Raw genomic sequence first — 53661 nt, 5'->3', positions numbered from 1 at the left:
TGAGCATGTCCCCCCCCCAACCCCGCCACACATACACACTTCTAGAGGAGGCCCAGGAACAGCTCGTGTGGGTGCTCTGAGTGCACCTGTCACATGTATTCTGTGCACAGGATTCAGGCACAGGTGACCAGGAGCTTGGGGGGTCAGCCTCCCTCTGGGGGGTTCTGGTGGAGCCGGGGATGGCTGCTGACAGTTGCATTAGGTGTCTGTTAGGTGACAACAGGACCCTCACCTGTTGGGGACAGAAAGCCTTCTCTCCCTCCTCTTGGTCTTAGCTTTGCTGTCACCTTGGGGGAGCTCCTCAAGGGAAACTCTTGGCAGTCATATGCTTTGACTCTGATTTCTGTTTAATAACCTGCTTTATGTTCTCAGGTTAGGTGCAGAGTAGGAGGTGCAGAAACTCATGCTCATCTTCTGCCCTGAGGTGAAGGCACCAGTCAGGGGAGCCTTCCTGTTTGTGGGCCCCAGACTTGGGAAGGGCGCCCTGTGCTTGACCATCTGTGGATGCACGGTGGGGCTTTGGGAGTTCTGTCACCCCTGTGATGCTGGAAGTAAATTTTTCTCCACATTGGGTTCTCCTGGAGAGTGGATGGGCCGTCGTGGTGTAGGGTGTCATCACCACTCTAAAGAAGCTGGTGACCCAGCAGCACGTTCAGGACCACTGCTCAGAACTTTGGGGCTCTGGGGACACTGGCACCATCCCTTCCTCCTGCCTCCTGCCCTGTTTGCACAGGAAGTGCCTTCTTTCTGCCTGTGCAGGGACGGCTGTCAGTGCTGGAAAGTAAAGGCCACATTCAAGGCTGGGTTTGCATGTGTCCACATTGAAATTAGTCAAAAGTAAGAAAACTGAAAATTCAGTTCCTCAGCCACATTCCAAGGACTTGATCACCACAGGTGGCCGGCAGCTACCTCGGTGGACAGCAGAGAACATTTCCACCACCCCGGAGACTCCATTTATTTTACACTAAGTGACAAAGATGTGCCTTGTTTTCAGCACTGATTTCTTTGTCCATCTTTGCTGTGAGATAAACTACCTAATGTGACCTTCTTCTCTCTTTGTTCTGGTCTTTATAAGTATGTGACCTGATGCACGCAGCCCCTTTCCAGAACATCTTGCCAAGAGTCCACATGAAATGTGAACCAGTGTCCTCTGACCAGGATGAGGGAGCACATCTGTGTGGCCAGAGGGCTCAAGGTGTTTTGTTTTGAGTTTAGTGCCTGTTCATTGGGATAATGGGTAATTTAATATAGTTAACTGAGTATTGAATCACTGAAGTATTTAGGGCTGAAATGATGTCTTGGATGTGTGTCAGAAAAGCTTGGGGAGGGGGAGACGGTACAGCTCAGTGGTAGAGTGTGTGCCTCGCCTACACAAGGTCCTGGCTTCAGTCCCCAGTATCTCCATTAAAATAAATAAGCCTCATCCCCCCCAAAAAATAAAACCCCTGAATTGCTTAGGAGCAGGGATGTTGAGTATCTGTCCAACAAGAGTGGCAAGAGTTCGTGATCCTTGCAGCAGATGGGCACAGAGGGTTCACTGTCCTGTGCTCTGCTTTTGATTACTTTGGATTTTTCAATACATTGTTGGCTGGATTTGCATTTCTCTACTTATTAGCGAAGTTGAGCATCTTTTCATGCGCAGTTTAAAAAATAATGACAATAACAAATACTGGTGATGTAATAGAAAAGAACAAATCTGACTCCACGTTAGATCTGTTCCTTTTGCTTTAACCCTGTGCCCTGTTTTCCAGGCTTAGCCTTGCCGGCTCTGCACCTTTTGGGAAACAATGTTGCCTTTAGCCTGAAATAGAGAGGAGAGCCTGTTCTCCGGGCACTGGGCTTTAAGGCTGTCAGCGCTTCTGCACTCTGGGAACAACAAGCTGCAGACTAGAAAGTAACATTTGTTTTGTTGGAGGTTTTGCAGAAGCACCATGACCTGGTGCACGTGGACAGCTGCAGGAGCAAAGAACTCCTACAGCAAGAAGTTTACAACAACTAGCACACATCCCACTCTTTTTTTTTTTTTTTTTTTTTTTTTTTTTGTATAGAATGAGCATGTATTCTGACTGGGGGAGGATGGTTCTCCAAGGCATTAGTCGGCCATCCTCTCAGTCGGCTGGCTTTCCAAATAAAGTTGCCATTCTTTGCCCCAACACCTCATCTTTTGATTTATTGGCCTGTCGTGCAGTGAGCAGAGTTTGGACTCGGTAACAGTTTGGCACATACAGCAAAGCGATTCCGTTATACATATAAATACTTAAATATTTCTTCTCTTCAGATTTTTCTCCATTATATGTCATTATAAGAAATGGAATATTATTCTTTGTGCTCTACAGTAGGACCTTATTGTTTATTTTATATAGAGTCATGTGTATCTGTTAACCCCAAACTCCTAATTTATCCCTCCCCCACCCTGTGCCCTTTGGGAACCATTGTTTGTTTTCTGTGTGCAGGAAGCATTTTTAGAAGCAGATTCCGGTGAGCTATAGGCAATGTACATTTAAAATTCTGGTAGATATTGCCAAATGGCTTTTCAAAAAAGACCGTACAACTTCACACACCCACCAACAACATTTGGGAGTGCCTTGCCAACTCTGCACATTATCAACCATTTTCTTTTTTGACAATCTGGGAAGACAGATTCTCACTGTTGCTTTAATTTGCTTTCCTTTTGTTAGGATTGAGGCTGGGTATCTCTCTGCCTCCCCCTCCCAGAACACATAGACATCCCTGTTCATTGGAAAATACACATACAGAAAAAGCAAATTTCTACTGTATAGCACAGGGAACTATATTCAATATCTGGTAGTAACCTGTAATGAAAAAGAATATGAAAAGGAATATATGTATGTACATGTATGACTGAAACATTAGGCTGTGCACCAGAAATTGACACATTATAACTGACCATACTTCAATTAAAAATTTTTTTAATTAAAAAAAGAAAATACACATACAGAAACGTGCACAAAGCTTTATTTTACGTGTGTGTGTGTGCACGTGCGGGCATACACACACATTAATGAATAGATACCAAGCAAACACTTGGGCAACCATCACTCAGGTCAAGAAACAGAACACAGAATGTGACAAGCACCCCAAAGCACACCCTGCCCCCAAACTCCTCTCTGATCATAAGCCCCTCCCTCCCGCAGAGGTAACCACTAACTTGTGGTCACACCCAAATAATACAGTCTATTTTGGCCTATATTTGAATTCTCTGTGGATGGAATCATATCACACACGTCCTTTGCCCTGTGTTGTGTTTGTGAGATTCATGCCCTGTTGCATGGTGATCGGGTGTCATTTCACACGATTAAAAATCATTTCAGATTCTCTCTACACTGGGGGCTGGGGGTCTTCTCTCTCCCTTCAGTGTCTCACTGGTGTTGTAAAATCTCCCCACATTTCTAGGGAGAAAGATTAAGAAGGTGGGACGGGGGCTGGGAATTGGGAAGAAGCTGAGGCTCAGAGAAGCCACACAGCCAGCAGGCGCCAGCCCAGATTCACATCCACGACTGTCTGACACCAGAGTCCAGGCTCACTGCCCCATCCCAAGGAGATGAAGCAGCTCCACACAGACCAGGGGCGTCCAGGGTGACCCAGGCTCTGTACAGGGCACATCTCAGACAGCGAGGACTGTAGGGATACAGAAGAGACTGAGTTCAAGGAAGGCTTCCTGGAGGGGGCAGCAGTTGACCTTTGCTCTGACCCTTCTTCCTCCCCAAGGCCCCTGAGCCCCTAGCCCAGGGTGGGGGCTCCAGATGCTCTCACCTCTGGGCAGTGTCTTCTTGGAAATGACTTGTCTGCCTGGCCCCAGATGGGTCCTGAGACAGGTTAGAAGGTGGAAGCCATGGGCCTGTGCTGGGCCTCTGGGAACCCTGTCGTGACTTACCCTCTGCCCTCGCCTTGCAGACACAGCCCTGGACTGTGACCTGAACTGTGAAGTCAGGCAGGACAGGGGCTTTGTGGACAAGGCAGGGGATCTCTGGCTGGGCCTAGAAAAGGGGATGGGGCTTGGAGCTGCTCCAGGCTGGGTTAAGAGGGATGAGGCCCCTCAGGTGTCCCCCTGCCTCCCAGCTGATGCCGAGGTTGGCGGGGCCAAAGAGGAACCAGGCATGGCTGGGGGTCTTCCACTGGGAGAAAAATCATCAAGAATTTTCAAGCACACAGGTGCCCAAACCTTCCTTTGAAGGGAAAAGTCCTTCTGGATTTTCAGTCTAGACTGGGGGTCAGCAAACATTACTCTAAGAGCAAGCTAGTAAATATTTGAGGCTTTGGAGCCATACTGTCTCCACTGCAGGTAATTGGTTCTGCCACTGTGGGATGAGAGAGCCGCAGGCAACACGGAAACAAAGGGAGGTGACAGTGTCCCAGTAAAACTCCACTCAGAAAAACAGGCAGTGGCTGAGCAGTAGTATGTCAACCCCATAACCCAGGTGGAAAGGGAAAGCTACCAAGGATGAAACTATGAGCTTTGGGCTGGACTGTGGTGGCACTTGGTGCCCTGGGAGCTCAGAGAAGAAGGGTCAGGATGGGTTTGTGAGCAAGGAGGAGTTACTTAAGTCCACTTGAGCTGGGCTGCAGAGCGATGCCAGAGGGAGGACATTCCAGGTGTGGGGACAGCAGGGGCCAACACCTGAAGGGAGGAATGAATCTTACAGTCAGGAAGTTGCCTAGGGAAAGAGGATGCTGGCTGGAGACATAACACGGACATCCCTGAAAGACAGCCGTGTAGTTAGACTTGATGGTGTGGGCACTAGGGAGCCATTTCCATTTCTTGAGCAGGAGCAGACCTATCCTCAGAGGGTGGGGTGAAGATGAACAGATGGGGCTCAGAGGATGGCCAGGGGGACACTGGGGGTGTGCTGGTTGGTCTGCGACCCCACCACCAGCTCTGCTTTGCAATTGGCAGCAGAAGTGGGTCTGGGGGCCTGGTGAGTGTGGAGCCATACTGCTGGTGAGCTGTGACAGGGACAATCTGCACTATGATGACCAGGATAACGGAGCAGCACGTGCACTGCCTGCAAGGTGAGGGGGCCACGGGGCGGCTTGTGTTCCTGGACTTTCAGCATCGCTGCTCAGCTACCCTGCAGGGATTCTGACCCACATGAGCGGCTCTGAAGGCAGAGCTCAGGGCCAGAGTTTCAGCTCCTGATACACCGTGATGTTCCTTCAAACCTACCTCAGACTGGCAGCTGGCCCTCCCCACACGCCCAGTGCCACCGGGCACACACACCAGGGCAGAGCTCTGGAAGTGAGCTGACTCCCCTCTCTCCCCCTCTAGGGGAGTGGAGAATGCCGACATGACTGAAGCGCCTACTGTGAGCCGGGCCCTTTCCCAGAACTCCCTGACCATTCAAGCCAGAGGGCAGCATCTCCTCACTTCAGAGGTGAGGCTGCTGAGGCCCCTGGAGGCACTCCGCCAGTCTGCAGCAGATCCAAGCTTTCCTATTCCAGCACCAAATCCGGCCTCCTCCCCGAGTGCTCTACGTTCCTTGGCCCTAAGGATCACAGGGACTGGGGAGGGTGGTCAGAAAGGTCCTCAGTTCCTCCCCCCACTTTTGGCCAAGATCCAAGCAATTGCCTGTGGCGAACATCACTGCTGGGGCTTGGCACATGGGGTCTAATAACCACAGGATTTAGGGGCTCCCAGGACTGAGGGGCGTGTGGCCCCTACAAGATCCTGAACCTTCTGGCTGAGATGAGGACATCAGAGCCAGAGAGCTGAGGGAGCCACAGCAGGAGGGAATGTCCGTGTGGACAGTCGGGGGACAAAGGGGCTTTGCTGCATCTGCCCGGAATTACTTTCTCATCACCCGCATCTTCAGCCTCACCTCTGGCAGGTACTGGGTGCCTGCTGTGGGCCAGGCACCATGACAGGCATGTCACGTGGTTCTTTCATCCTCATAGCCTGAAATCAACCCTTTGGAAACGTTATCATCCCCACTCTATAGCTGAGGAAACTGAGGCCCAGTGAGAACAGCAACTGAATTCCAGGGATGTCCTCACCGGGTGGGTTCTGAATCCCAGCGCAGGCTGCCTGACTCCTGAGCTCTGCACTGACTCCCTCTGCTAACAGGAGTTGGGGGTCCTCGGGCAGCTCCTGTGGGATCAGTCTTCTATGTGGATTGTTTCAGAGCTGCACGCCCATCCTCTGAAGTGGGGACCTGTATGGTCCCCATTTTGCAGGTGAGGAAACTGAAGCAGCTCACAAAGGTGAAGGGCCTTGGCCAAGGTCACAGAACCCACATTTCCTGGGCTCAAGTTGAGGCTTATCTGAATCCCACCGTGAACAGAGAATCCCTAAAGCCTGCACCTTCCAAACCCCTCATCTTATGGCTGGTGAAGTGGAGCCCCAAAGGGGAGTGGAGTCTCACCCAGGCCCACAGTGGTCATTGGCAGCAATGGGACGCAGGTCTCAGTGGAGTCCCTCACATATAGTTTCCATTTTACAGATGGGCCAATTGACGCGTGGAAAAATAAATGGCACAGAGAAGGCTAAAGGGAGAGTCAGGGTGGTAAACCCAACTTGAGCACACAGAGCTTCCCGAGACCCCCTCTCTTCCCTGCCAGATTCCCCAAGACCTGTTCGGGGGCAGGGCTCCTGGCTTCAGCCAGCTTGACCCTGGGCCCGTTTCTCTACAAGTTCAGATTTTCTGCCATCCCAGCCCTGAGCCCCTGCCCCTGGCCTGAGCAGTGCTCTGCCTCACCTGTGTTGGTAAGCTGGGGGTCTCGGCCAAGGGCGTTGTGAACTTGCTGCTGTATGCCTTAAACTTACTTATAATACAGTGCTGCATGTCAATTATCTCTCAATAAAACTGGAAGAAATAAATTGCGACTTGGGAGACACAGATTTGGGTAAAACTGAGTGTTTCAAGGACCGGAGTCAGGAGCTTATAAAGACAAAAAGCCAAGAGGGTGTCAAAAGTTGCCTGATGAGAATTGTGACTGACACTGACGTGAGCCAGTCAGGAAACACGTGTCCTTAAGGAATCACAGCTTATTTCAGGGTGGGGGCTTAGTAAGTAGCTGAAGTTTCTGGCAGGTGTTCCGGATGACGTCATTAGAGCAATAAATGCTCACAGGGCCGGATTCTCTGTGGGCTGAGACGTGCGTAAGTCTCACCTACTTCGTGAGCCCTCTCGAGCAATGCAGACTCCATTCTTGTTTTTCTTTCACAAAGGCAGTCTTCTGCTGCCGGGAGCAGTGACCTCAGCTCAGCCTGGAGGACGTTCAGGTGAGCTTCAGCTCACTGGCTAGTGCTGGAGGAAGAGCAGCGTCTGCCATCGACCTCTTCCCTGCAGGCGCGGCAGCGCCCACGCCTGCTGAGAATGAGCACAGCTACCTGTGCTCAGGCTTGAGCTGGGGTGAGGGCGGGGAGCGGTCCTCCACCCTTCTAGACTCATCTGGCTGGTCTAAGAATTAACCTGACATGAGGCAGACTAACAGGAGAAAAATAAAAATTGAATAACACGTATACTTCCTGTGTATACCCATGGGAGACAGCCAGGGTAAACTGAGTGAACTCACCAAGAAGGCTGCAGCCCTCACCTTCAACATCCTCTTCAGCTAAAGACTAAAGAGGAAGCTGCAGGCAGCGGTCAGTTACAGAGGTCAGCTACATGGAATGCCCGGAGGAATGAGAAGTTCAGTTAGACAAGGGCCGGAAAGGTGTCATTTTGGTTTAGACGTGGGAGTCATCAGTGACTCGCTGCGTGGGAATGGAGGAAGGGAAGACACACCAGACTGGGTGGGGACAGACTGCTGGTGGGGAAGCAGGCAAATCCTTCAGGAAGTTTGTCGTCAGAAGTAAGACTGTCTGGTTCACGTGAGAGGGAAGAAACAGAGGGAGATGTTTACAGAGAGGGAAATTTGAAATCATCACTGAGAAGGAAGAAGGTGCAAGTTAACTAAATAAAAGTAGTAGGATCGCTGGGCAGTGTGTGACTTTCTTCAGCAGCACTTAGATGCCTGGGGGGATGTAAGGGGGAAGAGTGACAATCAGTCTGTTGTGCAGTTGGGAGTTTTGCCAAGTAAGCACACTGAAAAGACAGAAAAGGGAATAAAGGATCTAAGTAGGAGTTATTAAAAATTTAGCTCCTGGAAATTGTTGAGAAGGAGAGTATTTCCTTTACCATCTTACATTCAGTGATTGGGAACCTGCAAATTAAATTGACTAAAGCTGATTACTGTGAGAAAAAAATTATGTATGAACACATGCAGGAGTTCACAAAGCAATGGGATTGGAAGGGGTAGCTAAAAGTGGGGGCTTATATGCAATTTAATAAGTGACAGGAAAAGGAGAAAGGCATTTTCTGAAAAACAAATGACTTCTTGGTGAGAGGGGAGAGAAAGGGCACTTATGGTAGAACAAGTGACATTTCGGGAAGATAGATAATGCCCTAGGAGAATGTATGGGAGAGATGGCATGTTTGTGACAATGTCCGTTTGAGTCTGGTGCTCAGAACTTGTCTCTAATTTTAAGACTGTTTCCAAAAAGTAAATAAATAGAGAAAATGAAAAGCCTGAGGCAGATTTCGTTTCTCCATGAGGAAACATCTGTGAATCAGTGTTTAAGGTAACATATAGAAAGCTTGATGGCACTGTAACGATTGTTGTGATCCATCAGAACACTGCAACAGCCACAGCAGATCCAAACGCTGTCCGTCTAAATCTTTAGGTCTATAGACAGTGATTAACGCTGGAAAATTCAAAAAAGCTATCAATCAACACGGCTCCATATCAACGACAAGTTTGGTGGGTGGCTGGGTGCTGTTTAAACAGCTGGCATCCGGGCTCAGTTTGAGTATATAATACTCCAGAGTGCTGGGTTTTATTCCCAAAATCTGCTTAAAAGTCAATGAGATGCAGAGAAACGTGATTTAAAATACTACATCAATTTTAATCATGCCCATAGAATGCAAGAGTATTTTCCCTTAATAAACAGTGTCAGTATCTTACATAACGGGAAGTAAATAAAATGTTAAGCAAACAGCCCAGCAGGTAAATGTTTACTATTTATCTTGCACATCATATAATTATTCTTCAAAATCTCCACATATTCTTCACGTGCTTTCGAAACCAGATCTGCACTTAGACGTGACTCGTCCATCAAGGCTATGAGAGAGTCTCTAGGACTTAGATCCAATTCAGTAGTAGCTGGAAAGAAAATGAAAGAATTAGATTCTTTACTTAAAATACTTCATAGGTAACTAAATGTCAGTTTATTTTTTAAGAAAAGCTGAGACTCTTCTAAGTTTTAAGAAGAACGAAAAATACCTACATACGATTACAACACAAAATACAAGATTACTACTCTAGACTTTGCCCAGGGCTGCATGTTGAATTAACTGCTCCTGTGGCTAAGGATCAGAGCCCCCGGTTTTCTCATTCTTCATTCATTTACTCGGCAACCATGTACTAAGTCACTGTGACAAGCACAGGAATCACAAGATGAAGATGACAGAGCCCACCATGAAAAATCATGTACCGTAAACTGGCAAAATAGATGAACCGGCAATTTCGGTACAGAGACATAAATGCCATGACAGGTATAAAAGAGGGCACAGTTGGAACACTCAGAAGGGACGTCCAGCTTTGTGTCAATACTGTCCCCTCTTTGGTGGCCGTGACGTGTAAGCAGATACCCGAAGGAGGAGGAGAAAGTGTGGGCGGGAGAGGCAAGAAGCAAACACACAGAGCGGAGGCAGGAGGGGCGCCCGCGGAGCCGGACGCAGTCTGACAAGCCGCTGGAGCCCAGGGGCAGAGCAGGGGAGGAAAGAGATAGGGCTGAAGCCTTGGCAAGAGCCAGATCGATGTGGGTGTTTTTCTTCCAAGCTAAGGAATTTGGAATTTTTCCTGAGGGCAAAATGTTAACCCCTGACAAAGTGAATGACAGGAAATTAATTGTCATCCACCAGGGGACAGGTACATGAGCTGTGATTGCTTGAGTCTGGGTTTTTGGCCTCAGTCACTACCAAACTCGAGAAGCTGACAACCTCCATGCTTTCTGAGAACTGGTCCGTGTGCAGGTGACAGGCCCACGGGGACAGCAGGAGAGGAAGGGCACAGCCAGAAATAGAGAGAGAACACAGACTTCCTGACTTTTTTTTAAAGCTATGGATCATGATGAATAAATGAGGAATAAGTACACTTATCATTATGAATGAAATTATGCTTTCACGTTTTTCATTAGATATGTGTAAGAAAAGAATTTAACATAGTATCTGTTATTCAAACAATAGGAAGAGGTGCCATTTACTGTTTACAGTGTATTTTGGAAATCAATGTCTAAATTTAATTCAGAAATGTTGGCAACATACCTTCTTTTAATTCTCTATCTGTATTATTCTCCAACTACTTCCGCATCTGAAATAAGTCAAATATTATTTTTAATGTGTAAGTTAAACAAGAAACACTATCATAGGAATGACAGCTAGCTTATGAAATGTGGCCTTTAAATAAATACTTTTAGGGACTTGACCTAACTTGAGGATTGCTTAAATAGAAAAAATAATCACAGGACTAAAATAAAATAAATTCCTACTTACTTTGATTTTAGATAATAGAGAACATATATATGTAAGGCTATTTAGATTCCCCTGATGGAAAGCACAATAAACACTGCCCTGTCGGATACACATATTCTCAGAGGGCGATGCCCAATCTTATTAGCACAAAGAGTTTAAACAATTCAAGTCATGTTCTACACTGAATGCATTACTCTGCAGTTCTCAGAAAAACTGCCCTTTATAAAAGTTTAGTTTTTTTTCACGTTAATGGATTTTTCCTTAAAATGAGATTTCCATTCCTGCAGTTTTAATTTTAAGGTCTGTTCTTGCTAATGTTTTTAGCACAGAACTGCAGATGCATAAAATGAAGAAAAGTGTTCTGTTATAATGTCAAGTGAAGATTCTACTGGCAAACAAGTTAAGCAAATGTATTTTGCTCTCTGTATATGACTAAAATATTTATATCAGAAAATCTGCTTGAAGAAAAGAAAAGGAGAGACTAGCGACAGTTTCAAAAGTTGGATTCTGATTCACAACTTCCTAGAGTTAGAAATACGGAAAACAATAAGTAATTCTTTAAATGTAACTTTGTTTCCATTCTAGAAATTAGGGCCAACTTTTTGAAACTTGACTTAATTAGTTAGGTATTTAACTATGAAATGTGTGGGGACATTTCAAACTACAAATGTCCCCACCTACAGTGTTCTTTTAAAAACCTTTCTTATAAAAGTCACCCACTCACTAAACAGGGTCTAAACTACTCCACCAGACATAATAAACACTGCGGTGGTAACAGCGACACGAGAGCCGAGGCCTCTGTAAATGTTAGGTGCAAAGACAAAATTTGGGGCTACCATTTGCCAGTATTTTCAGAGACTGTTTTCCGTAACACTGTCTGACAAGAGCATTCTACAGAGGCCTTCTGCCATCAACAACGTGACAACAGTGCCAGGTGGGTCCTGTGAAGTGAAAAACCCCTAACAGATGAAGGGTGAAGACTTTACTGAAATAAATTCATATAACCGTTAATAAACACTACGCAAAATGTAGATCACACTTTCACGTGAGCTGAATGTAAGATTACTGTCTTTTCCTCTGCAAAGCTATTTTCCTAAATAGGTACTTCTGGGACCTTTATGTTTATTTCTAGGTGAGGACCCCCATGTTCAGATGGTGGAAGTGGTCTGAAGTCCAACATTAATAAGGAGAAGGCACCTGCAGTTTTACTTAAACTTTTCCATTTAACAAAAACACAGAAAGGTGAGAAAATTATACACAGGAAGACAATGTATCAGCAAGTTTTAATTCTAATGGTTTTTAATTAGGAGCATTCTCTCCTAACTGGCAGTTTGCAGACTATGTCCCATAGAAATGGAAGGTCCCACTGGGGACACTGCAGGATTGAGGTCAAAACTGAGGTCACAGGCTGGAAGATAATGCTGCCCTCTCTTTCCGAGACCAATTTGATAAAAACACACTTGCCACACACGTATACACACACGTTCATTTCCAAAGTGAATATGTTCTCAGATTATTGATACTTTTCAGTTACAATTTGGTACCATTCTTATTTTAAATGTTATAAACATAAGTACAATTCCAGAAATGAAATAAAATCAAGTCATTTAACTGCTTTGATTCATTATCCTGTTGTAAATAGCTTAATGTATGAAGGAAATGACACTTGTCAGTTTGTAACTATTAAATGCATGTATTTTGCTGCAGAGAAAGGAAATGAGAAAGTATTTGTTGATCAAGGAGCTAAAAAATTAAGTACAGAGAAAAAAGTGAATGAAAGAAAAAGAACTGGAAGAAGTTGAGTGATTGTCTTTCAAAAGATAACACGCTTCCTCATTTGTCCATTCAGACAAAATGAAATGAGGGCAGGAGGGAGTCCACAGGGCAGAGAGCTGATAGCAGAAACAAGGTTACTGAACTCTGCCTCTGCCTTATGAGAAGTGAGCTTAACTACTGTGATAGTTTGATTAGAATTAAAATTCAGAGTGGATGGGCCCTGCCTTGGAAGCCTACTTTTAAAAGAAACGTGACCAGATTCTGCTGAGACGCAGTGCTGTGTCATGTCAAAAGTTAAAGTCTTAGGAATGTTAATCGTTTTAGCTCTGGTGCACTGCTATAATCCCATTTAGAAAAAGGGCTGCTAAACTGAATGGACATTTGAGAAATTTAAGTTACTTAAATAAATCCTTAGAAAATGTTTGAAAGTGTCAGTAATACACCGAAAGTCCAAAATCAATGAGTGTAAAATTTAGTCTTCCTATTTAAAATAGATCTGAAGGACATTTATTAACTATTGTGGCCATGCTTCACGTTAGGCATACCAATACTAAAACACTCTTGAACACAAAATAATCTTTAAAACAGAGAAATTTTGTCTGTTATAATACTGTCTGGAATCCATTTTTAAGTTTTCAGTTCTCAGAAAAAAATTCTATGTGCAAGAAAATCTAACAGTGATGTATCTGCTCAGGATAATTTTAACTTTTTGTATTTTATAGTAATATAATTAAATAACACAATTGAGTAAAATTGTAAAATTGCTTCTGACATGTAGGACAAAACACCCCAGAAATAAACTAGAATGTGAATTCTGAGGGTAAAAATCAGCAAAACAGATACGGGGTCCATCTGTCACCGCTACAACGATGTCACGTGACAAGGCTATACTTCATGCAGCGGTAAGAGAGGCAATAAACCCAAGTGTTACGAACTGGAAAAAACTTGCTTCGACAACCAGCACGACTGAAGTCACAGACTTAGAGCAACACTTCTGTCAAGTTAGAAAAAAATGCTGAGTAAGCTGGAACTTCACAGTAGGAACAGTCCAAAATGTTAAAACCTTGCACATAAAGGAGAATGTTAAATTCAACCCCAATGCCATTTTTAACATTTTGCTTTCTAGAACCATAGCTGAAAAGCTGTGGAAGTCTGTTGTTTTGTTAAGCCCCATGCAAAAACCCATCCCTTCCTGTCATTTTAAACAGTATCTTCATACCTCTCATAGCATTACTTTATGTTTTCCCAGCAGAAATAATTACATCCCTAGCAATTCCACAAGTCACCTTCTTTCTCTAAGTCTGACTAAGAAATCTATAAGCAGTAAATGTACAGTAACTCCTGTGAGGCGCCCGGCAGTGCTGAGGGAGACGTGTCTCTACCGGGTGGGGCTTGTTAACCTCCCTGCTAAACCTAGCATGATTCGGCCCCACGGCCCCACAGAACTACGTGTACCTCGGAACTACAACACTGAGGTTAAAATAAATCATTTTCCAGTGTATCTAGAAGTACTAAAACATAGACACCTCTTTCCCCAAAAAACATTAAAGGAGAAAACTGTCCTCAGGAGCTTTCTCTTGCATTGCTTTTGCACTCACACTCTTCCACCATCATCCTGCAAAGTGATACACTGTCGATTTTTTGGTGATAACTAATGAAAACATTTCGAGTTTGCATCATGCTTAGCCACTGGCAGAAGTGTTAGCCATGCATTTTTTTTTTTTTAACACCACGCAGTCCGGTTTCATGACTCTGAAGCACTTAGACTCAATTTACCCACAACACTGTCTACGAAACCTGAGCTTTTTTCTTCTTTGATTTATTATGACACGAAGCCAAGTGAGAAGAAATGGGTTGAGACCTCACATAACAAGGGCCCGTGTTACCCTTCTCTGCATCAAGAAGATCATGAAAACACCATCAAACCATAAACCAACGCACACCGCTTTAAATGGCTATTTTAACAACGATACACAATGAAAACTGGTTGTAATTTAAACACTCTCTATCGTTACCACCTCGGCATTCCTGCAGGTGAGGGCAAGACAGAGACATAAGTGAACTTCTTGTTAAAAATTTAAGTATTTGCTTTACTTGACTACATATTTAGAAATGTTCTACAACTGCTCAGTAAGACATTTTATAACAATTAAAATAACAATGCTATAAGTAAAATAGCAATTAAGGATGTACTCTTACAGAAGAAAATGATAAAAAGTTTAAACTTAAAAATGGAACTTAATATTTTTAGTGTTACAAGTTTATTGAATTCATAAAAAGAATTTATCTTGGATTCCTTTAACTAAAAAGCATCCGCATGTGGTTAAGTAGCTCAACGCCAATCATTTACTTATGCTTAGGGGTAGAAAAACTGGGCTGTAGCAAAACTTGAAAATTACTATCAACCAATGCCAAAACGAAATCAATCAGAAACTAAGCCAATCGATGGAAAGTGGATCTCTAGTTATTTGGCACTAATACTTAACTTCTAAAATAGAATTTAAAATGGAGCTTTTTAAGAAATTTAACATTTGTCAGTTTAGTTGCATCTATTGAATAAAGTTAATGACAGGTATCTCTTGAAAACTACAAATCCAGGGACTTTAAAAAATTATAAAATTTGTCTCCTTTCTTTATTAGCACAATTAACTATGGCTTCTACTTAGTGTGCATCAGTCAAAGAAACAACTCAGAATTTCATCTAATTAAAAACAAGAATTGTATCAGAAATCTGAAACCCAAGGAAAAAAAGATAATATAACTAACCCGGAACAAGGGAACGCTCAAGTTAGTTGAAGGGTCGGAAAAAGTCCTGAAGCGCCTTCTTCGAGTAGGACTCCTTTTGGCCTCCACGCTAGTACCTGCAGCAGAAGGCGGTGCGCCAACAGGCCTTGCAGGAACAAAGCCAGGGAAAGAGCTCTTGTGCTGTCTCTCCAGCAGAAGCTTAGTGCTCACCTCAGCCAGCCTCTCATTAACCCTGCGAGGATCGCAAAACACAGATTTCATTCATTTCATTTTCTTCCTAAGTGATGTGTATTTTTACAGTTGCTATAATAGTAAACAGATTGTCCCATTAAACTGCGTTTTAACACCAAAAATACATCAGCGAAGACCTACTGTAAACAATTACAGTTTAAAACTGTCCTAAAGAAGGACGTACGTGCCTGGGGGGGGCGCTTAACTAACAAGTACTTCAAAGTGGGGAGAGTCAGAGATGGAGACGCCCCCACAGAGGACCCCCACTGCCTTCTGCACCGGCTGCATCTACACATACTCACCCTCAGTAAACCAGTTTAGAAATAAAAGATAAACCATTCCTCAAAGCCATTTTCAAGCATTTGCTTTCACCCCCCTTATATACACATTTCACTCATTACCTGGGAGAAAGGAAGCATGCGGCACTGAGCAACAGTTTAGAGCCACCACCTCTGGGGGGCACCAGAAGGCACAGTCGATGGTGGGAAAGAACTCCGACAGCGCCAGGGGCAATTTCAAGTGTCCCCCAATTTCCCAAAGCTCACTTTGTTACTTCGCTTTTACCAGAGGCCTACATCAGCACCTGTTTTCCATAATCAAACAAACTCTCAAGCGGATTTTCACTTTTATGGGAAAAAAGCAAAAAGCCAGAATAGCGCTGGGTGTTTGTTTTAGCCCGAGCCATCAGAGGGGCAACGAGCGCCCCGAGCAGCGAGAGGGGCCCCACCGAGCTCCTTCCGCAGAACCACACTCAGTGTCCCGGCATCAGGCCGCCACGGCTTAGGACTGTGTCCGTGAGCGCCTGTGCTTTATGCATATTTATTTCATGCATCCACCAGCAAGATGTGTCCTAAGGTAACTGCCTCTTTGCTTTACATCGACAACTTTCATAGGAACGCTCTACTTTTGGATAGCGGGGAGACCTGTAACTTGTAACACTGCTACTCAGGCACCGGAGGTGGGACCCGCCCTTTCTGTCTCCCACACACCCCCTCGGGCAGGCCACCACATTCTTCTTAGCCACTTTGTGAACCACAATGCTGCCCTTCACCCCTATGTGAAGTTCCCACTATGCCCCAAGCATGCCTTTATGTAGCGGAGACAAACTTAGAAGGGTACAGTACTTCGTCTCAGGGTGCCCACGAGCGGTGACACCAAATATCACAATCAAGAAAGTAAATTCACCAAACACCAGCATGGGGCCCCTTGGGTTTACATTGTGCTCTTCCAAAACACAGTCAATTTTAAACTCATTAACATTTCTAGTTATGGGAATTCCAGCTAGAAATTTGTGATAATATGCCTGTCTAAATTACAAAGTTTGCAAAACCCCTAGCTTAAAGACTAGATCAGGTTAAATATATGCAAATATTAAAAATAAAGTCGTGTAAAAGCAACAAAAGGCAGGGAGATGCAAAGTGCCCTGGACGGACATTTTAAAGGGGAATTCATTTGCTAACATCATTTCCCCAAATTACACTATCTAGTTAGTTTTCACTTGTTGCTCACCTCATGAACCTGGCTCAGTAAGAATTATGCCTTAGAGGCAAATTAATGACCTGAGTTATTTTCTATAATTCTACGTTTTGACTTACGAGGTAAGTTCACTTTCCAAAGACTTTCTATTTTCTAGCTCTTGCAGGTATAGTTGTTTGTATTTTTCCAATTTGTTTTCATTACAATCACTTTTAAGTTCAGGCTCCAGATCTTTAACTCTGGGTTCCGTTTGACTAACTGAAGCAAGCTTATACTCTTTCAACACGTTTCCTTGAAATCCTGCTTGTGCCTAAAGCAAATTAAAAGGATACAACTTTAAAAATAATTATAACCTGAGTAATTACAGTCTATTTGTTCTCTTTAGTTTTGAGTCAATGACTCACAGAGCAATTTTAAGTGAGAAAAAAGCTGAATTTTAAACTACTTATCATCAATGTCAAGTGAATTAAATCTGAGTTACAAAATTAAAGTTGAATCACTCTTATATTAGTACTCATGTAATGTGATAGTTCAAAGAATAAAAGGATCAATTTAAAATTTTAAAAATTGAACAATACAACTTAAGAGCAATCCCCGAGTGTGGCACAGTATTTACATCACAATATATTCTTCTCCTCCTAGTAGTCTTGACTTACACCAATTGGTCTTAAAAATGATTCTCTAGTGAGAATTGTTCTGAAAGATCAATTTAGTGATAGTGATGATGGAAACTGAATTATTTAAAGGGAGTAACAAATGCGGCCTTACTTCCAGAAATCTACGAAACAAACTGCTATATGGGAAGTAGAGGAAACACATAAAATGTACACATCAGAACTGTCATTCTCAGCAAAGTGAGTTAGAGCACGTTACAGATCAGTGTCTCACCTGTAAAAACTGGCTGATTTCTTTTAGTTTCTCTACTACATCATGTCTTGCTTGTTCTTCAGTTTCCTGTCTGTGCTGCACAGCCCGCCTGAGTTCTTTCAGTGCTTCTACTGCATCCCGTCTTGCTTGATCTCCAGGCTCCCGTTTGTAATGCTCCACTTGGCTGCGTTCCACTGGGTTCATTTCGAGGTGACGTCTCAGGTTTACTGCTTCTTCCTCCAACTTCTTCTTCTCCTCCTCTAGTGCTTCACATTTCCTTTGCATCTCTCTCACAGGTAATAACTCCTTTAGAACAAGCTGACTTTCTGCACTCAGATGGAGAACTACTGAAGATGTAGACTCCTCTTTTGCTGGCAGATCAGCATTCTGCATGAAAAAGATAAAATTGTTTGGTAATGATGTTAGCAGACTGAGAACAGCCTAACTTTAACCCAGCATCAAATGTTGAAAAATATTCAGTTACAATAAAGTGGCATATCTACCTTGTGGAATGGAGAAACTCAAATTACTCAGAAAATCAAGAAAAAAAGTTCAAACCACCAAGAGTCACAAAAATATACTGTTTATTTTCATCATCTTTGTTATACATTTGTACTTGATTTTACAATCTTATTTTCTGTAGTTGTTTCATGTCTTTCCTACATAAAATGACTACAAGTCACCTCTTAGTAGAAAGTCTCTTAGCCCTTCCTTCCCCAAGTCTCAACTCTTCATGATTTTTAAAGTTTAGGGAGATCATATTGAGTTACTTAGGGCTGAATTAATAAATGCCTCCCAAAACAAGACTTTGAAAAAAAGACTGCAATTAATACATCTTACAAATATGGATTCTAATGCCATAAGCCTTTCTCTGAACTACAAATATTTTATGCTAGTTTGAATTGCATGCCAAGGAGCAATGAATGATTCACAGAGTTAAGGAGAAATCCATCTCCTAGTGTAGTGGTTTAGTAAGATGACCGATACATTTTTCTAAACACACAAAAAAGCCTTAATTCTTGTAATCCTTTGTGGCTCTCCACAAAACAAGAGAACATACTTAACAAAAACAAACAAAAAACTTGCTGGAATTTCAGTGACACTGACTTGGGAAGAACTGCTTTCCTTCAGATAGAAGGATTATTTGCTGAGACAAGGCAGGCGGAGGTGGTGGTTGTAAAACATCTCTACAAATTCCTTGGCACTTCCCCTGTGAAATTCCCTCCCCTGAAGTATGTACTGGCCTCAGTTAACTGGTTTCCAGGGGACAGAATGCGGGGGCACTGCTGTGTGGTTTCTAAGGCTAAATGGCCTCTGACTTTCACTCCATAGGGATGCTCACCCTTAGAACCCAGCCACCACATTGTGAAGCCCAGGCCACCTACTGAGACTTTGTACACACAGCTGTCCCAGCTGATGACCCCAGGGAATGTCCTCAACGAAAGCCAGCTCCAAATTCCAGACATGTGCATGAACAAGCCTTTAGATTATTCTAGGGCCCGCTTGATGCCAAGTGGAGAAGAAATGAGCTGGCTCCACTGAGCCTTGTCTAAACACAGATTTGGGAACCAAGCAAATGCTGTTTGGAGTCACCAGGTTTTGAGGCAGTTTATTATATAAATTATTAGCAATAAATCACTGGCACAGATATTGATATTAAAAATGGGGCACAACCATTAGAAAAGAACCCAAACTGTGGGGATGCCTTTGCACCTGGAGGTAGGTGAAACCTGAATAGATGTAGAGAAGAGTAAGAGTGAAAGCCCAAAGTGTCCACAAGACTGTTAGTGGAAGCCTGAGGGCCCTTGAAGGGCTGAGAGTGAAGGATTCTAGGCCAGGGAAGAAAATGACACTGAAACCGGAGGGAACAGGACACTTGCTACCGAACAGCTGAAAGTAAAATTGATGAGAGAGATAAGCTAAAACAAGCAAAAAGATTATTAAATAGAAAGGAACCAGGACTCACTGGGTTCAAATATCTCTATCCCATTTAAAGCATCTCCACACTCCCAATTGTCACATAATGGGTAAGCAGAGAAATGGCTTCCGGCCGAAGATCAAATCTAGGGTGCTGCCAGGAAAACAGTCTAAAGATGAAGCCAAGACTTTGTTAAGACCTTGGAAAGGTTTAACGTGCTGCCCTAAATTCCTTTATAGATCTTTAAAGCGTAAGAATTTCAAAGGCACGGTCCCACAACAGCTTCACAGGAAGCCCAAGGTGAAGAGTTTATCTCAAAAAGACGTGAGAATAGCTTTGCCAATGGCAGGAACCCCAATAAAATTCACAGGAAACTCAAAGTTTTAAAGGGAACTGTGGTAGCAAAAACTACTGCTTGCTAGCTTGGACTGAAAGAGACAGAGACAGTGCAAAATGGGAAGAGGCCTTTGGGTTTTTCTTAGAAGGTCTATGAGGAGGAAGCTGGCTTGAGAGAACCACTCAGCTGCAAACGCAGGTCACTGCTCTTGAAAGGGACATAACCAAGAGCTCAGAGAGGGCGGCGAAGGAGAACCCCCCCCCCAGGGTTAGGAATAAGTCCTAATCAAAGAGCCGGCAGCATCAGGCTGCACTTCAGAACTGCTACGAGCCAGTGTGCCTCCAATCTTCCAGCTGTGAGAGAGGGAGTCCTTAGCAGTTCAGCAGAATGTCGGGTGTGTGGCGGCGAATAACCCGTGTCTCCTTATCCTCAAGCCTCAGCACTGAGGGGAGTGAACCCAAGGGCTGTACTCCAGAACCACCACGCCCAGGAACCTCAGCCCCACATGGACCTGGTGAAGATGGGAAAGTAAGGCCCTGCACTGGAGCCTGAGCGTACCACCACAGCGACTGAGACCTGCTTGGGGACTGAGTGGGGATAAGTGGATTTCTCGTGTGGAAGCAGTAAGAAAACATTGTGGCTAGTGAGTAGATTATGCTGGTTTTTGAGTGTCTCCATAAATTTTCAAAATTAATTCCATAAAAAAGGTAGAATAAGGGCCAACCTTAAGTGACTTGCTCCTAATGAACAGAAAACAGTGAAAGTCACACCGAGTGAACTGCAGGGCTCGGTTTGAAAAGGCAATTCAGCTTCTGCCTCGCTCTTAATCCTGGAACCCAGTCTCAGGTGGGCAAGCTCAGGCCACAGAGACAGCTTACGTGTTCCAGGGGAGGGGGTCCACCTGCCTGCCCCACCTAAGCCACAGCCCACCGCCAACATCAACCATCAGACATCAATGGATGAAACTTCACGTGATTCCAGGCCCCGGCCTTCGAGCTGCCCCACCTGAAGCTGAGAGGAATACAGGCCAGTTGTCTTGGCCACACTTTTCCTAAGTGCAGGTTGTGAACAAAATAAATGCTTATTTAAGCCACTGAACTTTGGGGAGATTTTTAGGCAAAAACAGATAAGCAGAAAAGTGGATGAAAAAAGACAGTAAGAAATGTAACTTGAATATAGTAGAAATTGGTCTCCTATAAACTGGAATGTAACAAACGTTGAGATTAACTTATTAATGACAAAGTGCTGATGAGAAGCAGCAGATAACTGAAAGAAAGACCTCAGAACTAGCGAGAGGGAAGATACTTTAGCGTTCCTCCAATTACAGCTCCTTACAAACAGGCATGTATTTCACAGTTTCCCCTCAACTTTGAGGTTAAGGAAGACTGGTGAGCAAGGAGACACAGGATTTGAAGTCTAATAATTGAAAAACAAATAGAAAGAGTCAGTTTACCAAAATCAGCCTTTTTACCTCATTTCAATTAACTGAAATTCTAAGAGACAGGCAGTTTGAGAACGTATTAATCTAGCACTCACTCTTCATTTTCCTTTCCTCAGAGACAAAATAAAATATTATGGAACCATAAATGTAGTGTCCTTTCACAGTATTTAAATTAAATACAATTTTTCCTTTACCTTACTTAAAAGCTTGTTGGTAAGGGAAGGTAAGATTGTCTCAGCTTCATGTTGTAGCACAATGCTTCTCCATATCAGAGATTGGCTTTGAACTTTTGAAATTCAAATTACTAATCTGTTATCTGTTTCTGATAAACTGATTGAATATTATCTAATTTTTAACAGCTGTACTCTTGGAAAATTTTCCTTGGATGGGATGAAATATTTATTTCATTAATTATGCATTAAGCTATAGAATACACCTAGGCACCTCTCCTTTTAAGTAAAAGGAGGTAGACACAGGGAGCTGAGGATACAGGATGTACACCAAGAACAAGATCGGCACCACTGTTACACACAAGATCCAAGCCAAAAGAGGACTTCATCGTGAACGGCAAGATGATGGATTAGAGAGGTTTCCAAAGAGGAAGGTTGATTTAATCTTTCCCAGGCTTAACATTTTGCTTCTAGATAGTGAAATCTATGGATGAGTCTATGAATTATAATGAATGCAACATAATGAAGTATATTGCTGACTGAGTCAGCAGATCCCGTGACCATGATTTGATGGAAACTGGAGTGAAGTGGGAGGCACTGGGTGAGAAACTAAAGGTCTGAATGGGGGGGAAGGGATGGACTTTACCTTTGCAAGCCTACTTTCTGTCATGTCACAGAGTCAGCAAGGCATAAGCTGGCCACAGGCCCGTTCAGGAAGCAGCAAATCTCCACAGAAGTAGAGTTACAGACATTCCGTGACACTGACTTTTTATTATTATGTAAAACAACTGGAAATATGCAAGAAGACTCGGAAAGAGTTCTCAGAACATCTGAATTGGTACTGGCATAGGACAGACATAGATCAATGCATCACCACTGAGAATCTAAAAGAAACCCTCACATTTACGGTCAATTGATTTTCAATACGAGTGTCAAATAACTGAATGAGACAATAATAGTCTTTTTAACAAATGGTACTGGGACAACTGGATATCCACATGCAAAAGAACAAAATTCGACCTCTACCTCATACAATATATATAAAATTAACTCAAAATGAAAAACCTAAAACTACAAAATTCTTAGAAGAAAACACAGGCGTGTGTCTTCATGACTGGATCTGGCACTTGTTTCTTAGGATAGTAAAAGACAGAAATAGATTAACTGAACTTCATCAATATTAAAAACTTCTACTCTTCAAAAGACACCATCAAGAAGGTAAGAAGGCAAGCTCCTGAACAGGAGGAAATACTTGAAAATCCTACTTCTAATCAAAGAGTTGCACCCAGGATACAAAAACAACTCTGACAATTCAATCATAAAAAGACAACCCAATTTGAAAATGGGCAAAAACCTAAACAGACAGGTCTTCAAAGAAGATACACAAACGGATAAGCACATGAAAACATGCCCAACATTCTTAGTCATCAGAAAAATGCAAATCAAAGCCACAATGAGATGGCAGCTCACACCTAGCAGGAGAGCAGTTAGCCAGTGGTGACAGGAATGCATAGAAATTGGGAGAATTATACACTTTGGGTAAAAATGTTAGATGGTGCAGCCACTCTAAAAAACAGTATGGCAGGTCCTCAAGAGGTTAAACAGAGTTACCATAAGACCCATATGACAGCATTTCCATTCTTAAGTATATTCCCCAAAGAAATGGAAACATGTTTACATCCAAACTTGGACAGAAATGTTCACAGCAGCATTATTAGCAATAGCCAAAAAGCAGAGGCAACCCAAAGGTCCATCAACTGATGGATGGGCAAATGGTTTAGCCCCGCAACCGAGTATACTGTTAGACAATACACAGAAATGGAAATACTGACAAGTGCTGTAACATGGATGAACCTTGAAGACGATTTGTCAGATGAAAAAAGCTAATCATGAAGGACCACACAGCATGTGATTCCATTCCTGGGAAACACCCAGAACAGGCACATCTATAGAGACAGAAATCAGACTGGTGTTTGCCGGGGGATTGGGGGGCTGTGGTGCCGGTGGTGATGGACAAGGGATGCAGGCTTTCTTTTTGGGGTGATGGGAATGATCTAAAATTGATTGTGGTGACAGCTGCACATCTCTGAATATACTAGGAGATACTAATTATGCATCCTAAATGGGCGAATTATATGATACGTGAATTTTTTTTCTTTTTTGGTGGAGGGAAGTAATTAAGTTTTACTTATTCATTATTAGAGGAGGTACAGGGGATCGAACCCAGGACCTTGTGTATGCTAAGCATGCACTCTACCACTTCAGTTATGCAAGCCCCTTATAATATGTGAATTATATTTGAACAAAGTTAAAAAAAAAATCCAAAGGCAGGATCTAGAAAATTTTCTTAATTCTCTATTTTGGGTATACAGATGTGATCTGAACTTCTCCGTGCTTTGACAACATGTCTAAAATGAAGAGAAAAGGAAGGCAATGCCTAACTTCAACTGGTTTGTATAATGACCTTTCTGCACAAGGCATTCTGAAATCCATGAAATAAATACACACAGATTCTATACCCATTCACAAAAGTGAAGATGAGACATGACAATTTTCTGGAACATTCCATGAAACATTATCCTCTGATTTGACCTAGCTTGCCTCATTGTGGTGAGAGATCACTAAAAAATACTGTTTAATAGGAAAAAAAAGTTCACTTCTGTGAGGAAAGTGGTATAAATCTCAACTTCTCTAAGGGTAAATATTATAAGAAAAAAATAAAGAATGGCAGAATGAAAGTCAAAGTTTAAGAAACAAGTGCATTATAAAGATAATAAAAGTGAAATTATAATGAAGATGCAAAAGAAAGCTGTCCCTGAAAAGCTAGTGTCCTGCAACACTCTGCGCTGCACACTCACGGTCGACGTGCTGAATTTCATACGTACTGGGTTCGCAGTTTGATGTGACTTCCTCTCTCCATCCCGTCTCTTGTTTTCTGAATTAGTCTTATGATGTGCTGTCACCTCCAGGGACGCTTCCAACATGGACACTCTCTTTCGGGTGTCAGTCAGTTCTTGTTGAAGCTGTCTGATATGGGCCTAAAGAGATAACTCTGTTACTGAATTTTAAGTCATCTTATCATTAAGTTACATTAATAATATATAACTCCAACAAATGGACGTTGAGAACTATCCCCACAGACATCAATTCGCCTTCTTTTCCTCATAGGCACACATTCCTGTTTACTGAGTTCCATTAAAGACACAGAAGGTGTGACCCTCCTCCCTTACCGACAGCAAGTTAACTTAGAGGATGGATGCAGCCCCACCAGCCATTCCCTGCCCCTCCCAGGAAGTGGCCAAGCTTTACCCCCACTGAAGTCTCAAACAGAAAGGGGTGTGTGGGTGGGATGAGTGGCGGTAAGTTCCACACTGTGGAACATTCTCCCTCTTTCTCATTAGAGGCTTAAGTTCAGAGTTCTTCACATATTCAATCTGGTGTTTAAAGCCTTCCAATAGACTCCTATCTCACAATAAAAACGAGGTTATTCCAATGGCCTTTGGGGACCCGAGACAACCTGGCCTCCCCTGCCTCCTGGACTGCAGCTCCTACGGCTCCCCCCACCCCTCCCACTCCCTCCCTTCCTGCCACTCAGGACTCTGGCTGCTCCTCCTCAGTCTGAAAATGGGACCCCAGTGCCAAACTCGAATATCACAGAGCGCTCCAGTTCCTCTGTACTGGACAAACTTAGATCCAAATGACAGTAACTGAGCCTTGCAATGAGAACTGTGAGCACATTATTTGAAAACATGTTCAAAGTAAATTATAAATAGAACAGGGGAGACTAAGTCAAACAGAGTTTTGCTAAAATTTACATTTGTCCCAAATTATGACTGAATGAAAAGTAGATGCCTTTAAGGAGTGGAGAGGTCATAACAATACGTGATTTGAGATGGAAATATTTCTAAATTTAATTCCAATTGACATGAATAAAAATAAAGTTATATCAACGAACAATGTATGAAAAGCTACTGAAGGAAAAGTACTGCAAGATACAGCATTTACACATCAGTTCATCTGGGAAATCTGGATTTAACTGTCAAGGTAATCCACACAATTGAATCTTTTCTCTCTTTCTCTCTCTCTCTCTCTCTCTTTTTTTTTTTTTTTTGTTTACTTTTTTTGTTCACACAACTGAATCTTAATTTCAAAATACTCATGTTAGTTCTGAGCATTTTATTTATCTGCTTCACGATACTAAAATGTGGTGACAGAAAGATTAAAATGATTTGGGCAGTATAAATTACTAAGACCTGCCTGTATCTGTCAACAACTTATAGCTTAATCTCTTAGAATTTCAGGTGACACGGCATCTTTACTCAAAGTAAAGCACCTCTCAGGTCTAATTTTTGTCTGCTGGATACAAGAAATGCCTTTAGGCTGCTTTACAGTGTATATATTTATAGCCCGCACATTTCTCATATTCAACTAGTTTCAACGTTCAGCTTTCATCAGATACTACTTTGAATTTTCTTTGAGGAAGTCTGAAAATTGGTTCCCTTTCTGGGTACTTACTTCCATTTCTGCTCTGTCCGTTTCATACTGACACAGTCTGTGCTTTAAACATCTGCATTCATCGATTAACTCCTTGTTTCCTTCCTCCAGCGTCAGAACTCGTCTGCTCATGGCTTCAAGTTTTCCCATGTGATCCAGAAACAGCTGTGGGGCATTAAGTATTGTCTCTTCGCTTCTGCCTTCATTTTGAGCAACTTCCAGTCGCTGTCGAAGCAACGTGTTTTCACTCTGTAGTTTACATATTGTCTCCTCCAAGAACGCCTGCTTCCCAGTGTATTTGCTGACTTCCCCTTGTTTGCTCTGAGACAAGGGTTCAGTTTCCTTGTTTGAACGCTGGGCTTGGCCTCGGTCCCCATGCGCGCATTCTAATACCAACGTCGTTGGTCTAAGAGCATCTCTCCTGGGACGGAGCTCAATTTCTGGGCCACGGAATTGACGTTCAGCTTCAGGAAGTTGCTGAGGAAGCACCTCGCTGCTATCTTTTGGGTCAGACAGCTCAAAATCCATTGTGTCCTGTAAGTGAAACCCCTCATCTCTTACTCTTTGAACTGTACGCAATAAACTGACATATCATAATTTCCTTTGAAGTGAAAGACTAATCTCTAAGTTTATACAAAAAAAACTTTGCAGTAACTGGGTATCCAACTGGAAAAACTTAAGGTGGATACAAATCTCAAACTTTAAACAACCAGAAATCCCCCAAAGTTCAAAAATTTAATGAAAGACAGTGAATCCATGAAAGTAAAAAAGAAACCACAAAAGGATGTTTAAGAAGCTCAGAATCGGAAAGGCCTTTCTTTCTCTGAAATACAACAAACCCAAAAGGCTTAAAAAAATACAACAAACCCAAAAGGCTTAAAAAAATGAATAAATCTGACTACACTTAAAAATTATATCTGACATCTTACCTTTACAGCTACCCCCAAAGTAAGAGCCTTAGCTCTGTATAAATTGGGACAGGTTAGGTTTCCTAAAAACTTCTTTCCTGAGAATATTCCATAAATATTCTCCCTTTCTAACATTTTTAGAGCGAGTTATAAGAATTACGTCTACGGATAAATGATAAATCTAAGCACTGTTCCAAGCACATCTACAAACATCAGTTAACTCATTTAGCTGTGACAATTCTGGAATAAAGGGTTGGAAACACAAGCAAGCTGCAGGGTTTCCCCCAGGGCTTCTGACTCTGACACTTACACCAAACCAACGCTACTTCTCTAGGATAAATACATAAACACAACGGAAGCCTTGTACTTCCCTAATGGTGAACACACTATAGGTCAAGAAGGTCAAATTAACAGAGCTCTTCTTAGAAAATCAGGAGACTATTTGCTTCTGCAATAATTTTGATTTCTTCTTCATGGTGTTTATAACAGTAATGGATGTGAAATAGCAGGGAAATACAGTGAACTGTTTTATTAAAAATAAAATACTGATCAATAAATTATCACTCAGTACAGATTACGGCATATCTATCACTATATTCGAAATCTCCTTGTACTGAAATCGGATACCACATGGAGCAGGGCGTTCCTTTTCATCACACGTAGGAGAATGACACCCAAACTACGGTTTCTGAACTGGCTACGCTTTTCCCTCCTTACCATCAGTGGAAATGATAAAGTTACCTCTCCATTCGTCTATCAAAGGAGTGAGATCACTGCCAGAAACTAGAATGCCTGCCGTTAGGAGCAACAGTTTTGAGATAATGGAAAGTTCATCAATTCCTATGGGCAATATTAACAGCCTCTCCTTGGATGAGGCCATTGTGAATGTCACTACATCACTGTTGCCGGCAAGTGGACTTGAATTCAAAATACTGCTTTATCCAATGGACCGGAAATGAAACCTCCAGAAAATATATTTACATATATAGGCTTTTAAAACCCTCTATACTTTCTGTACCTACAGTATTGGTTTTTAAACTATGTAAGTATACAAATTCATACACACACGTTTGAAGATGACTAAAGAAAATACCTCAGCATTCATTTTCTTATTAGCCTTTTCTGCCTCCTTTTGTTGGGAAAGATGATGGGCCAGGATGTCATCTTGTATTACTCTGGCATTCTGCACTCGAGAACGTTGTCTCTGAGCGTCATTTCGCTCTTCTAAAACCTGGAGACATATTACATTAGGTTTTGGGTTTTATACCATGAAAAAAAGTCAAATAAAGCTTAGGAGGGGAATCTTTAAAAATTTTTTTTAAACCTGTTAAAAAGAAGTAGCCTTTTTAAGCACAGGGACCTTTAATGCATATAAATAACTCAAATTCTAATATACATGACAGCTAAATTTATCACAGAGCAAAAACACAAGGGATGTAGTATCATGAAAGAAAAACTTTTTTAACACTTTTGAAATTGAGTTATAGTCATTTAACATTGTTGTGTCACATTCCAGTGTAGAGCACAAGTTTTCAGTTGTACATGAACATATATATATTCATTGTGACTGTTTTTTGTTGTGAGCTACCACAAGGTCTTGCATATATTTCCCTGTGCTATACAGTATAATCTTGTTTATCTATTCTGCATATGCCTGTCAGTATCTACAAATTTTGAAATCCCAGTGAAAGAAAATTTCTTTATAAGGCATTTAACCAGTTCCATCATAGTCTCAAGGCGATTTAACCTGGATTTTAACTTCAAAAAGCCAAAATTAACACATGGATTTGAATTAGACTTGTTATTTTGTTGAATTGACCAAAACTGTCAATCCTTATGTTAATGATTAAGCTCAACTTAACTTCCATTCCTTCATTCAGAAAAGACACAGAGCATCTGTTAGGTGCCAAGAACACCAAGAAATTAGTAAATTAAGCTCTAAATGTCATAGTTCATATCTAGGATGAGATAACTTTTATTTGTTTTAAATGAAAATATAGATTCATTCAAAAGAATATTATAAATAATATTGATGAAACAGTGTTAGAGATATGAAACTTTCACGTTAAGAATAATTTACCTGATTTGGTTTATTCCTTATGCCCTTCGGTTTGCATTCTAGTGCTCGGGCAGGGCTTTCAATCTGTTGCTTCAGGAAAACTTGCTCATTGTCTTGTTTCTCTTTTCTTTTTAAATCATCCTCAGGTTTTTCATATAATGTATAAGCATTTTTCTTCTTCTTTGTTTCTTGTTCTAATGTGAATCTGCAGTGAAATATGCTTACCTTAAAATTTATTTTGTTAGAAAATAAAAAGTTCATTTTATGATCTGGTTCTTCACATGCTGATTTATTACCCTAATGGAATTTCTATGTTCTCAATTTTTTTTCATTTCTAAGTCTCACATTTTAAATTCCTCACTTCAATCTCTTCATAAAGATACACACAGACACACACACACACACACACACACACACACGTTTGAAAAGTAACAATGAAAAGACAAAATGCTACTGAGTTTCAATCAAGAGTAACTCTGGTCAATAGTGTAGGAAAGAAATTTTGCAATTATTCACTAAGGTTTGAATTGAAAATTACCCTCTTTTCCCCACATAGTCATAAGTTACTCCTTCATTGGGACAGAGAAATTAGTTACTAGTTAAAAGAGAAGTTGCTATTTAGAAACAAGTTTATAAGTTCATGAGAGATAAAATTTCAACTTCCTGAAGTATTACAGGGACTCCTACATGATCTCCAGCGGAAGGTAACATCCGCAGGCATCTTTTCCAGAACACAGACCCGCTAATTAGCATAATCCAAGGCGAGGCTGGGGAGTCTACTCCCTGATGCCCTACACTTTGTTTCTTCTTTTGCAATACTTGAACTTACCTTGTTGAATATTATTTATTTAGTAAATCATTTTTAAATCCCTTTTGGTACAAGGCAGGATCCATAGTAAGTAATTAAAAAATAAAGAGTAATCCACGCTTTCAGCATAGACCTTTGAACTAATCTTATCTCTGTATGAGAGCGATGCTGAATAAACTAACCAGTAATCACTTTCCACTTTACTTTTTAGTCCATCCATTCATATGTTAAGAATCAAACTGCATAAATTTTTTGAAAGTTTCTGCCTTGAGAAAAATGGTCATTTCATAATTCTGCAAGTGGGAATGTAAAGTAATATAAACTTTCTGGAGAACACTTGACAGATAAAGATCAAAGAATTTTTTTAAAGAAATATAGAATGAGGAGATATATATATATATATATATTGCTGTGTTATTTCCAAGTCTCACATTCCACAATATTAATGAAATTTTCTCCCCTGTATAATCCCAAAAGGGAAGTTAGCAATTATGACTTCTCCTACATACCTACAGTATTAAAGTAAATATAGAGTTCAAATATTTCTTTAAAACCAAGAAATTCAGTACCTCATTTGGCGGAGCTCTCGTTCCCACTCCATATTTTGAAGTTTTAACTGTGATTTTGCTTCTCTTGTTTTCAGCAGCTCTGTGTGTAGCCAGTTCACCTTCTTTTCCATTTCTTTAAGTTTTCCTCTAAGTCGTGTGCAGTCAGATTCTTTAAGTTCTATTGATCTGAATGAATCAACTGGATCCTGAATTTTCAATAACCTATCAGAATCTGCATTAGGAAGAAAACAAAAATAGAAACAAAACATATGAATAATTTTTGTGTATAAAGGACTGTGCATTTTCACATTCATTCATCCATACATTGAACAAATGGATATTGAGCATCTATAACGTGGTAGACATTCTTCTAAGCTCTGCAGATATTAAAAGAATCACAAAGTAATATTATGAACATTATGCAAATAAATTTGACAATTCAGATGAAGTGGGTAAAATTCCTTGAAAGAGAGGAATTACAAAAGCTCAATTAAGAAAGAACAAATAAGCTAAAAAGCCCTACATCTTAAAAAGCAAAACAAAAGTCCTATTTAAAGACCTTATGACAAAGAAAATTCCAGTCCCAATGGTTACACTGGTGAATTCTTCCAAATATTTAAGGAAAATTTAATACCGATTCTACACAAATTCTCCTCAAAAAACGAAGAGGAAGAAATATGTCCTCATTCTATAAAACTAACATTACCCTGAATCCAAAACCAGACAAAGACATTACAAGAAAGAAAACTAATGTCGTGAAAATGGAGGTAAAATTTCTAAACAAAACATTAGCAAATTAAATCCAACAATGCAGGATAATTCATCGTGACCAAGTCGGGTGTATCCCAAGAATGCAGGGCTGTTTTAACACGTAAAAATCAATGTTATTCACCATATTAACAAACTAAAACAGAAACCATATGATCGTGTCAGTGGATAAAAAGAGGCACTTGCCAAACCTCAACATCTATTCCTGATAAAAACTTCCAGCAAACTGGGAACCAAGGGAACGTCTTCACTATGAAAAAGATCCGTGCTAAGCCGACAGCTGGTATCATACACAAAGGTGAAAAACGGAATGCTTTTCCCAGAAGGTGAGGAACCGGACAGGAGTGGCTTCTCTTACTCCTTCTATTCAGCACTGTACAGGAGCCTGTGCAATCAGGCAAAATAAAGAAACAAAAGGCATCTGGATGGGAAATGAAGAGGTAAAAGTGTCTGCTAATCAGCGGGGAATATGACTACATGGTGCAAGTCAGCTAACTCCAACTTGTGGGCTGGGTTGCTTGCTTTGGTAAATAAACTTTTACTGAAATACAGCCACGTCCATTAACTTGTGTATTGTCTATGGCTACTCTTGTTGCAACGGTGACAGAGCTGATTAGCTGTGAGAGAATGTATTTATTGGCTGCAAGTCTTAAATGTGAACTATCCTTAGTAACACAGTAATTTAAAGAAGAAAAAGTTTGACTACCTCTCGTTATGTAGAAAATCTGAGAGAATCCATAAAAACACTACTAGAACTAACAAATGGGTTCAGCCAGGTTGGAGGGCACAGAGTCAGTATACACAAATCAACTGTATTTCTATCATCAGAAAATAAAATTTAAAATTTATTGTTTAAAAACAAATAAATAAAAATATGCTACTTATAACCTCACTGAAAAATAAGAAATACAGGTAAACTCATAAAAGACAAAAACACCCAGACACTAAAAATTCTAAAATCTTGCTGAGAAAATCAAGGAAGACCTATATAAATCGAGTAATAAATTTTGTTCAATGTTAAAAATTCCATGTTGTTAAGAAGTCAATTCTCCCCAAATTAATCTACAGATTCAACATAATCTACATCTCATTTCCAGGACACTAACAGACTTTTTTTTTTTTTTTTTTACATTGACAAGCTGATTCTAAAATTCATGTGGAAAGAAGGGTAATAAAAGGAAACAAGATAAAGCCAGAGGACTGTGGCCTTTAACCATGGAGCTACGAGTGGCAGGAGCTGGATTTTAGGCAAGGAGGTAACAAAGACCTGAATTTTAAAAACTGTCTAGTAATCTTGGTTACGGTGTAGACCAAGGTCCCAGGAGGTGGAACGGCAGAGAAGAAAGTCCTGAGGTGATTTCAGTGTTCTAGGAGGGAAGTAGTGATACCCTGACCTTGGGTGAAGGCGTAGGAGCCCCAGAGTCAACAGAAAGCACAGGGAGAGGGAACGGCCACAGCCCCTGGCTGGCAGCGCACAACACGTCTGCTTCTGCTTTAACACAGCGCAGGTTCCTGAGACGCAGCGGACTGTAACGGAGCCGCGCTCCCTGGGCGGCACTAGGTGTGCACACGTTACCGCGAGACACTTAGAAAGGCTGTGTAGTCACACGGGGGTCCTACCTTTACTCTCCGGGCCAAGTCGCTCGATTAGCCTCAGGGTGCTCTTATAATTAGGGGAAAGCGACTCGCAATCCTCGGAAGCTGTCCCCGGTGACCGAGGTAAGTCATCGAGGCCATCCAGAGAATTCATCTGCTCTTTGACCTACAAATAAATAATGCTATTTCACAGTGTCTCCAACATTGTTATAAAATATGCTCAGTGTACAGAGGTGATCGATATCTATCTTTTTATGAGAGCAAAAACACAGACACTTCTCGAAAGAAGTGATTTCTGTCAAAAGGCTAACTTTATCAGTAGTGTTTCTAAATGATCTTGAAGTAAACGTTTCTACAACAAAGGAGGATTTTCTGTTTTTCCACTCTACCTTTTATAATTTTTTTTTAACTACAGGAAAACAATATTCAGGAAGGTTTTTTGCCTGAATTCCAAGGATAAAATTTAACTATAAATTAGTATAGATCCTAACAATACTTTAAGTTTTGTAACTAGATAAAATGCTATTAAAAACTAGATATTAAATAGTGATTTATTGACTCTAAAAGTCTAGTTTGAAAGGCAATTTCTTTTCAACTGTTATTAAAGCACAGAAAACAGTATTAAAGAAGAAATTTAAATTTACAATTTTACATACCTGTGAGAGGTTATTTTCCCTTCCATCACGTCTTTCTTCCTCTTCCTCAGATGTGCTTTCTAAGTCTAGGTCTGCTGAAAAATGAATATGCTTAGTTAAAATTCACTACTTAGAACAGCTAGATAAAAGGCATCATCTTTATAAAAACATAAAAAACATTTCATCAATTGACAGTTTAAATTAAGCTTAATCTTTAGCTAGATATTTACTTCTTTAAGAAATACTTCTAATTATTTAAAATTTCAACAAACTATTTGGGAAATACTAGATGTTACCAGATTACAGGCATACAAACATCTCAAAGTTTCACTCACAAATTGATTCACCAGACATGAACAAAACAAAGAAATAAAACAAAATTTAAAAATACAGTAGAAATATACAAAGTCACCTTCTCTACCTCCTAACAGTACCTTTTTAACAACATACCAAGCTTCAAGAGCAATGTTATTCATGCTTCCCAAAATTACTGTTACTTTTTATGCTTTTATCTTTCCTTTATCTGAAACGTTTCCCTTTATTGTTCTGACAAGTTCCTTTTCCTCTTTGAAGACTCAGCCTGCTCTGTGAAGTCCTCCTTGATTGCAGCTCTCTTTCTTCAGAGACACAGGGATCTCTTTCCTTGGAGTTACCTTGGTACTTCACAGATTTTTCTAGTGTGTCTTCACCAGCTGAACTCTAAACTATTTCTTTACATGTCTATCCTCTTTGCTCTTCTGCTGCAGAGGACAAACTCTTAAAAGTATCTTTGTATAAACAGTATTTATTAGAAAAACTTTGAGTATATAGCTTGTAGTCACTACTATAGGAGATAACTGAGAATCTTTTGTAAATACGACATTAATTCTACAGGTAAGGAAAGAAAACATAAAACTATAGGAGCAGAAAAAATATTGTATGACTTATTAATACAGCTCTGATTATATCACTGATTTCACATCCATGAGCCCTGTTTAAAACAGCAGTTCTCAGGTGCCATCTGAGAAGCCCTGAAGCCCCAAATTCCCTCCATCTAGGAAGTCCAGGAGGTCAAAACTAATTTCACAATAATACTGAACGCTATTTTCATTCTCATTCTCCGTTAAGTGTGCAGTGGAGGTTTCCAGATACATGACATGTGATAACATTATAGCTCTAATGGCTAATGCAATGTTTCTGTGTGCTTGTTTTTTAAATTTTTCAGTTTCATTTTCTAATATACTAAACATCAATAGATACAACCCACTTAAAAGTTCTTCAGAATTCTCAATAATTTTTCATAGTATAAAAAATATCCTAAACCCCAAAACTTTTAGGATTATTTTTGAAAAGATCATGTCTACCAAATACTAAGGTAGGACTAATAACTTCCATCATTTTTAATAATCAAAGACACCACACACACACTCTCCTAATCAAAACATCCAGTTGGCTTAAGATCTTTGGGCTAGGGAAATAGGTAAGTGGTAGAGCACATGCTTAGCATGTACAAGGTTCTGGGTTCAATCCCTAGGACCTCCACTAATAAATAAGTACAGAAATAAATAAATATCAGCAATGTGATAGCACTCAATGAAATCATTAAAGTGAAATATGACTGACATGTTAGCAAGTGAAGCTTTACCCAACGTAAAGGTCAGAATTCAATTAAGCATTTTAAAACTGGAAAAATCTTAGAACCTAATAATCAATCTCTCAGAATCCCCGAGAAGTATAGGGACTCCAAACTGAGCACTTTAGTGTCTCCCAACATCAATAGAAACATCCGAGTCAAAGCTGACATTTTAAAAATCTATTTCTTATGCTTATATATATTTTTCAAACATGGATACCGATCATAACATCTGCCTTACTTATGTCATCTTTCAATTAAATTTGAAAAAGTAAAAGGAATTAGGAAGAAGAAGACTGTACTTCATTTCAGAGTTAAATTTGTATTGCAAAATTTACCTGATTTGAATCTTTGTAAATTCTTCTTTGCTCCTGTTTTTTTAGGAACAGAATCTTTCACTCCAACTGCAGGCTGAATGGTTTTTGAAACAAACCGATTAATAATGTACATTTGATACAATCTGTAGTAATAATTCAAGGGGGGAGGGTCTAGCTCAGTGGCAGAGTGCCTGCTTAGCAGTGCATGAGGTCCTAGGCTAAATTCCCAGTACCCTCATTAAAAAAAAAAAATTCAAGATAAAAGTATAAAAGTTTTTACCTTCAGGTGAGGATATTTTTCAGTAGCATCTAAAAGCCAAAAGGGACACATAATCAATTATAAGTAAATATGAAAGCCAACTATCCAGTCATGCAGTTAGTACTGAGCGCAATCCTCATGCTTGCTTTGGAAATGAACCCGTTAGGTTTCGGTGTTTTGATTTTCAGGGGCAGTTAGGACAGCAACAAGGCAGAAATAGGAATCCATTATAGATACTGAATAAAGAGCAGGAATATAGGTTTAACAAAACATGCAGGTAAGATCTCAAAAGTACGATTATGTTTCAAATGACTTTATAAACTAGAAACGTGCACATGTACCAGTGTGAACATGCTGCCCGAGGAGGAGAAAAGCGATCTTTAATCAGAGGAACAAGTCACGGCTCCAAGAAGACAAATGTGAAAGCTGACGGTAAAACGCAACAGCACATCTTCCATTCGACTGACACCATTAGACTACAAGTATTTACCACGCTCTTCAATTCGTCCTGTGATTTAGGAAGTCCACAGTTGTGATGGCTGTTCATTTGAATGTGTAATTCACTTCTCGTCAGAGAAAGTGTTATGAATTGATCGGCTTGGATACACACTTGTAGAATAATCGTTCATAAAAATATTCATTTTTTTCCATACCCACATGGGCTACCGGTGTGCCTACAGTTCTTGGATCCTCTAGCCGCCAAAGTTTCTTGATCCACTCATGCAAGAAAGAATATATACTGAGGTTTCAATATTGAAATCTGGTGATCAAAAAAAAATTTCATTGCCACAGAATTATTAGACATTAAAAGTCTTTTATATTTCAAAACCTGTGTAGTATTCACTGAAAATAACAACTTTAGCATTTATGGAATGAATCCTGTTAATTTCTTTTATTTCCAAAATTGGTTCGGTAAATCAGGCTAATGATTAAAAGGATTATTGTGAAACAAATATCTTATCAAAAAATTAGGTCTCATTAAAAACAACAACAACACAGCCAATGTTTCATATTCAAATTAATCTCACTTGAATAACAAATACCAATAAAACATGTATCTTTGAAGCCTGATAGGAGTGGCTGTGGTTTACCCCAATTCTAGGCCCCCTCCTGATTCCAGTATTCTCTGGAGTGGCAGTGATCTAACCTGGCTTCAGTGCAAATATACTGACGCCATGGAAAAGGAGTTCTCTCAAGTTTCCCCTCAATTCCAAAATCACCTACCTGCGGCCTTTTTTCCCTCCTTCCTTCCTTTCACTTTCCTCTTCAAAGGTACCCCTAGATCTGTGGTCTTAATTCTTCCCCTTCTCTATTCTTTGGACGCATGATGCCCACCACTCCTTTTCCCTCTCTGCTTAGCAGCAGTATCTTACATCTCTAATTTCTACTTCAACACTTTGCCTCGCTCTGGCTATGAACGTGCTCAGAAAGAAAAACAAAATCATGCTTTTCCTTGATGCTGTTGTGTCTTTAACTCCCCAGTGGCTCTTTTTCCAGATTCCCCTAAACACAAGTCTACCCTCTGAGCGTGATCTGAAGACCAGCAACAAGGGCATCACCTGAGAGCTTGTTAGAAACGCAGACCCACTGCTCAGAATGTGCACTTTTCACTGGGTCCCCAGGTGACTGAGTAAAATGTGAGCAACTCCGGTCTATACAGAGAAGCAGACTCGGACTTAACTAATCCTTCTGAAATCCAGCCTCACGCGTCTCACTGTAACACTTCCCCGAAAGCTGCATCGGGAGTTGCAGGCTTTTCAGTGGACTCTTCACCAGGCTCCAGCGCCCCTGCCCTCCCCGGAACGCACCCTGCCCTCTTCCTTTTTCCCACTCTCTTCTGTTGGCCTATGAGACACCATCCTGTAAGGCAGCAGCACGCTGCATGACACGAAGGTCCAGACATTGACAGCTGACCACACACGCCTGTGCTCACCCACGGCAGGCACACCCAGCTCTGCGTGAGCAGGTACCGCAGTCCTCACCGCCTTCCTAATGATCGGGGGTCGGGGGAGTGGAACATTCTGCTGAGGTTCCTGGACAAGCTTTGGTGCTGGAAGCAGCTCACTTCATACCCACCTCATTTCAAACACTCCTCTTCCTTCTTCTAAAAACTATACTACATTCATTACCACCTCCTGCCAGGGACCCCCCCTCCTTTTCCTTCATTTTCTCCCCTCCTCTCTACCTCTCTCATCCTTCGCTCCCTCCTTCCCTCCTCCTGATTTCCTCACTGTCCTCAGGTCACAGAGCATCTTGAAAGAAAGCTAACAACTGAGCTCCTTAAACAGCATTCTAGTTTAATCTGTTGCTGACACCTGATAAGATATACAATTTACTTCCTTTCTTCCTCTTGTTTCTCACTATACGTTCAACAGGTGATTTTCTTTGGCTGAGAGAATAGATCCAAATCCATGTTTTAAATCAACATTCTGTCAAATGACTTTTTTTATAAAATACAGTGCTTACTTTCTATTTGTCCATTTAATGTATTTTTTTCTCCTAGATCTGCAGCTCCAGATAAATGACCAACATGGCTCCATAGTTGAATCTCGGAGGTACTCTGTTAAAATTAATATTAATAATGAGTTGCATAAAGATTCCCTTATCCCTTTCTAAGAAAATACCTGTGCTTCCTACCTTATTATTATTTTTAAATTTCCTACTTTAAAAGCAATTAGACTTAAAAACAAAATAAGCATATCCTGGAAACCCAAACATTTAAAGAGAAAATTTCATATAGACTCTCTAGATCAAGTCTATCTTTTATCTTCAGTTGGCTTCTGACTCTGTAAACTGAGCATGGAAAGCCAGAGCAAATATTTTCATAGACAAAATACTGACTTATGTGCAGATTTCAACAAAGAATTAACTTCAAAATACCTAATTCCATTCTGCATTCCTCGACAAAAGAAGAGGACATTTTAAAAAATACACATTTTTATATGTATAACTGAATTGCTTTGCAGTACACTTGAAACTAAAATTATAAACTGACTACACTTCAATAAAAAATAAAATTAAAAATATACATATTTAAATATATTCTTTAATAAGTATACGTGCTATAAATATAAAATTTTTCTTAGGACAGATATTGCTTTTAATATTAAAATAACATAATTGGCATGAAAAGAAGCCTTGGAGTGTGTCATGTTGAGTATCAACAGAACACTGTGGAAACTGCTACATTTCAGGAAACAAAGGCTTAGCAGAATCTAACGATTATTTGATAAAACTTTTATTCATAAGAAAAATAGTTGAATAAAGTACCAAAGTTGAAAGAAAAACATTTATGTTTAAATTAACAGCAGAGAAATTTTAAATGTAGCTATGCAGCTCTTCAAAAAGGTACCATAAGCTTTCCTTTACTAAGGGAATAATAAGAACATTGTTTAGTGACCACCCGCATGTGCCAGGCCCTTATCATGCACATTCTCTTCTCTACACACAACAATAATAAAAGTGATCCTAAGGACGGTTACACACTTGCTGCTTCCTGGCCACTCCAAGATGCTGGAGCACCGTGATGAGCAGATGGGACCCGCTGTTCTCTCTGTCCGGAACATCCCTCCCCGGGACCTTCGTGTGACTGGCTCCTTCCTGTCCGTCACCTGGCAGCTTTGGTCACACTCAGCTCTTTTCTGACTACCTAAATTCCACCCTTTCTCCACCCCCGGCCTAACTACAAACTCCCCCACTGTTGTCTAACCTAACGCTCTCCACGTTCCTTAAGTGAAGGACTTACTGTCCTTGATAAAGGGTTCCTGTTTACTTGCTCTTCTGTTCCTGCCACTTCAGCCTAACCCCTCAACTGCGACATTCAGTGTCTAGCTGCCTGGTGCTATTCGGTGTTCAGGAACAGGAGTTTATTTAAGGTCAAAACATCTAAAGTCCCCAGAAGGCGTCAAGTACCAAAGCACTACATACCTATCGGAGATGTCCGGTACTAGTTTGCTGACACTTAACGTACCCCAAATGAGAAGTCCCCGTGCCCGCTCTAACGTTCCCATTTTATTGTCCTTCAGATTTTAGAAAATTGTCCTCAACATTTCAGTAGGTCCCTAGTGGCCACTGTGATCATCCTGTCTTACATTTCTATAGCACCCTTTACAGTTGACAATGTGTTTTCACATTTGTTACCACAGTTTTGTTCACGACACATAACCTGAGAGGTAGGTATCAGTACCATGTTTTTGAACCAGGTCACTGACATTCAAACAAGTCAGACAAGTGTTTCCAAGATCCCACAGTGGGTCAGAACCAGGATGAAACGTCTGCTGACTTCAAGTACAGTGCTGTGCCACCAGGCAGGAGCTGCCGGGATCCAAGGGCTCAGGCTCTTACCTCTTTCCACGGCTGTCACCTTGGAATAGGTCACCACTACCCTGCACTTAGCTGCCTTCAAGCCCGGTCGCCATAAAGGTACTCACTGCACGCTATTTTCCCTAACCGAAATGGGCTGTCCTCAGTAAAACATCACTAACCCAAACTGCTGGTATTTTAACCCCACATACTTATTACTATTCCACTTGCTTTTGCTTCTCCTGAAATGTTCTTTGCAGCTCTAACTGACAATCCAAATATATTAATACTTTGAAGTCACAAGCACTGTCTTTTCAAGGTCAAAGTGGTTAAACAAACAAACAGAAACACCCTTTTTTTGTGGGGTTTTGTTTTTTTTTTTTACTACAACCTGTTTCTCTCTGAGTCTCATTAAGAGTTTTACACATTCATTTATAACAAAGAAACAGCTGGTCACAGGCTGACCAAGAATTATTTTCTTTAGTTTTTAGAAAATGTAACTTCAGAACCCAAGCCGATTCCCTATGACTTCTAAGCCTTGGTTTTTGCACTACATACACCAGTTTCATTAGGTGAGTCTGGAAAATTAACAGAAGTGCAGTCTGCAGTGATATGACATGTGGCACGGAATGACTTTATTAAGTTTGGGTTAAAATGAGGAAAAAATTTTGCTGGGCAAATGTAAAAGTGAGAAAGTGAAGTCAAAACATCCCTCCATTTATGTTTTAACATGACTAGTCAAGTACAAACTTAAGGCAAGAAAAAAAGGAAAATGTAAGTATAACAAGGCATGTGGAGAAATACATGTATTTCAGCATTTATATATAATAGATCGGTGATGTATCAGTATTGTCAGGGATATACTATGAATGAAAGCCTCTGTTTAACCTTTTTATTATATATATAAAAATATATAAATTACATATGCAAGTATATATATTATTCTTCAGCAAATTTTATAAAAATATCAAAATATATGATATATAAAACAAAGGCCTATGTTCATAATATATCCCCAATAATACTGACTTGTACTAATCTACAACCGTTTGTTTGTAAATACTACTATAAGTAAGACTTAAATTTTGTCACTAGAAGTCGCTCAATTGAACACGGTCATTTCTCACTACCTGAGCACTGTGAATTATTACTAGAGAGAGAGAAAAATAGATTTTAGAAAGTTCCTAACACATCAACTTTCCACTTAGAGAAAGAACAGGTAATCAGGATTCTAAGGATAATATATAGCTTGAAAAGATACATTGAATGGAACATGAGAGGGGGCTAAAAAGAAGGTTAAAAAGTTTTCATCTCAAATTCTAAGCTCACAATTGGTAGATACTGGAAAACAGACTGTAACTTATTCCTATTCATCATATACTTCTTATCTATTTCCTTGGCATTTATGACAGATTTCCTGTCATAACAACTGAACTTTTACAACCTAAACAAAGGGAATAGAAATTTAAGTCATATATTTAGAATTCAAATAGATTTCATTATGACATAGTACGTGTACTATATTACCTGTACAATCAAATAGATTTCATTATGATAGAGGGTGCGTGTTATACAACCTGCAGCATGGTGCAGAAGTCCATGTCTCCTCATGCACTCACATTCAAAAAATACTAAAATGCTTCTTACATTTAAGACCTTATTCTCGGTGCTCCAGGTAATGCACAATTACGTTCCCTAATCTCTAGCGGTGTATACTGATGCAGGGGTAATAAAATGAATATGTAAATAACTATACTACAAACTATCTGAAACTTGAAATTTTAGAATGGGACACGAGGACTGGACGTACTATTTTAAACTATAATACAAAGGAATTCTGAAGTAGGTTTTATCATATGGTTGTTATTAAGAGTCTACTTTGAGAGCTGGTTGCTATTTCAGGGAAAACATGTATTCTTCAATTAGATGAAGAGTTTTGAATACACTCTTAATGGGATAATTTAGAAAACACAGAGGAATCTATAATATGGATTTTGAGAAAAAAATTTTAATTTCTAAATTTCTATAATTTCAACTATTATTATAGTCTTAATGCAGAACCAGAGATAGAAATAAAGTAAAACAAACAAACAAACAAACAAATCAAAAACCTCTTTCCTCACAACTCTCTGATACCAAAATAAAAAGTGTCCAAGGGGGAAAAAAAAGACACATGCTATGCAGTGTTGGAACTGAAAGGCCCCAGGAAGAGGCCACGATTATCACAGTAAGTAGCTGTGTGCACTGAAGATGTCCCTGAGGCACGAGTATTATACAAGTGCCATCAGTGTGGTTTAAAAGTCAAAGAACCCTTATCCTTGGCCAAGTTTCACACTTCCTCTATTGTGGGAAACCTTTCACAGTACAGTTTTCCTGTCACTATATATCTTCTAGTCCATTTTGCTTCAGCCTTATCTTCAGTATTTACCAAAGTAAAAAAAAAAAAAAAAAAAAGAAAAAAGAAAAAGAAAAACATCAACCTGCCATATTTTTATTAAATGGGTTACTCTGACCAACTTTCTAACACAAACATAAAACAATGATAGGCAGACCACTGCTAAATTTTAAGAGTAAATACTACACAAAACTAAATTCAGAGCAGAAAAATGAATTTCACAAAAGAACACTTTACCTTGGGAGTAAGAGATAAGTCATCATCTGATGGAGGCCTTGAATCATCAATATCATGTTTGGGTGAAACGCTTTGGAGCAAAAATACACATCAAAAATGAGTGAGTTCATTTCTTTAAACAAACTAGTCACAAAAGTCTATGCTGAGGGATAAGAAAGCAGATTTGGGAGCCAGGCTCCCTGATGGTCAAGTCACAGGTCAACTACTTGCTAACCATGGAATCATGGGTCAACCAGTCAACCTCCTTAAGCTACAGTTGCCTAGTTAACTAACAGTGAGCTGTAACAGCACAGCTACTCTGCAAAGCTGTTGTGGTGACTGTACGAGGTAACAAATGTCAGGTACATAACACGGTGTCAAACCCAGAGTAGGACACTCAACAAGCCTTGTTTCTTTTCTCTGTTTTCCCTTAGTCAACATGTAATTTTTAAAAATCCATAAAATCCTACCTGATGACAGAGATATCTTCATTCCTCGGTGAAACCTCAACCACTAAATCCGCTATTAAAGAAAAAAGTAAAATAGACTTCATATCAGCAATAGAAAAATACAGAATATTGAAAGTGTAAGACCAATGTTCTGTTAACAAGCATTCCTTTGGGACCACACCTGGAGACTACACACTTGAGTGAATACTGAGTATACTCCTGGTAGGTAATTAATGCATAAAAACCACTTCCCCTCCTTTATATTTATCAAAAAGAAAAAGGGTGTTTATCCAAACTTGGAATCTTGAAGTGAACTGCTGTTTACAAGGACCAAAATCCCAACCAAACTTTACGAGACTCACAAAAGAATGATAATCATTAGTAGAATGAGTATCATAAACTGACAACGTCACGCTCACACAGCGTGGTGTTTCTGGACGACACCCATGGGACTAACCCACCCTGCCACTTGGCTTTGTCGGCCTCGTGTTATCTGGGCACGGTCATCCCTATTCGCTCACATACGCTCTAGGGCTGCCTTCACACTGCAATGGCAGACACGAGTAGATGTGACAGACACCACATGGCCTAAAATATTGACTCTCTGGCCCTTTATAGAAAAAGCTTGTGCATCCCTGCTTTATGTCACAACCAGGAAACCCTAAGACTCACATCGAATCTTCTTACTCTTCTGCTCAACATTCTTCAGTGGATCCATGCGGCTGCCATTGCTGGTTCCCAACTCGACAACCATTTCTTCTTTGTCGTCCTTGCCAGACAATTGCAACTGTTCTTGGATGTTTTCTGCCTCAGTACGCGAAGAAGGTAATCTCTTCTTAGCTGCAAAAAGAGGAATGATTATTCTGCGGTCATCACAGAAACTACATCTCCTTCCCCCGAGGCTGGCTTAGGCATGAGCATGCGATGTAGCCCAGCCAGTAAGATGCCAGAGGAAGTCTACCGGAAGCGTCTCTGTTTTCTTCCTCGTTAACAGGAAACATGCAGAGGGAAGCAGCCCTCCTCGCCTGCGGATACTGTCAGGTGAGAAGACGACGCTGGGAGCTGCTGCCAATCAGCAGACCAGGAAAGGCGACATCAAACACCAGCAGCCTCACAGCTGAAGGAGGGACAGCGTCTGGGATCCTGACCACATCACCGAACCTTCTAACCAAACCTGACTCCTGTTGCTATAGCCACTGGTACTTAGGGATCCTTTTATAATTTGTGGCTAAAAGCATTCTGACACATTTCCCAAGGTCTACAGCAGACCTCCTCCTTTCTGTAGTACTAGAAAGGCTTTCAGAAGCATGCCTGAGCTAGGTAGTCACCTCGTTCCCAACCATTCCTACAGCATCCTTCCTGCACCAACAAAATGAAACTCACAGATCCTGCAAAGTTCACTGGCACATCTTAGCCTCTGCACTGCTGTCCTTTCTGCCAAATGTAATCTTCAAAGATGTTCCGCCCACCAAACACTGCCCTTCTGCCTCCTTCCCTGGCAAACTTCTGCTCGCTCTGCATGGCTTACCTGACATCCTACCCACTTTTCAAAAACTTCTTTCCTCACCATGGACTTAAAGTTTTTGGCACATATTAAATACCAATAAAAATATATATAAAGACAGTTACAAAGTCCTCGTGGGCTCTGGAACACAGTAAGCAGAGAATAAAGTAAAGCAAATCATAAAATTGGTGATGACAGTAACGAGCTCCCGGAGGCCAGGAACTGTGCTTTTGACCTGTTTGCATTCTGTAAAGTCACAGTGGTGATTAGTACCTAAAAGACACTTGAGAATCATCTGTTAAGTGGATGAATTAACAGATAAGAATGTTTTCTTTGAAAATCCTGTTTTAAAAAAAAAGACATTAACCAGGGACAACTCTGTTGTGTTATGAGCACCTTGAAGACCAAAACACTGTCTATTCCATCTTTGTATTTCCTACAACGGAAGTTCTTTGCTTGATCCAGGTCTAACAACTTAAAGGTGCCCTCATACAGTTCAGACCGAACAGCACCCTAGGGGTCACATCTAGGCAACACAGCCTTTTTTTTTTTTTTTATGTGAAGCATTTCTGTGCTTTTATTACAATTTGTTGAGTCCTGAGTTGTGCTATTTGAGTAATTATTATGACAATCCTTTAACTAATGGCAATAGAAAACCTTGTTCCAACAAAATATAGTTTCATGACAAGTATCCCCCCAAAAGAAGAAAACATCTGACTCTCATGAAGGCAACATATCTCATTCTGTTGGCACCTCTGAGGAATGCATCCGTAAGAAAGAGACCTTGTTGGTGTAATGATGTGAAAAGTAACCAGTGCTTCTCAACAAGGCACTGCTTTGCTGACTTCTGCCCTATCACTAGGTATCTTTGAAAAACAGTCTCTTATTAGTATGCTACACACTGGCCCAGCTGTGCAGTTCTAATTGTTGGCCATTTGTTTACAGCACCAGGAAGGTATTGCTGAGCTACCAGTGTTAAAGACAATAACTTTATAGTGAGACTACTCATTATGCAATAACTAGCATTCATTTACCGGAAGCAATCCATTTACTGTAAAAATTAAAGATCCAGCTCTGTAACAAGGCCAACTTGTTATAATGTTAGAGGAAATATACAACAAAGTGAAAACCCTGTTTTTCTTATTTACACAAAGATATAATATGGGATTTCAGGAGCCATGATTAAAAAAAATGAATTTCTTTTCAGACAATATTGTCTCAGATTTTAAAGTACCTACAATTAACTTCTTAAGGAATTCTGAATACTAGACCATTAAGAAAACATTAATGAAAAAAATAAAAACATACATGAAATTTACACACTGGCTTGTTTGACTGCATTTTCATTATCAAAATTTCCTCAATCTTACTTCCTTATCTATGGTAGGCCCAACAAGAGTAACTTATTACCAGAACTCTGTCCCAGGTCGCTATTTTGAGGAGGAGTAGTTGGTATATTTCCATTTGTGTAGTCGACAATCAGCTGGTAAAGGCTATGTATAAAAAAATGGGATAAATAAATATTACTACTTGAATACTAATATGAAAAACAATTACCAAGTATATTAAATTCTTAGCTTATTTCAGACAATATCAGAGGTAATATCAAGACTTCAACTGTCCCTATACTTCAAACTTGTACAATCTACAATTTTAAATTTAGGATGTATAATTAAAAAAGAAAAAAAAGGAAGGTGAAGTAGTCATGAACTGAGGGCAAGTACAGCTCAGCAAGTTAACTAGAGCGAGCCTGACATATGGAAAGTGTCTCGAACTCAGAAGTCCCAGCTCTATAAACAACAGCTATTTGTTCCTGGAAAAGGGGTTTCTCTTCAGCTCAAAGTCTTCCTTTATAAAACTGGGATCTTACTGTCTTGTTAGGCAGTTAGTTATTAATACTCATAAGAGTATTATGAAGATTTAATGAGACAATGTATCCCTCAGATGCTCAGAGAAATCGTGGAAGAATGGAATAATCTGTTCTTCAACTTTAATGCTGGATCTATTTGAGAATCCCAAATAAAACCCAATGTGTGTTTTTTTATACGTGTAACATTTAAATGTGGCAGTTTTCAGAAAATGTTACAAATTATGGTGATTAGCTGTTCTTCGTGGTTTATAATTCAGGACACCTCAGCTACTATATAACTTGTAGCTAAACTCATTTACATATATATGACCTCATACAAGCATATGTATGAGAACTAAACAAGCTGTCACGCTGAAGTTTACGTGTCGATCGCCACGAAGACCGCGGAAACTGGATCAGCACAGGCATCCCGGGAGCAGAGGTCAGTCATGACCCGACTGCACGACCAGTTTCTTTTTCCTTTTCTTCTTTTAAAATTTTATTAAAGGTCTTTAGAGAGCAACGTCCAGACCCCAGACTCAGCTGCCAAGGAGATCCTGTTAAAACTAGTTTTAGTACCAACGCTGCAGCAACAGAATCAAGGGAAACAAGAGAACGATTAGCATGCCCTCGCCCTGCCCCAATGCCTCGTGGGAGAGGATTGTCACTGTGGCCTTAGGGAATCCCTTAGGTTCTTGAAAAATGCAAGAGGAAGATTATAGAAGAAAGCCCCCAAAGGAAAATACAGGATTTTCTGCTCTGCTAAACATTTCAAGACCCAAATAACTACTTAGAAAAATCAGATATGTGACATTATTTGGACCCCATGCATAGGGCTTTCACTGGAATGAAATGGAGACCAGTAGGACCCTAAGGATAAAGGTCTTACAAACCCTGAGATAAAGAACCCCGTGCCCACTGCTCCATCTCACTAGTCTGGCCTTTTGCTGGTTTCCAGCTGGTGATGGGGAGGGTCTCACTGCCATCCCCAAAGTGCCTGCTCCCAACTAGGAACTCTCACCTGTCATGTAACAAGTAACAGTTAGTCACTTTCAACCTCAATTTAGAGATAACTGGCATTTTAATGTAAACACTTACTGTTTAAAACCATTACGACAAGCATATCTTTCAGCAGACATTCTGTGTAAATCTCGAGAACTGGCATTAACGTGCTTCTGAAGCAGCAGCTTGACTGTGTCTGGTGAGTCATGAAACACAGCAAGCATGAGAGCTGATCTAAAATAAAAGAGACAACTTCACCCTTAGGAACGTAGTTAGCGTAACTCAAGCAGTTAATTTCGTCTAGTTTACCAAGTTAATATCCTGCCTAGCCCTGGACAACTGACCACTTACATGCTCGAGTGCTCATCTTTGCAAATTACCTCCAAGGCCAAAATGGAGGGCCAAAAAGAAGCTTCCTGTCCTACTTGGGTAGCACATAGTAGAAGTTGCTAGTTTAAAGTCCTCTGATGGACAAGAAAGGATGCTGAGGTCACTTATCTGAAGTAGGTAAAGGTTTAAATAAAGGATTCCCCATTTCTTCTCTAGTCTGAAATATAACACTTTAAAATCAGTAAGGAGAAGCTGTTTGCAGGCTGAAAACAGTAACATGAATAAAAATAGCAACACAAATAGTCACGGCTGCAGTTAATCGCGCTGAGAAGCATGTGCCCGGCACTAACCTGAACAGTCTACGCGTGGTCTTTCTTAGGCACAGCCACCCTTGAAGGATGTACGACGACCCTCCTTTACGTGACAGGAAACATACTGGTTGGTGATAAGTCATGTCCCCCAGGTAACACACCTGACCAGCACGAGAGCTGGGAATTCAACCTCGTCTGACTCTAAAGCCCAGCTCCTTCCTATCATCCACCAATGACCTGTCTTCTTTAAAGGGAGTGTTTATTCAATAATTCAAGCTATTTTTCTTCCTTCTACCATTATCAATTGAAAATAAAAACATCAAACTGTACTAGAAATGAAAAAGGATAAAAACTGATGAGCCCACAGTATCTGGTCATAGTTACTCTCTTAGTGATACTCACTTAGTGATAACCTAATCACATCACTATCCTTCAAAGAAAGTAATTTAAAGCAGAATCATCCAAAAGGCAAAACAAACTCCTCTCTGTTTAATATGCATCTTTTAAAAAATATATATACACCAAGTAGAGGTTAAAAAAATTATAAAAGAATGAAGAAATTCAACACTTTCTCATAAGGTAAATTAAAATTAGAGTCCATACTAATAAAACTAAAGTGAAATCCCTGAACTATGGTAAGATCACATGACCAAAAAAATCAGGTTGCAAATGACAGCACTCACTACCATAAAGGAAGATGAATCCTGCTGCATACCGTTCTTCGTGACACCAGGCAGAATAATTGCTTTTCTACCTGACTGATGATGTGTTGATTCCAAGTTAATCCTCTTCTTATTAAGTTCATCTTTCTGATTGGCTGTTACTACTCTAGAACAACATTAAGATTAAACAAAAAAAAAAAAAAAAGAGGGAGAGAGAACAAACTATTGTACCTTTGCATCTTGTCGACTGCATGTACATTTGCCCCGTTCTCAATCAAAAATTTGACCATCTCTTCTTTGTTCTCCCTGACGGCGACTAAAAATGGTGTGAAGTTATACTGTAAAATAGTAAAAACATTTGATAATGTACAAAATTACATATACATTTCAAAACTGAATTTAAAAACTGAAGTCTCTGAACTTAAAACATATACTATAAAAAAGTAAATAACAAGTAGCCCCTTCCACCTCGCCCCTCTGTGCCCCTTCTCTTGAAAAGGTTCCTCCTTGGCCTCCTCGAAAGTTTCCCTGTGAAGTCATTCTCTGAAACCCACTTCAGACATTTGCTGGTTCCAAGAACCATCGCTTCTATCGCAGCGTGTGTCAGGCATTCTCTAGTTACCTTACTGCTCAACTACTACTCCTGACACTCTAAACACTGCTCCAGAGAGAGCCATTTAGCTGCTGAATCAACTACATTTTTAAGGAGCCACGCTGAGGAGAAAGATACCATACTGTCTGCAACATGCATAACCTATCCAGTTACAACTACGACTAATCTCATAAAGCTTGCAGACATTCCAATGGGAATATGACTACTTGCAAGTAAAGAAAAGGTTTTTCTTAAACCAACTTATAAATTCTAATTTGAAAACTTCCATCCCACTCTTAAGGGATTATTATAAAATATGAAGTAGACTATAAATTAATATAGACTGTCTTTAAAATATTGAAATATTTATCAAAATATACAACAGGAATTGTAAATTCAAATGCTTACAGAGGCAACATAGGTGGCCCGAGTAAGTGAAGGTCCCAGGTGAGGACAGCACACCGGAGAACGCACGCCCCACCGAGAAGGGGCCACCTCTGCAGGGCAGACAGCACAGGAGCCTGGGCTCAAGGGGGACCAGATTTGATTCTTTAGGAGAAGTTCAGAAGTGCAGATTTCTGCACAAGTCTCCTAAATTTTAAATGTTGACTCAATGTGTGGAGACAAACTGAACATACCCAGGGCCATGTTTAGTCTATAGCCCACTTGTGTTTCTATGTTTGCTGTGTTTCCAAACAGTTGGGTGTAAATCAAGTATTTGTATGTAAAACCTTGCCTTCCTGTAGAATCATATGTCTTACACACGAAAACACTGGGCCCCAACATGTAATAAAAATTGTGATTAAGACTCATAATACCCACTTCAAGAATTTTTCAAATGCCTGCTAAAACTACAATCTACCTGTATCTTATTCTCCCTGATTGTTAATCAAATGGATCATCAGTTCATAAGACGGCCGAAACTAAATTATTAAAACAATTCCAATTTGTTACTAATGTCATGGGTCTTGATGTTTAAAACTGCCATCTTGCATGGTACACATATATACAATGGAATATGACTCAGCCATAAAAAAGAATGAACTAATGCCACTTGCAGCAACATGGAAGGAACTAGAGAGTCTCATACTGAGTGAGGTAAGTCAGAAAGTGAAAGACAAATCCCATAGGCTATCGCTTAATATGTGGACTCTAAAATATGATACAAATGAACTTATTTACAAAGCAGAAACAGACTCACAGACATAGAAAACAAACTGGTGGTTACCAAAGGGGAAAGGGGGTGGGAGAAGAATAAATTAGCAGTTTTGGACTAGCAGATAGAAACTACTATATATAAAATAGATGAACAACAAGGTCCTTCTGTAAATACTACAGGGAAATATACTCACTATCCTGTAATAAACCATAATGGAAAAGAATATGAATATATATATGTATATACATATAACTGAAAAAGAATATATATAACTGAATAAGAATATATATAACTGAGTAAGAATTTTATATATAACTGGAAAAGAATATATATAACTGAATAAGAATATATATATATAACTGAGTAAGAATATATATAACTGAATAAGAATTTTATATTTAACTGAATAAGAATATATATATATAACTGAATAAGAATATATATATATATATATATATATATATACACATATATATAATAGAATCACTTTTCTGTACACCAGAAACTATCACAACACTGTAACTAGACTTTAATTTTAAAAAGCTGTCATCTTGATTATGCTAGGGCTCAGTGAATCTAACAGATATATTGCAAGAGTCTGTCACACAGCTTTAACCAAAAGAAGGCTCATGATTTCCTATTACTGCGATCAGAAAAACCCTGTTGACCTAATGACCTGGATGGGAACAAAAGGTGCAAAATCTTTAAAGGGTCCGACTCTACTTACTGAGTCACTCACCACAAGCAAGGTTCTAAGACTGTCTGAGAGCCACTGAATGAACAGTGGTTAGAAGGGAAAAGGAGCTACTCTTCAAGGCAACAGATACTGCCAGTAATATTGCCAGGAAGAGACGGATAGAAGTCAGGCTAACATGGCTGGAAAGGAGAGCACTGAAAGAAGCAGCATCTATCAAACCCCCGCTCTTCCAGAGACGTCTTATTTTTCAGATCTGTGAATTTACATGTATTATATATATCCATTCAATAGTCCTTAACCAAGGGTTGTATCAGAATCTCAGGGAAGTATTTCTAAATACCTGTGTCCAGACCTGAGTAGACTTATTCAATCCAAATCTTCAGGGCAGAGCCAGGAGGAAAAGCAGGAGGACCAGCTTTGCCATCACTTCCTCCCCACCTACGGCCACAGCCCCGCAGGGGAGCTGCACCCGGCTGAGCATGGAAGACCCCAAGGTGAAGGTGTACACGGAGAGCCATGTGGCCACCAGCACAGGTGAATGCCCCTGCTGGCTGTCAAACATGACCTGACCTCACTTGCCCAGATTCTAGAACCTAGGATCTTGGGGTGCTCAGGGCCTGTGGTTTGCCGCCTCCCCTGCCCAGGTGCAGTCACCCAGCTCCCCCTGCTGGGTACTGGGCTCCTTCCTCCTCCCACCCACCCCCAGCCAGGCACCCAGCCCTTGCCATCACTTCACTCCCTGCAAGCCTTCATCTTCTGTAGGCTCTGAGCCTACCACCCACTCCCAGGCACTTCCTAATGGGAAGTTGCTCCTTCTGGGGTACAAGTGCGGCTGGGAGACAGAGCTCTGCCCTTTCTGTGGGCACTACCTCTAGCCCCTGGCCTTGGCTTTGGAGTTGTTTCCATGGCAACAGGGCCTGGTGTATTCAGTATACATTCTACTATAAATAAAACACCTGTAGCTAGAAAAGTCCCTGTATTTCAAATATCTTGTAAATAGTCAGTTGAGCTATACCTGGTTTATCGCCTCGATGTTTGCCTTATAGCGGAGCAGCTCTGCTGCAATTGATGTATCTTCAGCCAAGACGGCGTAATGCAGAGCAGTGTTCTGACAGTTGTCCGCAAGATTTGGGTCAGCACCCTGTTTCAGCAGGATAGTGACACACGCTTCTTTCCGGCATTGTACAGCCTGTTGGTATCATGCCAAGAAACAGACTGTAAGTGCTAGGCATTCCAAGTTAACATTCCTCAAGCCCCAGCAGCTTGTTATATTTAAAACAGATAAATTCATTTTTATTCTAAGTAAGTAAATTGAATCCATCTCACGTGGACACGGTTGGCTGCTACACACCTTGATGAGAGCTGTCTTGCTTTCCTCATCACGAGCATCCAGGTCACACTTCCGCTGGATAAGGAGAGCCACCACTGATGACTGGCCGCTGGCGCAGGCTAAGTGTAGTGCAGTCCTGAGAACATGAGAGGACTTTTTAGGAAATTAGAGCATACTAGTTCAAAGGTACAGTTACTCGTGTAATTGTAAACATTCAACAGCATGCTATTCCTACCCCTTTGAAACTAACATTTAGTCTTCTTATCTTAGTTCTTTCTATGGGGAAAGAACAATATTTATTAGCTCTTATTACTCACCACATTAATGGAAGAACTACCTGTTTGAATAGCAAGGGCATGCCATTGAGATTCAGCTCACCTTGGGTCTGACTTCTACTTTAACACTGTCCCTTATTAGCTCTCACTTAGCCTGACTGTGCCTCAATTTCCTCATCAACAAAATGGGCATGAAGTAGTAGTGATCTTACAGGACGCTGCTGTGATGCTTAAATGAAAAGCTATGCAAAGTGTCTGGCAGTTCAACAGCTCAATAATTGTTAGATAATATTAAAATTGTTACCGTTACTATTTTACCAAGACAACATTTCAATTGAGTAAAATGATAGTATATCTACTTTGCTGCTGCAAGGATGAGAGAGAACACTGTACTTCAATGATTCTAACATGCTCATTGTCTCACACTTGAACATCTCTGACATGGGAAGGCAATTTAAAATCCATGTCTTACAACCACAGTTGGCAGCTCCTCCTAGGCCCGCCCCACCCCGCACCACCTCTGTTACCTGTTCTTCCTGTCTCTGCTGTCTACATTTTTCTTATGTGACAGCAACTCCTGCACTGTACGCGTGTCACCTAAATATGCGGCTTTGTGGAACTCCTTTAGCTCACACCTATGGACATGATACCCAGGCACAGGCTTCTCACGATCCCTGCGCTCTCTCTGATGGATGCTGAAGTCCACCCAGTTCACGAACTCAACGAGTCTCTTCTTCATCTGGCTTATCGCCTTCCGACACCGCTCACTTCCCTCCTGGTCTCTTGCCACCTCCCAATCTCAGCGCTGGCGCTGCAGAAGAGCCACAGAGGTCTCGCTGCCACACCTTGGCTGTGAAGCTCAGCGGCTTGGAATGTTTGGTCCGGGACACTCGTAGCCTAGCAACAGCACTGACCCTCAACTGTCCCTCAACTGTCCCTCCAGAGCCAGTGTCCCTGTGAGTGTGCCCAGAGGCCCAGAAGCCCAGTGTGCCCGGTGCACACTTGGGAGCCTAAGTCATTTCAAATCTCTGCAATTGCTTGTGGGCCATTTTGGATTCCTTTGAAATGGTGGTGCTAGGTGGCTGAGTGTT

General features: G+C 40.7%; 1 protein-coding gene across 3 annotated transcripts; it reads right to left on the bottom strand.

Moving 5' to 3' along the window:
- Positions 1 to 8884: 8884 nt before the first annotated feature.
- Positions 8885 to 47298, bottom strand: LOC141577126 (ankyrin repeat domain-containing protein 26-like). Of its 3 annotated transcripts, none has more exons than XM_074361167.1 (20): positions 45774 to 47298; positions 43532 to 43699; positions 42881 to 42932; positions 42432 to 42501; positions 37964 to 38057; positions 35988 to 36257; positions 35519 to 35547; positions 35260 to 35332; positions 33331 to 33404; positions 32699 to 32840; positions 30332 to 30542; positions 28976 to 29159; positions 27989 to 28126; positions 26009 to 26521; positions 24379 to 24531; positions 17649 to 18014; positions 16880 to 17070; positions 15075 to 15285; positions 10326 to 10371; positions 8885 to 9162 (listed from the first exon to the last, which is right to left on the bottom strand). In XM_074361167.1, exons 10-19 carry the CDS (start codon positions 32826 to 32828, stop codon positions 10360 to 10362), a joined length of 2109 nt encoding a protein of 702 aa, XP_074217268.1. In that variant the 5' UTR covers positions 32829 to 32840; positions 33331 to 33404; positions 35260 to 35332; positions 35519 to 35547; positions 35988 to 36257; positions 37964 to 38057; positions 42432 to 42501; positions 42881 to 42932; positions 43532 to 43699; positions 45774 to 47298; the 3' UTR covers positions 8885 to 9162; positions 10326 to 10359. The 3 variants fall into 3 exon arrangements, with proteins under 3 accessions (XP_074217268.1, XP_074217269.1, XP_074217270.1); XM_074361168.1 differs by having other exon boundaries at positions 33331 to 33401; XM_074361169.1 differs by lacking the exons at positions 8885 to 9162; positions 10326 to 10371; positions 16880 to 17070 and having other exon boundaries at positions 15150 to 15285.
- Between the last annotated feature and the right edge of the window lie 6363 nt (positions 47299 to 53661).

Source organism: Camelus bactrianus, chromosome 3, assembly GCF_048773025.1.
Source record: "Camelus bactrianus isolate YW-2024 breed Bactrian camel chromosome 3, ASM4877302v1, whole genome shotgun sequence".
Lineage (NCBI taxonomy): Eukaryota > Metazoa > Chordata > Mammalia > Artiodactyla > Camelidae > Camelus > Camelus bactrianus.
This window is presented reverse-complemented; position numbering and strand designations above follow the sequence as displayed.

Coding starts and splice junctions, on each gene's coding strand:
- LOC141577126 (XM_074361167.1), bottom strand. CDS start 32,828: ATGAATTCTCTGGATGGCCTCGATGACTTACCTCGGTCACCGGGGACA. Junction 29,160..30,331: donor CGAGAGCTCCGCCAAATGAG/GTACTGAATTTC, acceptor ATTTCACTGCAG/ATTCACATTAGAACAAGAAA. Junction 18,015..24,378: donor CACATCAAACTGCGAACCCA/GTACGTATGAAA, acceptor TTTTTCATGCAG/AATGCTGATCTGCCAGCAAA.